General features: G+C 46.7%; 1 protein-coding gene and 1 pseudogene across 2 annotated transcripts; one reads left to right on the forward strand and one right to left on the reverse strand.

The window, feature by feature from the left end:
• Positions 1 to 1,092: 1,092 nt before the first annotated feature.
• LOC310669527 (gamma-aminobutyric acid receptor subunit gamma-4-like) lies at positions 1,093 to 38,758 on the forward strand. The gene is given in 10 exon segments (XM_083423805.1): positions 1,093 to 1,638; positions 1,640 to 1,818; positions 14,414 to 14,565; positions 16,521 to 16,588; positions 24,891 to 25,111; positions 25,549 to 25,631; positions 31,745 to 31,882; positions 33,436 to 33,588; positions 36,521 to 36,723; positions 37,503 to 38,758. Coding segments are annotated over 10 exon segments (1,542 nt in total). The 5' UTR covers positions 1,093 to 1,602; the 3' UTR covers positions 37,812 to 38,758.
• A 12,825-nt stretch (positions 38,759 to 51,583) lies between these two features.
• LOC310669407 (elongin-B-like) lies at positions 51,584 to 52,165 on the reverse strand (annotated as a pseudogene). Its single transcript has one exon. The product of its transcript is annotated as an elongin-B-like (transcript).
• Between the last annotated feature and the right edge of the window lie 16,800 nt (positions 52,166 to 68,965).

Below are 68,965 nucleotides of genomic sequence, written 5' to 3' on the forward strand. Positions count from 1 at the left end.
GCTGAAGATAGGAAAAGAGGTGGTAAAGGAACACCTAGTTACGGTACTTTAAATGAATTCAAATCTCCAGGGCCTGATGAGCTGAAGCCAAGGAGCTTGTGGATGTAATCTTGGAGCTTTTGTCTATAATCCTTGAGAATTCTTGGAGAACAGGTGAAGTTCCTGCAAACTGGAGGCAGGTAAATGTTTTCTCTTCAAAGGGGGAGGGGAGAAGACCCAGGTAACTACTGTCCAGGGAGCTTTACAGTGATAACAGGAAAGGTCCTAATTAAACAGGTAATTAAACAATCAATCTGTGAGCACATACAAAAGGATGCTATGATTACTAAGACCCAGCATGAGTTGCTCAAAAGCAAGTCATGCCAGACGAATCTCTTTCTTTTTGATAGAGTTACAAGATTGGTAGATCAGGGGAATTCTGCGGATGTAGTGTATCTTGATATTCTTGCAGAAAATTTGGTAAAATGTTGGCTGGACGAGGTAACTGTTAGGTGGATTTGTAGCTGGTTGAGAAAACAAGCTTGCACCATCTTCCATTTGACAGTGCTTTATATATATTTGAAAATGGCTATCATATCTCCTCTCAGAAAAAGCCCACAAGCAGAACCCAAACACAAGAGCGCTCTGCTCTTACCCTGCAGTTCCCAACAACTAGTAGAGAAAAGCATTATTCCCTCTGTGGAAACAGAGCATAACCATCATGGCTGGTAGCCACTTGTGTGTATGATATCCCCCAAAGTAGTTAGAAATTTGTGAGAGCCTCATGACTTGACAGGTCCACTGAATGGAAGAGGCCTTCTCAGTGGTAGCTGCTCACAAGCAAATTTGGAATTCCCTCTCTAGAGAAGTTATACTGGCTCCCTCCTTGCTCTCCTTCTAACAGCGGGTGAAGACCTTCCAGCATTTCCCGCTCAGCCCCTTCTAGCTTCCTTCGGCTGGTCCAGACCCTCCTTCCCCCGGGAGTAGCCCTCTGGCATATCGAGGGACACTGCCTTTGGGGGCCTGGGGACGCTGCTCTTTGCCAATGTCGCCGGCTCCTTCCTCCACCCATGACCAGAAGATGGGGCGTTAGGACCCAGTAGGATGGGAGCCGCTCTCCTGCACGCCCGCCAGCCCGGCCCGGTTGCGTCTCACGCACACACTTCGCTTGCTGGGCCAAAACAGCGGAGGGCGGCTAGGCGGCGCGATGCTAAACTTTTACCCTTCTCTCCCGAAGGATAAGGGGGAGCCAGGAGTCGGTAGCCCAAGCAAGAGAGCGAGGAGAGGGCTGGGCTGAGAGGCTGTGGACGTGTCGATCTCGCCCGACGGGCGGCAGCGCCTAGTCGCGCTTCGGCGGAGGTTTGGCGCGACTCCCCCACTCACGCGCCCTCCAGGCTTGGGGTTCGGATCGGATTGCGCTCGGCTGTGCTCGTTGCTGCCAGCACGTCGAAGCACCCTCCTGAGGGAATGCCGGTCCCTTCGCTGCCGCCGCCGCCACTTCTCCACCGATTCCTTCTTCCTTGCTCGCTGGTAGCGGCGGCGGCAGCCACAAGTGTTTGCGCTCCCGGAGCCCAGACCTTATAGTCCCGCGTCCCGTCCCCGCAGAGGCCGTCCCCACGGCGGATGCGCTACTGTCCGGACCAGGAGGACGGGATTCCTTGCCGACGCCGACGCCTTTCTCGTCCGGTGGTCCGGCTGCCTGCCTGCCTGCCTGCCTCCCCGAAGGTGGAGGAGTACCTCCAGGCGCCTGCGGCGGGGCTCGGGCAGCGCCCTCCTGAGGATGAGCGCTGGGAAAGTTCTCCTGATGTGCCTGGTCCTCGGTCCAGCCTCCCAAACGAGGTGAGCAAGCGCCCTGCCTACGGCTCCAGCATGCCCCATACTCTCTCTGGGACCTACGACAGGTCGGCCACGGACACGTCGCCGCCGCGCTCTGGCATACCCCAGCCGCAACAACTTGTTTGAGAATGCTACACTTGTTCCTTGCATGCTGACTGAGGAGAGCGGGAGATCTCTGGGGACCTTTTAGTCTGAGCGCAGGCACTCAGAGTCGTGTCCCGCGGAGAAAGGTGGAAGGGGAACTGCCTGCTTGGCCTCACCCTTCGCGCCTGTAAAATGGGGATGTGTGTGTGGAGGGGGGATTCCAGGCTCTTTGCAAGCGCTTAGTGGAGCAGCATCATGTCCCCTGGCTGGGAGGCTTCTCTGACCTTCTTTAAGACTCAAGTTAGGATGGTTCAGAACCAAGAGGGGGAGAGAGGCAGCTGCTGGGATAGATTTGGAAGGTGGGATAGGATATATTATTTATTAACTATCTTTCTTTTTATTAACTTGAATGAGATTCACATGTAGTTTGATAACTATGAGTTAAAAATATACCATCCTTCACAGCCTTGACAAGGAAACTAGGAACTAAGCTGTGTAGCTTAGTTATAGTTATCCAGGATGCCTTTGGCAGACTGGATCTTCTCCTTTATTTATTCCTCTAAATAAAATAACAACACAGGAGTCGGTAATGTAAGGGTATAAAAATATTGTTTTCTTACATAGTTGCAGACTCGAATCAAGTAGAAAATAGCAGTGAAATAAGTCAGGCAAAGTACATTTCTAGATTACAAAATACATTATTTAGATCAGGACCACACAGACCCTGCATCCTATTCTACAGCTGCATGGTGAGAAAGAGGGTGTTCTCTGAGCAGGAAGGAGGTAATAAGAATTATATTCCTACTGTTACCTTTCCTGCCCCTCCAAGCAGAGGGTGTGACCTCACGGAGTGCCCTCTAGGAATTTACAGGGGATGCCTTGTGTCTTCAGCCTTTGTTCATCCAGCAAACATGGAATTTTACACAACCCCCTTCTCAGGCATATATAACAATTTCATGCACATTTTATTAACCACCCTGAGTCCCATCTTGACTCGAAGATTCTGGAAACTGTCTCTCAGTAGAGGTTTGGTGAGAAGATCAGCAGTTATTTATTTTGTCTGGCAATAAGCCAGTTCTACAAGTACATCTTGAATTGCCTCACGCGCAAGGTGATAAATTCCCCCAATATGCTTGGTTCTTGAGTGAAAATTCTCACTCCATGACAGCTTCAGACAACTCTGGTTGTCCTCTATCAGTCAAAAGGTCCTCTCCTGCACTAACCCAAAGTCTTTGGTCAGTTCATCGAGCCAGGCTAATTCTCTGCACACCTCTGTAGCAGGCAGCTGCATGTTCAGACTGTGGAAGATAAATATACACCATTCTGTTTATAATTGCCCAAAGAAATGGGAGCCTTTGCAAACATGAGGAAAAATAAACACCTGTGGATTTAAACTCTTTAGAATCCCCAGCCTATACAATGTCCATTTAACCTATGAGTTCAGGGTAACTGTCAGCTGGCAACTTAAGTTTACAGTTCAGTGGGTGATCCTACTTTTTTGCTCAGAATTCCAGCTGTGTTGCCAATATCTGGCCTAGTGGTGGTGGTCAGGTACAAAAGTTTTCCTTTTGCTGACCTGTACTGATTGTTGTCTCTTTACTGATTGTTGTCTCTTTACCTGTACTGATTGTTGTCTCTTGGCTCTTTAAAAAGCCAGTGTTCATAGGTGTTGCAACTGGGTGTGCTTCTTGTATCTCCAGATTGTCAAGCAGTTCAGTGACATTCTGCTTTTGACTTAGAAGAAATTATTAATCTTCTTCTCTGTTTGAAAACCTAAATAGTAGTGAGCTTTTCCTATTTCTTTAACCTCCACATCCTTGCTTAGATGTTGTAGTCCTGGCCATTTTCAGTTGCAATAAAAAGATTATCAGCAAATGCCAAAACATAATGTCCATAATGTCCAAAATAGTCCATTTTTGCATTTAGTGTACAAATACTTTTCTGTGTAGCCTTGTTTGTACTCTAGTTGTATGAGCATGCTATGTAACTTTTTATTCCATGCTCTAGCACATGGGTTGGCAAACTAAGGTCTGGGGGTTGGAGCCAGCCCAATCGCCTTCTAAATCCAGCCCGTGGATGGTCTGGGAATCAGCGTGTTTTTACATGAGTAGAATGTGTGCTTTTATTTAAAATACATCTCTGGCTTATTTGTGGGTCCTGCCTGGTGTTTTTACTGAGTAGAATGTGTGCTTTTATTTAAAATGCATCTCTGGGTTATTTGTGGGGCATAGGAATTTGTTCGGTTTTTTGTCTCCCCTCCCCCCAAAAAAAATAGGTCTGGCCCCCCACAAGGTCTGAGGGACAGTAGACCCGCCCGCTGCTGAAAAAGTTTGCTGACCCCTGCCTAGCAGCTTGCTTGAGGCCATATAGTCACTTCTGAAGTTTACACACTAAATGTGCTTAATTTGGTTAGATAAAAACTTTGGGTTACTTCATGTAAATCTTGTCGTCTGAGATTTTGCTGTGCAAGAATGCTGCTTTAATGTCTATGTGTCTCACTTCCATTTGCTTATATGCTGCTATGCTTAAAAGCATTCTAATAGTAGTGTATCTTACAACAGGATCAAATGTTCCATCATAGTCTTCTTCATATTTCTGAGAGGAGCCACAGGTTACCAACCTCACTTTATAGCACTGAATTATCTGTACCCTGCTTTACCTTGATCACCCACTTACTTCCAATCCCCTTCTTCTGAGGAAGCTTGGTAAGAGACCAGATTTTGTTCTGGTGCAGTGCATCTATTTTTTCCTGTGCAGGATTCATCCAGAGGCAAGCTTCAGTGTCTAGCATCCCTTCTATCTCTTCCCTGGTGAAAGGTTCTAGGGGTTGTACCAACCTCACAATGTAGGATGGTCTTAGTGGCAGAACACCTCTGTTTGATATTGCTGAGTGTCTGACCTCTGGTTCTGGAATTGCCTCAGTTCCCTCATCACTTTCTTCAAATTCAGGCATCTCCCCATTAGACTGTTCCTCATCACTTCTGCTGCTACTGCTGGTAGTCTAGTCCTCTGAGCCTTCTTTCTGTTCATCCCCTGTACAAGAGTGCTGTTACAGTAGGCTGCAGGTCTGGACTGTTATATTAGTTGTGGGAAGTACATGACGTCTTGTGTTTCTTCCTGTGGTTGCTCAGAGAAATTTACAACAGTTCCACTTTTGTCAGCTTTGCTGTGCTCATCAAAATAAACTACATGTCTTGAGCTGACATTTCCTGTCTTTAAGCCCATAATTCTGTAGCATTCTCCTCCAGAAGAGTAACTAAGTAAAATTCGTTTTTTCTGCTCTGGAGTCCAGCTTGTCCCTATTCTCTTTGAATATGTAGCTATGGACAATGCTGCCAAAAACATGTATGTGTAACAAGTTGGGTGTGAAAGTTGAAAAGGTGTGTATATAGTTCCCTTAGTTGGTAGTCTGTTTTGGAGATATTCCACAGTGGCTACTGCGTCTCCCCACATACGTTTGGGAAGATTTGCATGCATCTTGTCACTTCCGCACTAGATCTTTCTCTCTGCAGCTGCACTCTGTTGTGGGGTGTAGGGAACACTCCTCTTCCAGAAGGCTTGTCATGCCATTTGAACAATACTCTTTGCCATTATCTGTGACTAGGGTTGAGGGTTTTCTGAAACAATACACTGAAACCTTTTCTGCCCAAAGTGGACACATTCATTGTGTTGCAGTTCAGTTCTGGAACATACAGAACTCACTGCAAGGGGTTCTTTTTCACTTCAGTTGCCACTTAGTGTACCTGAACCTATAGAATTGTAGAGTTGGAACAGATCCAGAGCATTATCTAGCCCAACCCCCTGCAATGCAGGAATCTCAACTAAAGCATCCAGGACAAATTAGCCATCCAATCTCTGTGTAGAAACCTTCAAGGAAGAAAAGTGTGCTACCTTCCAAGTGAGTTTGTTGCACTATCTTAACATCTCTTACTGTTAGAAATCTCTTCCTGGTGTTTAGTCAGAATCTCCTTTCTTGTAACTTGGTCATTGGTTTGGGTTGTACCCTCCAGAGCAGAGGAAAACAAGCTTACTCCATCTTTCATGTGACAGCCCTTTGGATTTTTGAAGATGGCGATCATATCTCATACTAATCTCTTATTTTCTAAGCTAAACTCTTGTTAACTGTTTAAAATATACAGTGGTACCTCGGGTTACATATGCTTCAGGTTACAGACGCTTCAGGTTACAGGTTCCGCTAACACAGAAATAGTACCTTGGATTAAGAACTTTGCTTCAGGATGAGAACAGGAATCATGCTCCGGTGGCATGGCAGCAGCAGGAGGCCCCATTAGCTAAAGTGGTGCTTCAGGTTAAGAACAGTTTCAGGTTAAGAATGGACCTCCAGAACAAATTAAGTACTTAACCCGAGGTACCACTGTATTGGAATGGAAAATAAATATATAATCTGCCTGCATTATACTATGAAACATGACTGGAAATTTCCATTGAAGTTGAAGAGAGCCTAACTGGTTAATCATTAAGTGGGGCTGTATCTTTGTGGCCCAGTCACAAGATGTTTAAATCTCATGAAAAAGGATTGTGTTACAGGTCTATGCATATGCTAATCTGTAGACATGCATCTTAGGTGGGGGTGCTCTTTTGTTTTTCAAGCTACTGAAGAGAAAGGATGTGTTGATTCTGTTTCCAGTAAACAGCCTCGGGATAATGGAGGCTGGAATGGAGAAGAGTCAGAGCTTTGATTTTTAACTCAGCATGCAAGATATTTTTGATCTAAGACATTATGCCTTATGATGGGAACAGTGTAAGAAATCAAGCATCTAACTGAATGTAACTTTTAGTGTTATGTTTGGAGTTAAAGTTCTGGAAGTAAAGATTCTGAACCATATTTTTGCACTGGAGAATTTTTATTTCAAAGAAGAATCAGTTTTTATTCACCCAACTGCTTCCAAATGTGCAGTATTAATAACCTCAATAACTCCCTCAACTGTTTCTTATAAGGCTTGGTTTTCAAACCCTTGATCATCTTGGTTGCCCTCCTCTGTACATGTTCCAGCTTGTCAATATCTTTCTTAAATGTGGCACCAAGAACTGGATTCAGTATTCTAGGTGTAGTCTGACCTAGGCAGAATAGAGCAGTACTTACTTATTTCCCTTGATCTGGACACTATACTTCTATTGATGCAGCCTAGAAGAGCATTAGGGTGTGTTTTTTTGCTGCGTGTGTTCACATTGTTGACTCATGTTTAGCTTGTGGTCTACTAAAACCCTTAGGTCTTGCTTGTATATGCAGATGCAGCCTCTATATTATCAAGCATCTGAGCAGCAGTTTCGTCTTTCGCTGTGTGAATCATTTCAGAAGCTGAAATATTGTCAAAGAGGAGTGATGCTGCTATATCACTCTCTTAATCCCATTTCCCCTTTGCTGTTACGGATTCTTGGCTCCCTCCTCTGATCCATTCTAGCTCAATGCATGGCAAAATGCATTTCATTTTAAATCTGGTTTCTGTTTAGGGAAGTTTTTAATGTTTGATGTTTCATCATGTTTTTAATATTCTGTTGGGAGCCGCCTAGAGTGTCTGGGGAAATTATTATTATGATTATGATGATGATTATTATTATTATTATTCTCCAGCAGATATAGTTGTCCTCTGTAAGTTTGGACAGCTTAAAGTTTGCCTCAACAATAAAATTCTCACCAGCAATCTCAAATATTAAAAAATTGGGGGAGATCACAAAATTGAAAAATTGAGAAAAATGTGCCAAATTCAAAAATAAAACTTAAAATTCAAAATGAAAAACTTCACTGACAAAGAGATAGTCTGCTCATAAGCCAGAGGGGTCTTTGGTCCCATTGCAGTGCAGAGCCTCTCACCTGTCACCCCAAGCGGTCACAGTGTCCTTTTGAGGGCAGTTGCGCAAAGGCTAGAGGCAGCAGACAACAACACAAGAGGCAAGGAGGCAAGCTGAGCCCTGTCCAGGGCACCCTGAGGCCATGATGCTTTTCCAAGGGGGGGGGGGAGGGAAAGATGGGGGGGGATTTGCTGTGATGATGACCTCAAAAGAAAAGTCCTGGGGCTGGATCCATAAACACAGACTAAGAGGCCTGGGCCCGCAGTTTGAAAGGTTGGTCCCTGATGCAGTTATCCAGTGATGGGGGACAGACAGGTAAAGAACAACTCTCCTCTGGATGATGTTCTAACAGGTTCTGGGACAGAGCCCACTGATGAGGCCCAGCTCAATCTCCATCCCGGATATCTGTGACTATTCCTTTGGCTGTTGTCTCTAAATCCTGAATAGACCCATTAGTGCTCCCTTTCAGTAGGTTTGTGCAGCCGCAACCCCCAGGTCAAGGGGAGGCATTTGCCAAGGGCCAGATCCTAACCCCCACCACCCCTGCACAGAGCCCACTGCCAGCCCCTGTAGCCCTCAGCTGCCATGCTCCTCCTCCTATTCCTTCTTCACCTTAAAACAACAACAACACCTGAACTAGTTTTGATTTTGAAACTAAACCAAAAGCTGAGCTTTCAACTTGGACTGAGAGGTATCCTAAGCCTTTAGTTTACATCAGATGATTAATTAATTTCTTTTACAGATCACTTCCTTTGAAACACCTTGAAGCAATTTAGCAATGAAAACACATATAAAACAATTTCATATATATAAAAAAGGATTTCAAATCCAATACAGATACAGTCTGAGATAATTAATTCGTTAAATATGTCAAGTGATTAATTGACTAGTTTGAAGAAATCCTCCCCCAAATTTCAGTGCATACACTATTTAGAAGATAGCATGACCATGACAGATATTCTCCCAGGAGGAGAGGAAGACCCAGTCCTTGCTTAGAAAATCATTTGAAACTAGAGCTGAGGTGTATATTGTTGTGTTGGCAACAATGCTGTCAGCAGATCAACCATCATCTCACAGGACTCCTTTGAAAATGTGATGGGAAATCCACAGCAGGCTTTAAGTGAGGAACCAGTTTATCCATGCAAATTACTACATGCTGTTAGAGGGCACTTTGAGAGAAGAGTGAAGATGGTAAACTGAGACCTTGATCACTTCCTTGCTGCCAAGCCTCCTTGTCACAAATAATGCCCTTCTCCTACATCCCTCTTTTGCCAGAATGCAGGCAGGGGGCCAGTGATTGATCCCTCTCATGAACAGATGGAGCTGCCTTCAGTCACGCATTGCCACACATAAGGAAAATTCCTGACATGTCCTGGTTTTGGGGTGTAAAAATGGGCCTGGAGGGGGGGATTTGCCGAAGCAGCAAAATGTCAGGGAAAACCCAGATGTATGGCAACATGGAAAAAGCAGTGGAAACAGTTCCAAAACCTTAAAAATTACTGTTGGGGGAAAGAGCTAAACAATTTGGGTTTGTTCCCCAAAAATGCTCAACAATTTTGGGGTTTGTCAATTTTGCAGATGTCAGGAATTTTACTTTTTGATATACGGCAGCTCTTGTCCATCCAGCCAACAGGCTGCAGGCTGTGAGACCCATGGAACTGTTACCTTTCACATGCAAAGTATGTCAATCAACTATGGTCCTCTCCCTTTGCAAACATCCCAAGGAGCAACCAAACTATGGCAGGCTAGAGATGGCTATAGAATCAGCTGTCACATGGGGATGGTGGCTTGGGGAAACCCCATGTCAAAATCAGGCCAATTAAAGAGGATCCTATCCAGCTTTTATATTATTCCCTTTCCTTGCTCTGCAAAAGCAATTTTGTGAGTGGTGCCCAAAATGATACCCTCTCATATGTGCCAGCAGGCCCCAAAGTTGGGGGGGGGGGGCTTGCACTGGAATATAAGCATAACCTTTCGGAGTCAGCCAAGGTCCATGTAGCCCAGTATTCTGCCACAATTGGTGTTCAGCAGCAGGTTGTTCTGCTAGATGGGGGGATTGGTGGCTGCCCTGATGATTGAAGTTAGGCTGTTCACCTCTGAGTTTTAAAATCATCTGTATGACAGGCCATCCCAATATCTCAGCAGTGGACCATGTCTGTGAATTATGAAGATGTTCTCCTTCCATCTGCTCTCTGCTGACAGCCATTTCAAGGGTAGAGGCCAAGATTTGTTGCTCTAGTAGCAAGGAAGAGTCTTGTAACACCTTAAAACTAACAAATCTTATCCCACAAGTCTAAACCTCAAACGCTTCTGTCACAATGGCTCTACTCTGCCTCCACAGTCAGGAGGATGTTTCAGTTGCTAAAAGCTACAGGAGGGGGAAATCACTGTTGTGCCTGGGTCCTGCTGTGGGTTTCCCATTACGGGCATCTTATTGGGCATTCTTACTGGCAACAAGTTTCATCAGAGGTCCTCAAGTGATTACTGCTTTGAGAGAATCTCCTCCACTCCCCACAGTCTTATCAATCAACTATCAGGTCACCTTGTTCTCTGCCTCCATTTCCCCAAGCTAATCCTCCCTTTCCAACCCCAACTCCACTGTATGCCTTCCCTCATACAGGGGCGGAGGAAGGGGAGCGGTGGGGTTGGTCCACCTTGGGTGTTATCAGTGAGAGGTGGTGACATTCGGCGTGCCACCTGCCCATGACTCCCAAGCCTACCCTGAGCCCTTCATCTTGACACCCCCTGCAAATGAGAGGTGACCCTGTTCTCTGTACCTACCAGGGGGGAAGAGACTGGTGGCAACCACTAATTATGGGTGACTGAACAAAAGTAAGCCGTGGGATGTTGGATGGATTTGGAGTGTAGGATAGGATATTCTTATTTATCCCTCCTCTTACTTGTATGAGCTTAATGTCTAGTAAGCAGAGTTTAAAATTGACATTTCTTTGCATTATAAAATGTGGAAACTCCTGAGACAAAGGGTTGCTTTACCTTAATATTAATATCCAGGATGCTTCAGCAGATTGTATGTTCCCCTTTTTATCCCTCTAAACAAAATAAACACAGAGAAGTCTGTAATGCAAGAATTTTTTTTTTTGTTTACTTACATAGAGCTTCAGATTTGATTGAGCAGTAAGCAGCAGTAAAAAACAAGACAGGCAGAATCTACTTGTACATTACAAAATATATGGTTGAGATCAAAATGGAGTCTGTGCTCAGGAGAGAACAGACAAGCATCCTCTCTCTTTTGTTACATGGGGAAGAAGACTGAGCTCTGAGCAGGACATAAGTAGTAAGGATTCTTCTTCTTTTGGTTACCTTTCCCTGTGAAGATAAGCAGAGGATGTGACCTCACAGAGTGTTCTCTCTACGAATATACAGGGGAGCCCCATGTGCCTTTGCTTATCTAGCAACACATGAAATTTTATTTTGGCTGAACTATTGTTTCCCACATGGACTGCCAATCAGAGTTGATGAGCTTACACACCTCCTCAGAAGTGTCTGGACCAGAAAAACAGCACAATTCAGATCTGGAAACTAATCTCTGAATCTGCCAATCTGGTGTGTTTTTGTTGCCCCCTTCTGAGCTGACTACAGTAGCTGAGGTCTGGGTGCTCTTTCTTTAACCAAGTGTGCTTGGCCTCTGCTGACATGGCTTGATTTTGGGATAATGTCAAGCATCACCCAAGGAGGGGATGTCAAAACCCATCTTTCTCTTCTGAATCTGTTAATTAATATGGCTGACACATCCCTGGCCAGGGAGCAAAGCTGTCCCTTAGCTTGCCTGCCCACCACAGCCCATCATGCACGCCCACCATAAAATGTGTGTGTGTGTGCACGCGCACACACACGCACACAGGATGATAGTGCTCCAGTAGGTCTCTCCCACCTGAGCTGCCTTTTCATGAATTGCCTGGTCAAGAGAGGTGCTTGTTTTGACAAGCAGGTTTTACAGTATGTCAGGCATGAATACCTTTTCCTCTTGATTCTGTCTGAGCAAGACAAGAGCTGGGCTGTACCTTTCACAAGTTGCCAGATTGAATTGCTGTGTCTTGACACAACATCTCCTCCAGCCTGCTCAGCTCTTGATTGCAAAATGTTTGCTGCGTGTGACATTTCCATTAACAGGCACAAGGCATGTCCCCTGCACCTCCCTAATTGCTTGGTGCCTGCAGGAGCCTTGCCATCACTTATTACACCTGGGAGATGGAAGAGCTTCCCCTGCTTATTACTGGGAAGTGGAAGCTGGGAGGGGAGATTGTAAACTTCTCACTAAAATTGAATCAATAAGCAGGCAGAGGAAGGGGCATCTTGAGGCACACGTCTTTAAATCCAGTGCCTTATTGTATTACGGGGTGTGTGTGCGTGCGTGCACGTGTGCTGGGGCACATCACAGCAGCCAACTTACCCAATGGCACATATTGAAATGATCTCTCAGTTTTCCTGCCTGGGATTCAAAAGAGCATAAGAACATAAGATGAGCCCTGATGTATAAGGCCAAAGGGGGCCCAACTAGTCCAGCATCCTGTTCTTGCAGTGGCCAAGCAGATGCTCAAAATAGAAGCCCACAATCAGGACCTGAGCAAAAGAGCACTTTCCCTTCCTCTGGTTTCCAGCAGCTGCCGCTGCGAAGCATTACTGCCTGTAGAGGAAGAAGTAGCCATAGATAGCTTTCTCTATGAATTTGTCTAATCCTCTATTAAGAACATCCAAGTTGGTGGCCATGACTGCCTCTTGTGGAAGGGAGTTCCATAGTTTAACTCTGTGCTGCATAAATGACTTCATGTTATCTGTCCTGAATCTTCCAACATTCAGCTTCATTTGATGCCCCCAAATTCTAGTGTTTCGGGGGGGGGGTTAGTTTTCTCTGTCCACTTTCTCCATGCCATGCATGATTTTATAAACTTCTATCACATTGCCTCTTATTTGCCTTTTCTCTAAATTAAAAAGCTCCAAATGCTGCAACCTTTCCACATAGGGGAGTTGCTCCATCTAATTGATTGTTATTGTTGATGTATCCTATCAGGAAGTACGTGTCTAATCTTCACTCCAAGTGCAGACCATGTATCTTTTCGTATTCCGCCCCCCCCCCCCCAAGTATTCTGCCTGTGTTCTTCTTGCTGCTGTTTGGATAAACGCATTAATCTGACCTTTTGAACAAGCTACTCTCTTTATACCTCTCTTGCAATGAACAGACCACACACCTTTAAGCAAAGCATTTTAAATGTACTTAACAGTGTGTGGTCTGTTCATTGCAGGAGAGATAGAAAGAGGGGAGCTCTTTATACTACCAAACAGGATAAGGGGTCTAAGAACCTATTTTCCCATGTTATACTGCTGCTAAACTTTTGTGAGTTTGAACTCTGCTACTGGGTGCTCTCTCCTACTAGAAAGTGAGTTTAGCCCCAACAATTAATAGCTGCAGAAAAAAGAAAGAATCTTTATTAAGAAGCCCGAAATCGGGAGGGAAGGAGGTCAATAGGTGCGTAGAGGAAAGGTTTAAATATCTAAAGATATAAAGATTCAAGGAAGAAGACAAAGAATTGTAATGGATGTTATTTTTGTGCTATGTATGGATATTTCTTTTGAATTTGTTGATTTGTTTTTTTTCTTTTGTTTTTTTTTTGAAGAGAAACTTAATAAAAAGAAAATTAAAAAAAAGAAAAAAAGAGAGTGAGTTTAGCCCCACATGTTAAATCCAGGCACCCAGCTGATTCTTTTGTTATTTACCCCACACACATGGGTCACAGGGATTCGTATATTTATTTCCCCACAATTTGGACTCTGCTTCAGTGACTTGAACAGCATTTATTCAAATGAGCACCCCCTGGATCCCATGCCCTATGATTCCTTACCCTGAGAGTAAGCCTAAGCAGGGGGAACTGTCGCAGTTGCATACTGCTTCTTGCTTTACCCCCTGCTGGTCATTTTCACCCAAACTGCTCCTGCTTTTCCCTGTGCTGAATTTTGATTGTATGCTCCTTGGGACATGGAGTTCTCTTCTTGTGCTATGTAAAGTACCAGGAACACAGATTGTCCTATATTGATTTGTACTGCTATAGCACATCAACTTGTATTGAGGTTCACGTATGCCTGTTGTGTTATATACCGTATTTTTCGTTCCATAAGACGCACCTTTTCCTCTTAAAATCTAAGGGGAAATGTCTGTGCGTCTTATGGAGCGAATGTGTGGTCCACGGGGCTGGGGGGGGGGCAAGCCGGGCTTCCCCCGCCAGCCCCGACCTGCTCTTTGAGGCCAGCCCCAAAGAGCAGGTCGAAAGGAACAGGAAGAGCAGGATGAAAGTTCCCACTGTGCTCCAGAGGCTTCGGGTTGCCTTCACTGAAGGCGACTGAATGCACCTTGAACGCACTGAACGCACCTTGTTTTAGAGGGGGAGAACAAGAAAAAAAATTCTCCCCCTCTCTGCACAGCGCCCCTTCAGCGAAGCGGCAGGAGAAATGGAAGGGGCTCTGTTTCTAAAACAAGGTGCATCCTATGGTCGGGTGCGTCCTATAGAGCAAAAACTATGGTACCTCCTCTCCAAAATGTTGCGATGGTGTTGGTGGGCAGAAATGTCCCCTGCTGCCCCCGCCTGCCCCTGAGTAGCTCCTTTGACTGCCAGCAACTCTCCAGGGTCTGAGATCGAGATATGCTTTTCCCATTGCCCGCTCCTCCATGGACTTCCTGTTTCTCTTGCAGGGCAGAGAGCACAGAGGAATATGACTACGATTACCTCAGCAACACCAACAAAACCTGGGTCCTGACCCCCAAAGCCCAGGAGACGGATGCCACACAGATCCTCAACTCCCTCCTCCAGAACTATGACAACAAGCTGCGCCCCGATATCAGCAGTAAGTTTTCCTCCTCCCAAGGGAGACCTCAGCTGGAAGGCACCCTTGACTGAGGAGTGCAGGTTGCAAAGAAAGGGGAAGTACGTGGAACATGATTGATTGCTGGCACTGATGTTTTGTATGCTGAGCACCAGGTTCCCAAGTCCAGCAGCACTGGGGTGTAGAGGCAGAGGGCAAAAGTAGTAGAGGGTGGGCAATGAGAGCAAAAGGGGTGCGGCCCCAGTCTCAGTCTACCACTTGCTTACTTACAGTCAGTCTGGGTGGGCAGGTGGGTGTACACTGGGTGCAGCTTAATCTGCCCCTTTTACTTTTGAGGAAAAGCAGCCATAGAGGGGTCCCAGGCCAGTTTTCTACTGGAAAATTTTCCCTACCCAACTGCTAGATAGGGGACAATTTTCAGCAGAAAAACTAGCACATGCTCCTGATCCAGATCAAAAACACTTTCTGGATCAGGGCTCTGCACCTGCTGCTTCTGCTTCTTTTTGCATTGTGGCTACTTAAAAAAAAAATGTTAGCCACAAGTTGCATTAGTTTTCTCCTTAGGCTGCCCTTCCAAGAGAGCCCAGAAACTTTAGCTGACAGAGAGTTTTCTGGGAGCAGCAGAGCAGATTGTATTATGCATTGGAGTATAAAATGTTTCTGGGTTCAATTTGAGGCAGTGGCTTCGGCTGCTTCAGCTGCAAGGAACTGCCCACTTCCAAAGGAACCTTTTCAAGAACTTCTCTTAAGGGTGCTCTCCTCTGGGCCAGGGGCAGCCTGAGGTGTTTTGGCACCAGCAGCAAACTGTCCCACTGTTGGCCTCATGATGGGCAGCTGTTAGGCTCTGCAAGGGCTTCCCCTCAAAGAGCAGTCCTTGCAAAGCCATGCCACCCCCACCAGCGAGGTGGGGAGATTCAAGAAGAGCCTTTCCTTAAAGAGAAGTCTTTGCTTAATCTCCCCCTTTCCTGCTCAGCAATGAGGTTTTGTAAGAGCTTCTTAAGGAGGATCCCTTGCAAAGCCTCACGCAGGAGTGGCATGTCCTCAGCGTGGGTGGGTGCATGGGCATGCGGAGGGTGCTCCAAGGGGCAGGGCCATAGGCAGGGCGTGCTACCGGAGTGAGCCTTGCCCACTGCTGCAAAGCAGGGTGCACTCATGGTGCCCCACAGGCCCAGTGTCGCTTTGCAAGACTCACAAAAACATGCTGTGAGCAGGTGTGCACCCTGGGCGCTGGGAGCACAGCACTGCTTTTACGAGTGTTGTTTGGCTCACAGGGAGGACACCATGACTCGTTATGTCCTTCTCATAGTGCCCTTAGGCTTCAGGGTGCTGAATACACAGCAGATCATGATGGGGCAGGGCACGTGATCCCCCCAACTGTGCCCAGGGTGACAGCCCCCTCAGACCCTCCCAAGCTACACCGCTATTGCACTGCCTGCCCTATCGCCTCCACTATGAGATCTTGGAGGAAATTGGCACCAGTGGCAGCAGAAGCAGGTGGCACAGGCAGGGTAGGTGGGGTGCCCATGAAAGTACCGCCTTGGGTTCTTTTGCCATCTGAGGTGGCTGCTTCTCCATGTCTCATCATTGGGGCAACCTTGTTCTGGGCACAGGCATAGCAGGTGTGGACTTTTTGACTGTGGGTGGCACCCAAATTATGGATCAGCCTCCCAATGAGAGACGCCCCAGGCCCCTTCATGGCTAACTTTTAAGTAGACACAGAAAACTGATTTGTGTTCATGGGCATTTATTTTTTAAAAGTTTTAATTATTGTGTTTCTCTTACTGCTGTTAAGTTTGCTGTCTGCACATTTTCATTGGATTTCATTGGATTGCATTGTTGTATTGTTTTCAGAGCCACTTTTGGGTGCACTTTTGGGAACACATAAACCACTGAGCTCACCTATCCTCGTGGCTGCCCTTGGCATATAACCCTCTCCCATGGCTGACCTGTCTTCTCTTTTGCGGTCTCTTTTACAGTCAAGCCCACTTTCATTGATGTGGACATCTATGTAAACAGCATTGGGCCTGTCTCTGTGATCCACATGGTGAGTGCTGAACCCTTTGGGAGAACGGTGGAAACTGGAAGAAATGTGGAGTGGTGGATATGTGTATAAGTGGGTTGGGGAGGGGAAAGGAGAGAAGGAAAGAAAGAGACTTGCGGGCATCCAGTGAAGCTCAATGTTAGAAGATTCAGGATAGATTAAAAAAATTAAATCCTACATACAGTGCATTGTTCAACTATGGAACTTGCTTCCACAGGAGGCAATGATAACAACCAACTTGGATGGCTTTAACAGAGGATCCTCCAAATTACTGGAAGAGGTGAAGAATATCAGTGGCTACCATCCAAAATGGCTATGTTCTGCCTCCATGGTTGGAGGCTGTGATGCTTCCGAATCCTAGTTTCTGGAAACCACAGAAGGGAAGGGTGCTCTTGTGCTTGAATCCTCCTTGAGGGTTTCCCACTGAGGCATCTAGTGGGCCACTATGATAACAGGATGCTAGGCTAGGTGGGACACTGGCCTGATTCAGCAGGAATATTCTTATGTTGTTATCTTCTTATCTCATCTGTATACTCACCAGAGAATATACACACGGAGACGACCCCCCACCCACCCACCACCAATATGTTAGGGATTTAGTGCTGCCAGAATTAGTAGCTGCAAAGTCCCCCTGAAGTCAGCTGGGATTGAAGTTGCCCATGCCCTGTCCTCTTTCTTATATGGTCGGCTGAGACTAGGAATCTTCCAGCCCCACAGAATCATTCCTCCCCCTCCACCCTTGGCCTCATCGTTGCTCAGCCTTCCACTGGAGCAGGCTGAGCTAATCCCTTTTTCATTGCCAATTGCTTATTCAAAGGGGTGAAGAGACCCTTTCCCTGTTAAACCACTGAACATGTGTTTTCAGTAAGCCATCAGCATTTCCTCGGCAAATAATAAGAACCTTTTTAAAGCTATAATGCCGAGCCTCTTTGCTGAAGCTGCTGCCATGCATACTAAGAAAGGAGAGGTAGGGCGCTGTGCTAGGGGAGCAGCAGCTTTCATTTGTGAAAAGCCTGCTCACAGGAAGGAACGAAGGCTGCAAAAACTCTTCCTTTGAACTAACAAATTTTAAGAGGCTCTTTTTATATTCTGTAAAGTGCTGTAAGGCTTCAGGACCAAGGACAGCACTCTATTCTTAAAACAGCCGAAAAATGTAAATATTAAATTCTTGGACGACAAATTTGATAACCAGGAGGAGGAGGAAGAGTACAAGCTCCGGCTGGCTGCCGCTGATGAGGGTGATGCTATGCCTAGAAGAAAAGACCAAGAGCCCTCCTGTGGTTTCCAGCAACTGGTTTGCAGAAGCTTTCCTTCCTCTGACTATGGAAGCAGAACATAGTCATTATGGCTAGTAGGCATCAATAGCCCTCTCCTCCACAAATTTGACCAGTTGTCTTTTAATGACATCCAGGTTGGTGGCCATCGCTGCCTCTTGAGGGGACAAGCTCCAAAATTTAACTAAAATGTCCTTCCTTTTATCTGTCCTGAATCCCAATACTCAGCTTTGTAGGATGTCCATGAGCTCCAGGAGACAGGGAGAAAAACTTTTCTGTATACACTTTCTTTGTGCCATGCATAATTTTACATGCCACCTTTTCATCCCATTTTCATTAAACTAAAAATTCCCAAATGCTGCAATCTTCCCTTACAGGGGAGTCATTCCAGCATCTTGCTGGACTATTTTGCTTGCCCTTTTCTGAATGTTTACCAAGTCCACAGTATCCTTTTTGAGGTGAGGTGACCAGAACTTCACACGCTATAATAAATGTGGTTGCACCATAGATTTCAATAATGGTATTATGATACTGGCACTTTTATTTTCAGATCCTTTTCTAATGACCCCTAGACCAGAGAAGGGGAAGGGACACTATAGCCCATCTTCTTCTTGTGGGATGAATTTAGTAGGTAGGAGAGGATATATTAATTACAATTATCCTTCCAGCCCCCCATTATGTGTGAGACACTTAAACATTTAGAATAATCAGTTTAGCATTTGCACTTAGAAGCTGAGTAGGGCGGAGCTTTAGATTACCAACCCTTGGCAGAAAACTAGAAGCTTAGGAGAGGTTGATACAGCTCATTATATTTAGCAAGCTGACTCCCCCCTCTATAATTACCACAATTGGTGTGTGTGTGTGTGTGTGTGTGTGTGTGTGTGAAAAAATCAAACCACACTGTCTGTGTGTGTGTGTGTGTGTGAAAAAATCAAACCACACTGTAAAGTAAGTTAAAAATAGACTATACTTACTTAAAGTATTGCACACATTTTCAGCAAACAACAGCAGCAAAAGCAATGCAGGTAAAAATACTTCTAGGTTACAAAATACATAGCTGACTTCTAAAATAGAATCTGCACTCAGTGAGAGCATAGACATATATCCATCTCCATTGAAGACATGGTGCAGAAGAACAAAGAGAAAGTGTGCAACAGGAAGCATAAGGGATTATATCTCTCATTTCTTCCTGCCACTGGAAACAGGGGAAATGACATCACATAGCCCTCTCTCTCCACCAATTGCATTCCTGTTGTCTGAGTCTGCCCACCTAGAAATTTTCCTTCTGTGGTCATTAGCCCCTAGACTTACTAATTACAAGAATATGTATTGTTAGATTTTGACTGCAAATCTCCTACACTTCTTGCCTGTTGGAGGGCAGAACCCCAGCTCAGCTGCAGCCCTCCCCAACTTTGATTGGAAGTGTGCTAAAGTACTGTGAATAGGGGAAGGTCAGTGAGCAGGTGGCCCAGCGGTGGTGGTGACACTCCAATCCCATAATTATGCTGTACAGCCTCCAGCTTCTTCCTATCAAAAGCCTTGTCTTCTTAACTACAGACATGTTGTGTTATCCTGAGCAGAACTTGGCTGATGTCATGCTCAAGTTCTCTCCCGGTCTCTTAGGTGAGGACTGCTAGTCATGAGCTGAGCATATGCATCTAGGGCATTATGATCTGCTGCTAATAGTGTCAGGCTGCACCTGCTTGGGAGGTGATGTTGCCACAGGAGGTGCTACAGGAGCATAACTGGCCTCATTGCATGTGGTCTGGGGGTGTGTGTTGTAAAAATGGTCCATGGGGAGGAGCAGACAAACATCTCATTGCTGTAGCCGGTGGAGTGTGCCCTGACCTTCCTGGAAAGGCTCTCTGTCCCCTTACAGGCCCAATGGGCAGTTGAGGAACAGAGGCCAAAAGAGGAAAGTTAATCAAAGCTAAGCCACATTTGACCCCAATGCTAAGACCTGAGCCACTGTATGATGCCTGTTGACTCTTTGCACCTGGGTTACTTAAGGGCCACCTTAACTGCAATGTGCATTAGAATTGGTGGAAGAAGCCTGTTGATGAGCAATTCTGCATTATGTGTATAATCTGTTTGTTTATTTAATTTATATCTAGCCCTTTCTTCCCAAATTCCCCCAGTAGGTTGGGGGCAGGGGCCCTAGGATAGTTTGATTGTTCAGCCTTTCTCAGAGAGTCTGTGGCAGATGTTGCTTCCAAGCCATATGGCAACCATTACTGGAGCAGGAGCAGGGTCTGATCAGGTAAAAGAAAGAGAACAGGAAGAGCAGCTGTCATGTTTGTCCTGCAAGAAAAAGGAGACAAGTGAGAGCAGCAACTGAGCCATTTTGGGGGGAATCTATTCTGAGCCAGGCCAGGCTCTAAAATAATTCAGATTCTCCATGAGAAAATTGTTTTGCTTCCATGTCACCAACCAGCTGGTCTAGTGCAGGCACTATTTCTTGTTACAGGTAGGTAGCCTTGTTGGTCTGCCATAGTCAAAACAAAATAAAAAAATTCTTTCCAGTAGCACCTTAAGTAAAGGTAAAGGGGACCCCTGACCATTAGGTCCAGTCGTGACCGACTCTGGGGTTGCCGCGCTCATCTCGCTTTATTGGCCGAGGGAGCCGGCATGCAGCTTCTGGGTCATGTGGCCAGCATGACTAAACCGCTTCTGGCGAACCAGAGCAGCACACGGAAACACTGTTTATCTTCCCGCCGGAGTGGTATCTATTTATCTATTTGCACTTTGATGTGCTTTCAAACTGCTAGGTTGGCAGGAGCAGGGGCCGAGCAACGGGAGCTCACCCCATCGAGGGGATTCGAATCGCTGACCTTCTGATCGGCAAGTCCTAGGCTCTGTGGTTTAGACCACAGCGCCACCCGCGTCCCTCTAGTAGCACCTTAGAGACCAACTAAGTTTGTTATTGGTATGAGCTTTCATGTGCATGCACACTTCTTCATATATCTTTAGGTATCTGAAGAAGTGTGCATGCACACAAAGCTCATATCAATAACAAACTTAGTTGGCCTCTAAGGTGCTACTGGAAGGCACTATATCTTGACACTGAACCCCAATGACATTGTTTTGAGGTTCTCTTCATGTTGCCATTTTCTACACCTGATCTGTAGAAGCACTTTCCTCACTTAAGGAATGCAGTCATAACACCAGCATAGCCAGTGTGTACTGGTGCAGTTCCACTGAGGCTTGGCAGGGTTACTGTGCCTTTAAGTGAAAGTTTCCTTTTTGAGCAGCTGTTTAGTTGGTTCTGGTTCTGTCACCTTCTTGAGTGACAATAATTATGGTGTGTCCAGTCTGTCAGTATTTTGAGGGAGGGATTCAAGGGCACACTGTAACTTTTTTGATTGGCATGTTTACAGTGGACTAAAGCACTCTTGTCACCACAGCACAATACATCTACTTTTAAAAAATGACTTTTTACAGTTTGGAAAGTTATGGGGAAATTGTGGGATGAACAACTCATTGACAGAAATATGTGTAAACCCACCACAAGCAAACCAGGATGAATTTAGGATGATTGTTCATCATTGCATACCCAACCTGTAATGAAATCAGAATGAATAGCCAATAAAACTGGATATAGTCTAACTGCTACATAAGTTTTGTTCAAGCAAATCAGGATGAAGGCTGAATTGACAGGCCATCTGGTGGAATCCTTGGTGAGTTCCTGATCCTTAGGAGCAAGAAAGGAGAATTTAATTGCTGGTTTCTTCTTTGAAACAAAAGTAATTGCAAATAAAATAACAGGAAGTTGTTCTAGCTGGAGTGAGGAAACCAGTAATTAACTGAAAGCCAAAACTGAATAATTAACTTTCAGCCCAGGAATCACATGGCTAGAAAGGAAGAGGAACTAACTAGGTGTTTTAAAGGGAAGGAGCAAGGAGGAAACTGCTTATCAAAGGGACAGTGAGAAACAGGACCTTAGTGGAATGGGACTTAAGCCCCACAGAAGCATATAAGATCTTACCCATAGAGACAGGCAGTGCTGAGTTTGATGGAGCAAACAGCACTATATCTATGTGTGAGCTTGCATTTTAATTCCACTTCCAGCTGAAAGTACTAGCACAGTACCTCAGCAGCATTCAAGAGCTGTGTGGGCAGCCACATCAAAGCCAAACAAAGGCCACTCCAGTCACTATGTTTCCAGGGGGCTAATATCTGATTTATTGCACATAGCAGGGCATGGGGGACAATTGTCCAGGGCCAAAAGTTGCTCCAGGTTTTTTTCAACTGCCCCCTTCCATAAAAGTCAGAGTGGAACATACATGGGAGGACAGTTTTGACTTTTTATGGGGAGGGGAGCAGAAAAGAAGCTGTCCTTGAACCAAAGCAGCAACATATCCTCCCTGTGTGTTTTGACTGGGCTGTATTTAGTAATGTGCTTCAGATTTCTTGAGTGCATCTGGACAGGCTTGGGCATCCAGATGAATTAAATGATTAAACACATGAACAATGATGAATTCACTAAACTATTGGGATGTTGCCTATGTCTTTAACTTGTGTCCCAGTGAAGCTTACAAGTTGCAAGGAGGTGGCCTTTGTTCTGGGCTGTGTTGCTTCATTGCTTCCATTCTCTGTGTGTGTGTCCTCTACCTGCAGGAAATATTCCCAGCATGTCTTTGAACTGAACTCTCAAAGCTCATAGCAGGGGAAGGGAATCCTGAGCTATATGCTCTAGGTTGCACTTCCAGAAACCTCCTACCTTGCAAAATCTAAGGCGATTCTCTTGCTCTCCAACTGCCCTTGTGGGACAGTCCTGTGCATCAGCCTCCTGCTCCTCAGGTGACCAAGAAATTTGCTTTTTGGAAAAGTGCCTTGTGACTGAGCCAAAGACAACAATGACACCTCATCTCTGATCCTGTATAGTCTGTGCTAGCCTCAAGGTTCTTGGCAGAAGCACCTGGGTTCTGGTTCCTCCATACAGATGTATTCTTCTGTCACAATGTAGCATGTGACATTTAGCAACTATGGGGACCTTTTACCCATCCCAGCATGAGACTGAGAGGATTAGTTTAGAAACTGCCCACCAGGGAGCACCTAGAAGGAACCCAACCCAACCAGGCAAGGTTTATCTTCATTATTTGCTCCAGAGGGCAGGGAATCTGCAGCACCACCATGGGTCAATAAAGTACAGTGGTACCTCAGGTTACACATGCTTCAGGTTACATACGCTTCAGTTTACAGACTCGACTAACCCAGAAATATTACCTTGGGTTAATAACTTTGCTTCAGGATGAGAACAGAAATTGGGCTCCGGCAGCGTGGCAGCAGCAGAAGGCCCCATTAGCTAAAGTGGTGCTTCAGGTTAAGAACAGTTTCAGGTTAAGAACGGACCTCCGGAACGAATTAAGTACTTAACCCGAGGTACCACTGTAAATGAATAAAAATAACTAACTGACCAATTGCGTTGCAAATAACTCAGTTCTGCCCCCACCAAGATAAAGCCTGCCATCCCTAAATAAATATTGGCTACACCCATGAGCACCACTTTGGGGCATGGGAGGTGAGGAGCAGTGGGATAGAACAGGACCTTCAGCCATTTTGTCTTTGGTTCTCCTTCACAGGAAGGTCGAAAGTTTGCACAAGGACAGGAGTGTCAGTAGTTCATTAGAAAAGGTTTTACTTTTACAAAGGAGAGCAAAATGTTCAGCCCAGGAACCCGGCAATTAAGGAGGATGGTACTCTCCTTCTGGTTGATTGAAAGGTTGTCAGGGGAAGGGAGTGAAAATATTGTATGTCAAACTAGAAAATAGGGTGTTTAGAAAGACAGTCAACAGAATGGAACAAAAAAAGTAAAGTGATGTGGGAGAGCTGCATTGCTGTTGAAGAAAGAAGCCAAGAAAAGGTTGAAAAGAGACCCTGAACTTCTCAAACTGTAATATTAGGTTTCTCTTTTAAAAGCATTTTGTCCAAAACTGTCACCCAGGCACACTGAGTTGCCCCCCCAACATTGCAAGGGCCCATCACATGTATATAATGTTGCGATGTGCCTCTCCGCCCCCCAACCCAGCCAGGCTGACTTGGCTTGCCACCTGCCACCTCCTGACCGCCAGTCACCTTACCTTCACTGCATCCCTGGCAGAAGATGTGCCAGCACGAAGATGCTTTCAACTGGTGTGTCCTTTGGGGAGCTTGCCAGAGCACTTTTCTAGAAGGCACTCTGGTGATCCTCAAAGGGACACGCCAGGGTGAAGACGTTTCCCACTGCCACATGCTTTGAGAATCACAGTGGAATTGGGGGGGGGGAGGGAGACTAGGGCCCTCCTTGAAAATATTGGGGGGTCCTGCCCCCCATAGCTCCCCATAGATGGCACCAATTTGCTGCCTTATTCAAACTTTCAAGCATTTCAGAAGGAGGGAGCTGGTTTGACTGGCTTCCTTCTTGCCTAAGCCTAACCTGTCGCCTCTACAGCCCCCTTTTTTGATGTCACAGGGACAGACTTGCCCTCCCTCTGCTGGCTTACACTGCTAGTGAGCTGCTGCTGCTCAGTGAGTGCTCCCACCTTTCAAGGCTGTCTTTGCATAGGTTTATTTTGGATCATCTCTCAGTCTGGATAACGCAGATTTGGGACCACCATGTTACCCTACCTGTACACTACGACTAACATGTGCTTCAGAGGATCTGCTACCAGTAAAATCAATAGTTTAATATGTATGAGAGATAGGGTCTTCTTGAGAGGAGCCCCACAGTTATGGAGCCCCTTTCTGAGTTACTTGCCCTTCAGTGCAAAGGACCTTGGAAACTCATCTCTTCACTGCTTCCTTTCCTTAAGGGGGTTCATTACTCATGTGATCCTGAGCAAGTGATTGTACAGTCAATGTAACCTTCTATCATTCCTTGATGTGCATCACCCTGAAAAGCTACTTAAGGGACCCCTGAGAGTCATCTAGTCCAACCCTCTGCAATACAAATGCTAATAATGATCTCCACCAAATGCCACCCATCAGGGTGAAGAGCTGCAGGTCTCAGTTTTATGCAGGCTGTGGATAATGTTATTTTGTGCCTCTCACAGGAATACACCATTGACATATTCTTCGCCCAAACGTGGTATGACCGGCGCCTTCGCTTCAACAGCACCCTCAAAGCTCTCACCCTCAACACTAATATGGTGAGCCGGATTTGGATCCCAGACACCTTTTTCAGGAACTCTAAGAGGGCTGACTCCCACTGGATCACCACCCCCAACCAGCTGCTCCGGATCTGGAATGATGGGAAAGTCCTCTATACGCTCAGGTAAACCCCTGGCTCCCAGGCAATCATTCAACAGGGATGAAAGAGTCAGGGGAGAGAAGGGCAGCAAAAAATAAGCAAATTCAGGAACGATTTGGGGGGGAGTGTCACATCACATGTGGTTTTGTGGCTGTCTCTCCCTGGCTTTCACCTACAAAGAGATCATCCAACTGGCCTCTTCGTGCAGAATGGATACAGTTCCATTTGCTTTCAGACTGGATCACAGAGGGAAGGAGACATCCAGCCTTAGAATGAAATAAATGGATCATGAAATGGGCCTAGATGTGGGTTTGGTGGCCTCAGGTGGCTTTTGGCACACCTTTTGAGGGGATGCTAAAATGCTACAGAGAGGCTCCAGAAGTATTGATGTTCATACAAGGTTAGTTGTACTTCTGCAGCAGCTGTCCAACCAGTATTCCCCATCCCCGTCTCCTCTCCAGGTTGACCATTGAAGCTGAGTGCCTCCTCCAGCTGCAGAACTTCCCAATGGATACCCACTCCTGTCCTCTGGTCTTCTCCAGCTGTAAGTACCGGTTGCATATATGTCATGACAGGGCTATGGGACTGAAGGGTAGGGCAAAAAGATGCTAAACCTGCCCCACAAAAGAGGCTGTGAATGGAACTAGAACACTCCACGTCAATCACCAAGCAAATATTGTTGTTGCAGAGGTTGCATGCCACCTCCAATCTCTGCTGAGCAGTGCACGAGAATCCAGGGCGTTCCATGTGCTCATCCAGGGTTGGGTTTCCATTGAAAATCAAGATACAGTGGAGGCTGTTGTGTCTAAGAAATGGGGGTCCTAGAAGACCACAAGCTTAACATGAGTCAACAGTGTGATGCAGCAGCAAAAAAGCCAATGCTATTCTAGGCAACATCAACAGAAGTCTAGTGCCCAGGTCAAGGGGCATGATAGTACCACTCTGTTCTGCCTAGGTTAGACCACACCTAGACCACATCCAGTTCTGGGTGCCACAATTTAAGAAAGATGTTGACATGCTAGAATGTATGCAGAGGAGGGTGACCAAGATGATCAAGGGTCTGGAAACCAAGCCTTATGAGGAATGGTTGAGGGAGCTGAGTATGTTTAGTTTGGATAAGAGGAGACAGAGAGAAGATATGATAGCCATCTTCAAATATCTAAAGAGCTGCCACCATGGAAGATGAAGTAAGGTTGTTTTCTCCTACTCAGGAGGGTAGGACCCAAACCAATGCATTCAAGGAGATTCCAATCAACCATCAGGAAGAACTTTCTGACAGCAAGAGCTGTTTGACTGGGGAACGAACTCCCTCAGGAGGTGGTGAACTCTCCTTGGAGGTTTTTAAGCAGAGGTTAGATGACCATCTGTCATGGATGCTTTAGTTGAGATTCCTGCATTGCAGAGGGTTGGGCTAGATGACCCTCAAGGTCCCTTCCAACTCTACCATTCTATGATTAGGTTGCCCCTTTTGGCCTGACAGCAGGCTCTTCTTATGTTCTTCCTTCTTCCCCAGATCCCTGTAAATTCTGTGTGGGCGCAGTCCTCACAGCAGCCTCGCTCCCTCGCCGTGGCCCATTGAGTCCTTTTCTTTGTAGATTGAAGCAATGACAGCTCTCTCTGTCTATCTGTCTCTTTCTCTCTCACAGTGGCCATCATGTGCTTCCAAACACACAAAGCCCCTTTCAGCCCATAGACTCAGATTCTGATTTAGTGGCTCTGAGTATGGATGGGAGCCAAAGAGGACGCCATCATGCTGCTCCTTCCTTCCTTCCCTCCCTCCCTGCCTTTTTAATGGGACAGTCGCCTTCCAAACCCCCTCCCGCTCCCCGCCTTCAGCCTGTTCATTTGTTTGCTTTCTGGCTGGTGCTGCTGCTGTTTCCTGGACTGCACCAGCCCTTCAGCCTGCCACCGCTTGTCATGTCACTGCTATAGATCCTGTGCACAGCCTCCTCCCTCTCCCTGTTGCCCACCCACGTGGCTCTGAGCAGTCCCTCCCAGCCTGTCCCCATCTCCTCTGCATCTTAGCTAATTAACAGTACACGCCACGCATGCCTGGCAATTAATTATAAACATAGTTTAGCTATGCTACGAGGTATCTCCCACCGCCCCGGGAGGATTTATCATATATAGGCATCAAGATCGCTGCTTTGAAACAGTTTTGACGTTTCAATTTGCAGAGGAAAACCAGGATGCTAGAGACAGCTGCAGCTGGCAGCTCGCTGGAGTCCCCATTTCTGCTTTGCCTGCCTCCTCTGCCACATCCTCACTTCCTAAACACAGGGAGAAGCAGGGAGTACCGGGAAGGGGGGGGGAGGGTTTGCACATGCAGAAACTCTACAGATGGGGCCCAGTGGTGGCCCTATGCTAATCCCACCTCATAGCTTCTCATGTGGCCCTGATGCGTGACTCGAACCTTATAGAAACTCATTTCCACTCTGATGGTGAGACTGCTGGGGGAGGGGATGTTATTTATGCCTATGGAGGGACTCAGAAATTGAGACTCTTCCCTGAATACATCTGTGCTCCTGCTGTGCGGAAGCTCCATACCCCCTCAGATTCAGACCCTTGTTTGTTGTGTGTGTGTGTGTGTGTGTGTACATGGGGCAGGGAGTCACCTGCAAAAGATGAGCAGTAAGAAAACTGTCTGAATCAATCCCCAAATCAGCCTGCACCCAACAATTACAAGTGGAACAATGATGGATGCTGTCTATAAGAACCTGTGCCGTCAAGCCCCCTGAGACCATCCAGAATACTACTAGTGGTCTGTTGAGGTTAGAGGGCACACATGGGTCAGACACACTTCCAAAAATGTGCTAATTGGCTTGCAAAGACTTTGCTCTGTCACAGCCAGCAGGGTGTCAGCTTGGACTAGCAATGGAAAGTTTTGCATGCCCATTGTTGATCAAACAGGGTCCAAAGTCCCAGATGCTGTTGCGTCCTTTCATTCCAAGCCAGAAGGTCAGCTAAACACCTGTCTGTGGCCAGTGATGTTCTAGAAAGGGCACACATGGCTTCAAAGCCATCTCTCTCTCCCCTTCTTCCTCCCTCCCTCCTTCTCTTCCTTGAGAGAAAGACCACATCATGCCAACATTCCTCTTTCTGAGCAGCCCTTCTATCTGTGTCAGATTTTTGGTAGTAAACAAGTATAAATCCCAGCAGCATAAGACCTGTTTGGATCATACCAGGTGCTGAGAGAATGGTGGGGAAGGCCTCCTGGTCAGAGGATATAGGGGCTCTTTGTATCTCTTGCTTGCCTGACAAGGGTGAACAGGTCACGAGTCCTTTCAAGCTGAGGAGGGTAGGCTGTCATGGCTGAGGGGCAGATTGCATGTCTTGCCCACAGTCTGTGTCCCAGTTGAGGGGCCTTGGGTAGCAACATGGCTGGCAGTTATTATTCTCCAGCAGTCGGAGACAAAGCTGAGCGAGGCGCCCAAAGCATTTGCAGCCAGAGGGAAGGGGCTTGTGCCCCAATCCCTGGGCAGAGGGAGGGCTGTAGTACCTCGGGTTACGAACTTAATTCGTTCTGGAGGTCTATTCTTAACCTGAAACTGTTCTTAACCTGAGGTACCACTTTAGCTAATGGGGCCTCCCACTGCCGCTGCATGATTTCTGATCTCATCCTGAAGCAAAGTTCTTAACCTGAGGTACTATTTCTGGGTTAGCAGAGTCTGTAACATGAAGTATCTGTAACCTGAAGCATCTGTAACCCGAGGTACCACTTCAAATGAAAAAGACAACACTGATTGAGGAAAGAACGCGAAGTGCTCTGCACAATGCTGCCTGTTTCAAATGTGGGGAGCTAACAGCCACTGTGTCCTCCTGCTGCTTTATCTCCAAGCCCTTTGAGGATTGGCAGCTTCCATCCTCCTCAACCACCACCATTGTTGTTCCTAGGGGGCTTCTAGAGGCTGCTAGTGGCTGGATAGGAAGCTAAGGAGACATGAAAAGATGTTCCCACACTCACACATGACAGTGCCACACACTTAGCTTGAACTCTGGTCTTCCAGGTCCTAGTCCAATACCCTAACCAGTACGCCACCACTTATGCTGCCTCCTCAGAAGCAAATAAGGGCATGGGCCAGTTAAGGGCACGGGCACCTCCCCATACCACTCTCCAAATGCCCCAATGGGGGCACCCTGAGGAGGAGTCACTGGAACATTTTTCAAGGGTATCTGCCCAGGGAGGAATGGTAAAGAGGAAACCACCACCCAAAGCAGCAGTGGGAGAGGTGTGTGCATGTATGCATGCTTGGCTCTGTGGTTCAGCACCTGCTTGGCACACAGAAGGTCCTGGGTTCAATCCCTGGCAGCATCACCACCAAGAAGCCCCTGGGATGCCATGAGCTGCTGAGAGGAGCCTTTCTCTGTGCTTGGTGGACCAAGAGCCTGATTCAGAACGCAAGGCACTTCCTTACATTTGTATACTGCATTTCCCTCATCACGGGTGGGGGATCCCAGGTGGTTTCCCATACAAAACATTGACCAGGCTAATTGCAGGCTGCATAAGGCAGAATCTTAGGATCCCCATGTTCCAAATTTCCTCAGTCAATGTCCGCAAATTTTATTTATCATAAGTTCAACAGGGAACTTTATTATTTTTAAAAAGGCTCACTTAACCATCCTAAGAGAAAAAGAAGATAAAACATTACCCAGCCAAGTGATTTATTTTTGTTATCTTATCAATATTTATCTTATTTATTTACCTATCTCATAAAACTTATACACCACGTGAATTGAAAGAAAAACCTCAAAGTAGTTTACAAAAAGAATAAAACAATTATCTGTTAAAAACCAGTTGAAAACAGCTGTCTAAATGTTCAGATAATAATTAAAAGATGTAATAAGCTAAAAATAGATTAAAACGTATGTAAACATGTGTAGGCTTGCCTAAAAAAAACATTTCCAGCAGGTGCTTAAAAGAGTACAGGGAAGCACCTGCTTGGTGTCAATAGGCAGGGAGTTCCAAAGTGTGGGTTCTGCCACATTAAAAGATTGATTCCTCCCAAATGCAGAATGAGTATTGTGTGGCACCTGTAACATGGCCAGTTCTGCAGATCGAAGTGGGTTGAGTTGTATAAACATTTATATAAATATTAAATTAATGCAGCAATAATTTAAGATGTGGGGGTGAACAGTTCGCTAAGTTACTATTTAGCAAATGGATGCACCCAGTCAAAATCATAAAAAATTGTAACATAGGTATAAGGAAATATAACAATATAAAATATTCTGAAATCATTAGCAGTCAAAAAGCACAGGGATCCCAATGAAAGGACGTCTGAGGGTAACAGCCATACTTTTGAGAGAGGCAGTCTGATCACATTCAGGACCACAAACAGCTTCTGACAAAGGCTGAGTCTTTGAGCTATTTTTAATTTGGCAAAATCTACACTTCCAACATGGGCTGCCACATGTTCTGATTTCCCCAGACATTTCAGCAATTTTCACCTGGTGACTGTTTACGAGGGCCGAATACCGACTGTGTCCGGGAAATTCCAGACATATGGCAACCTTAGATCTATAACAATAACAATAATTTATTAGTTATACCCTGCCCATCTGGCTGGGCCTCCCCAGCCACAAAATATTAAAATACAGTAATCCATCAAACATTAAAAGCTTCCCTAAACAGGGCTGCCTTTAGATGTGTTTTAAAAGTCTGGTAGTTGTTGTTCTCTTTGACATCTGGTGGGAGGGTGTTCCACAGGGCGGGTGCCACTATTGATTCCCTGGTTCCCTGTAACTGGCCTTTCGCAGTGAGGGAACCGCCAGAAGGCCCTCGATGCTGGTCCTCAGTGTCTGGGTAGAACGATGGGGGTAGAGACGCTCCAGGTATACTGGGCCAAGGCCATTTAGGGCTTTAAAGGTCAACACCAACACTTTGAATTGTGCTCAGAAATGTACTGGGAGCCAATGTAGGTCTTTCAAGAATGGTGTTATGTAGTCTCAGTGGCTGCTCCCAGTCACCAGTCTAGCTGCCACATTCTGGATTAGTTGTAGTTTCCGGGTCACCTTCAAAGGTAGCCCCACATTGCAGTAATCCAAGTGAGAGATAACCAGAGCATGCACCACTCTGGCAAGACAATCTGTGGGCAGGTAGGGTCTCAGCCTGTGTACCAGTTGGAGCTGGTAGACAGCTTCCCTGTTTTGCCCCTTGTTAGGAAGGGAGGTTGCCAGCTTCCACCAGGCAGCTCATGGCCTCCTGACCCCCTCTGTTGCCCTGAAAATAATGTGAAGCAAAAAAGGAAACTATCTCAGTATTGTCTACACTGACTGGTAGCAATGGTACTCCAGGGTTTCAAGAAGGGAGTTCTTTGCAACCCTACTGCTGTGAATTGAACCTGGGGCCTTCTGAATGAAAGGCAGATGCTCTACCACTGAGCTATATGGAAACTTCCCTGGTGAGGAGATGCAATCAGGAACCTTCCACAGATGGGCAGGGTGGTTAAAGTGGTTAAAGAGAGTCCTTGCACATCTTCCTTGGCTACCAGTTCTTCTGAGCCAGCCCAGTGGGCACATCACATATCTCCTGGGGGACAGAGTGTAAAGCCCCTTTGATCAAATTAACAGGAGGGAGGAGCTGTGAGATGGCTTGCAAGAGAATCCACTTTGCATGGGCCTTGACCTTCCTGCCTGTGTCTGCTCTGCTCCTTCCAGATGGCTACCCACGAGAGGAGATCATCTACCGCTGGAGAAGGTACTCTATTGAAGTCTCTGACCAGCGAACTTGGAGGCTCTACCAGTTTGACTTCACAGGTCTGAGGAACACATCTGAGGTGCTCAGGACAGGTGCTGGTAAGACATTTGTCCCACAGGAGTTGGGCACATTGTAGGTGGTGGTTTTTTCACATGAAAAACAAGTGAATAGTTTGGAGACTGGAGGGCTGGGAGGGCAGGAGGAGGCGGGAGTGGAGGGTGCAGAGGCAGCCTCTCTCTGGGCCCCCCCAGTTCTTGCTGAGAGCCCACAGAAGCTGTATCTGCTTCCTTTTCTTTCCCCCGCTCCCAAAAGCAGGGACCAGGCTGTCCTTAGGGCACCACAACACCTTCCTTCAGAGCTTCCCCTCCACTTTGGCACAGGACCTCTTTGGGCTCTCTGGAGTTCATTTTAATACGTCCAGTTCCCTGGAAGCCCTCTTGCAGTTCCTGAGCCCCACATACTGAGCACATTCAAAACTCCTACAAGCTACACTGGAAAAGGAAATATTAATGCTAAAACCATGCATTGATTAAGCCATACTCTTAATCCATTTATGATTGGCAGACTGCAAATGAGGATTTTTTATTGCTTGGAAAAAGAAGGTTTTAATTGGAGCCATTCTCTCTGATAGGCCTAAAAGGCAAGTGTTCCTTCTTCCAGGAAGGTGGCTGCCTTAATCATGCATTTTCCCGGCTAGTTGAATTTGGTTGCTGGAGGCTGACCTCTGTGACTGAAAATGTTCAGAATGTCTCCTGCATTGTCCAATATGTTGTAATATTTGGCTAAAAGAAAGCAAGGAAATAATTTTTCTCCAAGGGGCAATTATCCACCTGACCTTCCTTTCACAAAGCAATCAAGTACCCCTCCTCATATATGCACAAATACAGCACATTGTAAGCACGCATAGATCATCACAAAGACCAGACTGTAGGGGGGCAGGACTGAACTCTGGTCTTCCTCCTGGTCTCTTATTCTGGACCCTCGTGTCGGCCACACCCAGAGTTCTCACAGACATGTTTCCTACAAAGTGGTGAGCAAAAGGATTTAGGAGCCAAGGAGGGAAATGGAGCAGGTGCAGCTCCAGTGGTGAAGGTAGTTCCAGACATTGTTGAGCATTGCTGCAGAAGCACAGCCTCCCCCTATGTCTGGGCAGAACACCTGCTTGGCATGCAGAAGATCCCAGTTTCAGTATCATGCTTGGCATCTCCAGGTAGTGTTAAGAAACATTCGCTACCTGAAACCCTGAGGAGCCATTGCTGCCAGTCAGCATAGACCTGTCATGGGCAAACTTGGCCCTCCAGATGGTTTGGGACTACAACTCCCATCATCCCTAACTAACAGAACCAGTGGTCAGGGATGATGGGGATTGTAGTACCAAAACATCTCGAGGGCCGAATTTGCCCATGCCTGGCAAAGACAATACTAAGCTGGATGGACCAATGGTCAGATTAGGTATTGGGTCATTTCCTGTGTTACCTCAACTGAAAATACAACTATCAGACCATGTGTGGTGCCTTTAGATAGCCTCTCAAGCTAGAAGCTGTGACTTCTGCAGCAGCCCAGCATAAAATAAAGGCATGCAGAGGTGGCAATGTGATTTGCGGAGTGGCCTGTTCTTCTGACCTGCCCGCCTCTCTGTGGCCTTCTCTAGGGGAGTACATAGTCATGACCGTCTCCTTTGACCTGAGCAGGCGGATGGGGTACTTTGCCATCCAGACCTACATCCCCTGCATCCTGACGGTGGTCCTTTCCTGGGTCTCCTTCTGGATCAAGAGAGACTCTACACCAGCCAGAACATCTCTGGGTAAGGAAGGCATTGCCCTCAGCTCTGGTTAACCCCTGCAGCACCCAAGAGGTGGAGCTAAGTACAGTGGTTATTCCATCTCAGTGGGATGACTAAACCAGGCAGCATGGCGTGATGGAGCAAGAAGGCTAGTTCGCTCAAAACTGAGAGGGAAGAGATGAAGCAAGCTGGAGGGATGCTGAGGGAATTAGAGTGACTCTTGTGAGGAGGGGAAGACCCTTGCAGGGGAGGGCTGTGGCCCAAAGGCAAAGAGGTCCAACACCACTGGTGTTGTTGGCAGTCATCTGTCTCAAGACACAATGGAATATATCATTAGGGGTGAAACTGCTGTGTTAGCAGCACCTCTCCAGTGGTTCAAAGGAAAGCAGAGCTATATGTTTGGCACCAACTCAGCTGCAGGAGTTGCCTAAAGGAAGCATACAAGGCACTATCCAACTGCCTTAGGGACTCCTGGTTTGTGTAGGTTTTACTCCTTAGCCTTTTCTTCTCCCAAATATGACCCACAAGGCAGGGTATGGATTGTTCATCAGGGTTTACTCTCAAAGCCTTTCTGATGAATGAGCAAAGCTGCAAGGCAGTGGAGGTATAGAATCAAAGTTTACCTTTTCTTCCCAGGTTGATGAGCCCCATCTGCTCCTCACTTCCTTCTACAGCATGTGCAGAAACTGCCTTCTTGACTGTTGGACTGACTATTGGTCTCATCCGCTCAATCCAACATAGACTGCATGCAGTGAGAAGTCCCTCACTGAGGGTTTGAGACCCATTGGCTACCATCACCTGGTTTAGCCAGTCAGTTGAAACCATTTCCCACGGTGTCCCCATTGTCACATTCTGACAGCTTCTAGGAGCCACAGTTGAGAGCTGAGTGCAGGGTGGGAACCAAAGGTAGACAAACATCCCCAGAAGGAGCATAACCAGAAGTACTACCCCTCCCCTAAAGCCCCACACATTCCATAAACTCAGGTGTAAATATGTGTAATTAAACCATATTTTTTAAAGACACCTGAACCTCCACTGTGTCTTGATTCTCAACAGAAACACATCTCTGGGTGAGCATCTGGAACCCCCTGGGATCTCATGCACTGCTTGGCAGAATTGGGGTTGTGTGCAACCTTTGCAACAATAATAATCTACTTGGTGATTGCGGGTGATGTTCCAGTTCCATGCACAGCCTCTTTTGTGGGGCAGGTTTACATGGGGATCTTCTTGGCCCAGCCCCAGGTCCTGTCATGGCATCTGTGCAACTGGTACTCACAGCTGGAGAAGACCAGAGGACAAGTTCTGGAGCTGGAGGTGTGGGCTCTTTGAACAAACACAGAGCTCATGGCTCCAGGCAGGCTATTTTTCCTACCAGAGAGTTGGTTCTTCCCCTGTCTCTGCACCCCTGTCTCTCTGCACTTCCTCCTGCCCTGCAACATGCCAAATTATTGTCCACTGTATGATAGGATCTCTGGACCACCCCCTCTTTGCCCACGGGGGGGGTGGTGGTGCCAAGTTTCTTGTTCCTTGGGAGGAACAAACCCATCTCCATCAGCAATTTCAACCACGGCCTAAAGCAACTCCTTGTCTCAATCTCATTAGAATTCTCTGCATCCTGAATCTTGTTTGGCTTTTAAGACAATTAAGGATGCTTTTCAAACATGGTATTTTAATGGCAAATATTTTGGGTGGGTGGGTGGGGGTGGGGGTCTAAATGAAACATAATCTAAAATGGGTGTGGATGGGGGGGAGAGAATTAGGAAGAATATATATTTGATTTTATTAGTAGCAGCATTGAAAAACCAAGCCGCGTGGATTTCATAACACCTCCACAGCAACTGTGCTGACCCCTTCCAGCCCCATCCCTGAAGCCTGTGAAGCCAAGCCCCAATGTCCATGGTCTCCCATGGCTCACTCACTCCACTTGGTGGCCATAGGCATTTTAGATATAGTGCCAGAAGAAGATCTGATCTGACCCTTGTGTAGAAATAAATTTTCTTCTGCTCAAGAAATAAACTTTTAAAGCTTTACTTGCAGAGCATGGTTTTAAATATTACAAAGTAACAAAAAGATACATTGCAAAAAAACCCAAGCACTGAATTTCATTCTTACAAACCTTGCTTACACTAATCCTAGGGCGAGGTTTTAAATGTCTTTAATAAAATGTAGCTTTCTGCGAAAGTCTACATACTGTGATTTTGTCCTTCTCCTGCTTGCTGTCAACAGCCTACCTGCATCTTTGCGTTGCAAACAGTCTCATTTACATATATACAGATGGCAACCATTTTGTGTGTGGGGGGGGGTGTTCTGTTCCTGGCCCCACACACACATTGGTGGAGTGCTTATAAGCATCACACCCTGTCCCTCCTCCATTCTGCCCTCTTCCAGATCCAAAAGGACCTGCGCATTGGCAATTGCATGTCAATTGGATGTGCCTAAAATGGCCACCACTTGTACACATACATGGAAGCACTCAAATTACAGCTTGTCTGTTGAGTAGCAAATCTAATACAGTGAAACCTCGTGTTACGTACCACCCTCCTTACAAATGCTTCGGGTAACAAGCTCCGCTAACCCGACAGTAGATACCCCTTGTTGCAAACTTTGCCCTGGGATGCAAGCAGAAGTCGTGCGCCAGTGGTACGGCAGCAGTGGGAGGCCCCATTAGTGAAAGCGGACCTCAGGTTAAGAACAGTTTTGGGTTAAGAATGGACCTCCGGAATGAATTAAGTTCATAACTGGATGTACCACTGTATTCCTGATCTAGTCACAAGGCTTAGTCACTAGGTAGCCTACCACACCAAGTGGAAAAATTACTAGCTATATGCGTAGAGCTTCTTTTACAACAACTTGAATACAATGCAATTAAATACAACATTTTATATAAAATTAAAGTTGTACCTTCAACAAGGCGTCCAGCAGTTTTACCCAGGTGTTCTCCTCCTATTCCCAGGAATCACCACCGTGCTCACCATGACTACCCTGAGCACCATCTCCCGCAAGCACCTGCCCCGGGTCTCGTACATCACTGCCATGGACCTCTTTGTCTCAGTGTGCTTCATCTTCGTCTTTGCAGCCCTCATGGAGTATGCCACCCTCAACTACCTGGCAGGAAACAAGAAGCCAACGCAGCATAGCAGCAGGAAGCCCAGACTGGTGAGCGGGATGGTGGGGGGATGGGACAGCGCCTGGTAGAGCTAGGTGCCTCACCCAGGGTCCTCCAAAGGATCCAGGTAAGGGAAGGAGCCAGCATAGGGAGGAAAGTGATGAGGAACCCCTCCAGGCTGGTATTTTGCTGCAGCCGGTATGTTTTCGGCAACATGCTCTTGATGCAATAAATAGCACATTAGTGGTAGATTTATTCTGCCTTATCAGTAGCTCTGTGGTATTACCCTGATGCTACCACATTATTGCTGTCCAGAGGGAAAAGCCAGAGAAAAATAAACCAGAGCGTTTTGCAGTATAACAAAGTTATGAGGTTTCAAGCAGCAAATTAGGGGAGATGTGATGACTGGAAGTGAAGCACTGTGACTGCCCTGAAGCTTTTTGCAGCTGCAAATAGTATTCTATTGTGTTCTTGATGCTTTTGGGGTGTGCAACCACCCCAATAGCATCAACAGCACAAAGTTCATCAGGAATTTGCATTAAAAAGGATGTGGGGCAAGGTGGGGGGCTCCTCACTCCAGATGATCCTTTGGGGGCCCCAAATCTTGTCCCAGAAGGCAGTTGGGCTAATTGGTTAGGGAGGGGGTCAAGCTGGTCTATTCTCCCTCTGAAAGTTGTGCCAGAGGGATGAAGAAAAGGACACCCCTGAGCTGCACCTGCTGCAACCTTACAAGCCAGCACTTGATTGCCAGTTCCACAAGGTTGGGCAGGGGGGGGGAGCCCCTGTGCCCCTTCTCTGCTTCTCTCATTTGCTCCTTGTTCTTCTCCAGGCAGCCAGCCATGCCCACCTGATGATGCCCTCCTACACTGCCATCAACATCAACAGCCTGGTGCACTGGCCCCCTGAAGTCGAGGGCAACAATGAAGAGGTGGAGAGCGAAGACCTGGAGCCCACCTGCTTGGAAGGGAAGGAGTGTCAGCGGTTCTTCTGCTGCATTGAGGACTGTCAGACGGGCACCTGGCGAGAGGGCAGAATCCGCATCCACATTTCCCGCCTGGACTCCTACTCCCGGGTTTTCTTCCCCACAGCCTTCCTGCTGTTCAACATTGTGTACTGGATTGCTTATCTCTATCTCTGAGTTTCCTCCAGTAAAGGTCTGCACAAAAGGAGGACTTTGAAGTTCGCCTCTCCTTTCCTCCTCACTTGCCAAAGCTGGGATTGCAGGGTGCAGCTGTCAGGCCCCTCCAGTCTAAAGAGTTGCTGCCCCTGGAGACTGTGAGGCTTCCCTCTTGACCCATGTTGGCTAGGACATGTAGGGGTTTGGGGTTGCTGCAGTGGCCAGGGAGGCTTTCTATGATCAAGTATGTAGGCTTGACACTTTTAAAATGCTTTTGTCTGTAATATTCAGTTGAGAAAAAGCCATTGCTGTCCCCTCACTCACCCTAATGCATATCCTCCGAATTCCATCACCACTCCCACCCCCTGTAGTTTATTACAATGTCTGTTCTCTGTCTCCATGGCCGGAGACCAAACAGCTCTAAATTCCAGTTGCTGAAAATCGCAAAGGGGAGAGGGCTCTTGTGCTCAGGTCCTGCTCCTTCCCTTTTGGGGCATCTGGCTGGCTACTGTGAGAACAGGATACTACACAAAGATAGGCCATTGGCCTGATCCCGCAGGGCTCATCTTATGTGTGGGATGTTTAAAAGGCTGTCAAATCAACAATTCATGTTTTGCTAGATAGGCACATAATAGGAGCTGAAGCTCACAGAGTTTTCCTGTAAACTTGCTAGAGAACTTTGCGAGAGATGCTCCCACTGTGCCCTGACAGGGGGGAGGGTGTAGCTGTATATATTCTCCTGCCTGCCTTGGCAGACTCTCCTTATTCTTTTTCATCTCTTTCTGCTGTGCCAGCAATGTGAGAACATCTGCCAAGTCTGAGCTCCAGCTCAGACACCATTTTAAGCTAGACTTAAGTATGTCTTTGTAGCTGAATTACCATTTTAAGCCTGCCTGAACAAAGCTGCTGTATCTGTTACTCTTCAAAAAGTATTCTGAGTGAGTAAATGTTATTTTTACCTTTTACAAGACTGTTTGTGTGGTTATTGTTTTAAGGGGGAGTAAAGGGGGAAACTCCAGGAAAATCCAGTCTGCCTTAAAGCATCCTGAATTAGTTGAATGAAAAGGCTAAAATTAGCCTAAGATACCCTTTTAAACTGCAATGGGATAGCACTGCTGAACTCACAAACATGAGGGAGGAGGGATAATAACTAATAAATATATCCTCTCCTAGGGCTTGCCGATCAGAAGGTCGGTGGTTCGAATCCCCGCGACGGGGTGAGCTTCTGTTGCTCAGTCCCTGCTTCTGCCAACCTAGCAGTTCGAAAGCACATCAAAGTGCAAGTAGATAAATAGGTACCACTCCAGCGGGAAGGTAAACGGTGTTTCCGTGTGCTGCTCTGGTTCACCAGAAGTGGCTTAGTCATGCTGGCCACATGACCCGGAAGCTGTACACCGGCTCCCTCGGCCAATAAAGCGAGATGAGCACCGCAACCCCAGAGTCGGTCACGACTGGACCTAATGGTCAGGGGTCCCTTTACCTTTACCTTTATATCCTCTCCTAGCATCTATTCACATCCCAATATTATGTTCTTATAGGTAGCTGGAAATGTAACGGGCTGGATGCAAGCAGCCAGCTTTCCCATCAAGGTTGGTGCTTTCAGCATTGGCCATTTCACACAAATCTGCTAAACAGAATGAGGGGAGGCGGTGGGAGGGGACCTTTCTACTTCATCCCCCCCCCCTCCATGCAGGTCAAATAAATGGACATGGGGGCAGTCAATGCAGCCCTCACCAGAGCTGGAAAATGCACAGCTCAGTGAAAAGCACAGAGCATCTCCCTGAAGAACAGGATCCTGAAACGGTGTAAGCCACAGGGAAGGCAGTTGCCCCTGCTGTCAGCCTCACAATCTGTTTCCATTTGCTCAAAGCCTCATCCCATTAATATTTACTCATGATGTAAATTGCAAATAAATGTTTTAAAGAGAACATACTTTACGAGTGAGTGCTACATTAAAGGGCTGTCTCTGGGAGCGATCATGTGGGATGTGGAAAAGACGCTGACAGGGATAGCCAGGCCCTCTTCTCAGAGAGAAAATCCAGGCAGACTGGGAGATGGGCTCTGACACTGTGGAATATGATCCGAATAATGATGTGTCATGTTCAATTCAGTCACAAAACGAGCCTCACAGGGACTCTGGGGAAGCGGGAGGGTGAACCTCACTACCTTGCAGCAGGCCCAACATTTGGAGAAGGAGCTCCTGGTGAGACCAAGCCAGGATTCAGCTGCGAGGCAGGAGCTACTTGGCCTGAGTGGCTGCAGCAAGGACTAGCAGGATGGGGATGGGGAGGGACACCTGTCCTTGGCCTCTGGCTTTGGGAAGGGAGGATGGGTCAATGGCCCTGCATGGGGGTTTCCCCTCCCCTGCCACATACATAGTGCTGCCCCCTGGACAGGTACTGCTGGCTCTAAGGTTACCCACAGGCACCTGCTGCCCATGTAGGCCAAGCCAGGATCTCCTGGCCTGGGGAGGGTGGGTTTCAGGTGCAAACTGCCTCCCTCTCAATCTCTCTTTGCAAACAAACCTAGGCTTCATGTGCAAAGGATTGAGGATTGATTCACAGGCCTGTTGCCATGTAGATGATTGACATAAAGAGCACAGTGACGGATAGGTGTTGCCATAGGAGGTATTAGGGAAGGGGGAGGTGGACCCCCCCCCGGCTTTCCTAACATATGACGGAAAGCTACCTCCATGCGGGTCAGAACAGTCTTTTCACTGAGCCCAGTATTGCCTGTTGTGGTCACAGGGAGGCTCAGAAGGCTTTCCTGAACCCATCAGTGGTGGTGCTTGAGCCATGAAGTTGTTGCTAGGGAATGTTTCTGTGTCACAGGTGGGCTGAAGGTGGGCAGCACTGCGTTGATACTGCTTTTCACAGCACTGCTGAGTTGGAAGGATTCTCAGAGGTCATTTAGTTCAGCTCCCACGGTGTGCAGCTCAGCAGGGCTCTGCTTGAAGATGGATTAAGGAAGGCCCTCCCACCAGCAAAGGTAAAAGGTAAAGGACCCCTGGACGGCTAAGTCCAGTCAAAGGTGACTATGGGGTGCGGCGCTCATCTCACTTTTCAGCCCTCTTTCTGGTGGAAGCACATTCTCTCTCACACACCTGCCTGTGAACATTTGCCCATGCTCAATAGTCATGGGGAAATGGCCATGGTTAGGGTTGGAGGACAGCAGCAAGTTGTTTTTTTGTAACTTGTCCCTGTCTTCCTACATGCACCCAACTGCAATATTTCAATAAGGGCTTATCCATACTTCCTCTCTCCCCACTGCTCCCCCCCCCCAGAGGAAAATGTCTCTTTAGCACTCAATTAGAACAAACGGGTTGTCTCTATGTTGACTTTTGCTCTGATGTAGCACTAAAGAGTGGGGTTCCCCCGGCAAAGGAGTGGGGCAAGGGGGAAACCACTCAGACTCGTGCATAGAAAGCACAGATACTGCTCAGACCTGTGGTTTCTAGGCATAGGACAAGGGGGATGAGCCTGAAGATGGTTCCATCAGCTTTTTAATCTTTTAGCACGTTGAACACAAAATCCCTGCTAAAGTGCAGAGCAGCAGGTCTTGCAAGCCTTGGAAAGGACCTACAAGAACTCCCTGGCACGGGCCTGAGACTGTCTGTGCTTTGAGGTGTGTGTGTGAGAGAGAGAGCTGTTTAAGCACAGAATGAAAAGGCAAACTTGAATCCAAAATGGGGGAGGGTAATGCAAGGGGAGGCAACCAAAGTAAACTGAATAACTAAAGGGAAATGTGATGCAAACATGAAGTGATGTGAGCAGAATAAGCATTTGTGTTTTATTTCAAGGTGGGGCTGCTAGGAGGACCCTCAATGTTCCCAGTAGAATAAAATGCAGCTCAGTGTGTAGAGTGGGAGGGTGGGGGCAGAGACCTTGAGGCAGAATGTAAGGGAGAGGAAATCATGTCAAATTGTGTCTGTCTTTTTTATCCTCTGATAATTAAATTTAGGAATATTCTGAACTAGCTGTGGTTGATACACAAGGTGACCTAAATTAGGGGTTGGTTCAGTTGCTGCCAGCACCTTCGTGAGCACTCAGCTGGAGATGTTCTTTGCAATGTCTTTGTTGCTTTTAAGGAAAAGAGAACATCATTAGCATGAGGTGTGAATGTTGGGGACTCACAGACCAGGCAGCTCTGCAATGTTGGGAAACCTGGGGTGGGGGGGTGTCCCATTCCTGCTATTCTGGGATTTGATCCTCCTGATGCTCCACAAGAGAGGATGCATGGTTTTGATCTGAGAGGAAATCAACTGGGGAAGGAAGTAAGCCAATGTAAATTAATGATTGGCCATAAGAACAAATACAGAGCCTGCTCGATCAGGCCAATGGTTCAACTGGTCTTGCTCTCACAGTGACCATCCAGTTGCCCATGAGAGGAAACCAGCAAGCCCTCTCCCTTCCTACAGTTTCCAGCAACTGATATTAAGTAGCATTGCTGCCTCTGAATGTGGAGGCAAAGCACTGCCTACATGACTAGTGTTGTTGTTTAGTCGTGTCCGACTCTTCGTGACCCCATAGACCAGAGCATGCCAGGCACTCCTGTCTTCCACTACCTCCCGCAGTTTGGTCAAACTCTTGCTGGTAGCTTCGAGAACACTGTCCAACCATCCCGTCCTCTGTCGTCCCCTTCTCCTTGTGCCCCCCATCTTTCCCAATGTAGCAGGAAACCCCCCCAATCATTCAGTTTGTACAAACTTCACTCACACTCACACACTACATACGCTATGCTTCTGGTATAAATTCATAGAAAATCAACCGTACATCGGATTTGCACTGTTCCACTTTTATTTTACTCCATGAAGGAAGGACTACAAAATGGGGAAGGTTTGATACAGGGCAGCCATAATCCTTGAGCATACCAGTACATACACAGAAGCCCTGCCCAGTTGCTATGCCAACCCTGATGGTCCTAGTCAGAAGACCATCAAGATCACAAAGAACTTGCATATGGGAGTGGATTCAGCACAGACTGGAACAAAGGACAATAATCAGCTCTTCCCTCTGGGGGCAGGAAACTGCAAACTCCCCTCTGTCACCTGGAAAGTACTCATGGGGAGGAGGAAAGGGGGAACCAGCCAGGTGACAGGACACTCCGGTTACCACCACAACTCCTCCCTCAACCCCTCCTTTCTGTGATGTATGTATCTGAGGGGTGGTCTTAGGTTACACCCCTTCTGTGATGTATGTATGATGTTTCTGGGGGTGGTCTTGATCTACAGGGTGGCAATTTCAAAAGTCTTTATAAGGTCTTGCACACCATTTTTCTGGGTCCTTCCTCTCTCCTGCAAGTGAGGGGAGCACCCTGTTGCAACAGTTCAATAAAGGCCAAGCCTACAGGCTGCCGTTTTGCTCCAAGTTATCCTGGTTGGTGTCTTTGTTTTTGTCCAAGGGAGCCCTCGGATTTTTCCGGTAACACCAACATCAGGGTCTTTTCCAGGGAGTCTTCTCTTCTCATGAGGTGGCCAAAGTATTGGAGTCTCAGCTTCAGGATCTGTCCTTCCAGTGAGCACTCTAGTGAGCACTTCAGTGAGCACATCCGTTTCCTTAAGAATGGATACGTTTGATCTTCTTGCAGTCCATGGGACTCTCAAGAGTCTCCTCCAGCACCATAATTCAAAAGCATCAATTCTTCAGCGATCAGCCTTCTTTATGATCCCCCTCTCACTTCCATGCATCACTACTGGGAAACCATGGCTTTAACTATATGGACCTTTGTTGGCAAGGTCTCCTGATAGATCAAATCCTCTTTTGAAGCCATCATTGCCTCCTGTGTTAGTGAGCTCCATAGGCATGCATGAAGAATGACTGTCTTTTGTCTGTCCTGAACCTTCCATCCTTCAGCTTCATGTGGAGCCACTTGCTTTGTGTGTGTGACTCAGGGCTCATCCACATTTCCCCTAGCCCTGCAACTTGCCCCTGGGAAGACCTACTGTTTACCTCTGAATCAAAGCAAACGTTAATTGGGTTTTCTCCAGATTGACTTTTGCTCCAATTTAGCACTAAAGTGTGGGTTTTCAAAGGCAGGGAAGAGGCAAAACCACTCAAGCCCATGCTTTCTAGGCAGGAAAAAGCGGAAGTGTGTACAAGCTCTCAGTGTGGCTCTAGGGCTGCTCCAAGTAATTTGTGACATTGAAATATCTGTGTAAAACAGTAAAGGTAAAGGACCCCAGGATGGTTAAGTCCAGTCAAAGGAGACTGTGGGGTGTGGCGTTCATTTCGCTTCAGGCCAAGGGAGCTGGTGTTTGTCCACAGAGAGCTTTCTGGGTCACGTGGCCAGCATGACTAAACTGCTTCTGGCACAATGGGACACCTTGACAGAAACGCCATTTACCTTACCTACCTATTTATCTACTTGCGCAGGTACGCTTTCAAACCTGCTGAAATGGAAATGACTTCCATACAAGGATTTGGAGGGAAAAGAGATTATAAAGTCACAAATGGTGAGATAGAATATTAATTGGATGTGGTACCGATGGAATTGAGAGGGAAGAATGCTGGGAGAAGAAAGGAAAAGTTCCAGGTGACAGCTGGGAGGAGCTACTGTCCTCTTTGGTGACAAGAGCCAAGAATTAGTTTTAAGAGAGGACTCTGCATTTTACTTACTCAATTTGTATTTTTTCTAGTTGTAATTTTACTGTATTATGGGGAAATCTTTTTTAAAAATTCAAAACAGACAAACAAAACAAAAAGCAAGGAGAGTCCAACTAAACATCAGGAAGAACTTTCTGACAACAAGAGCTGTGTGGCAGTGGAACAAACTCCCTTGGTGGACTCTCCACCCTTGGAGAGGTTGGATGGCCATCTGTCACGCATGCTTTAGTGGAGATTCCTGCATTGCAGGGGGTTGGACCAGATGACCCTCAGGATGCCTTCCAACTCTACAGTTCTATGATTCTATAATATATGAAAAAGAGAATGAAGATGATTCAGGCGTAAATGGTGAATAAAAGATGAAGTTGTGAGTGCCTTGTCCCAGCTCTGAACTTTGGCAATTGCTTGTGCCAGATCCAGACCTTCTTTTCTGCACAGGAAGACACATGTGGCAGTTGCTGCTCTGTCCCTTCCTCCTCCCCAATTTGTCTGGGGGGTACTTGCGTGTTTAATTCACAAAAGCCAAATCAAAGCTCTGTTGGAGGCTTTGAAGTTGTTGTGAAACGGATGCAGCCCAGTCTGAACTGGCTCTGTTGGTGCCAGATCAGAGCCCTTCACATTGATTTATTCATAAGTCTGTTTGATGGCGCTGTCAACATTGTGGTGCCAAAGAATATCAGAGGCCCAGATTAGTTTTACTCTTACAGCAGCTCTGGGAAATTAGCCGCAGTTGTACCATACAGTGGTGTAGTGAGGGCTGGACCTTGGGGCCAACATTTGGAGTCCACAGCCCCAGATGGTCCCCATACCGCCCCCCACCCCCACAGAGCATTGGAGGATGGTGGGAAACAGGACCTGTATCAGGGTCTGTATCAGCACCCACCCAATGTGGGCATTCTTGGGCCCGCTGGGGCTTCCTTATTATAGATGCTGGTCAGTCATTGCTACAGATGACGAATGGACCAATGGATTAGATAGAATTCTGTGCTTTGCAGCTGGAATAATAATATAGGAGATAATTCAAAGGAGAGAGGGCTGTGAGTCCATTGAGTCCAGGGTCTACAATTTCCTGGGTACACTGCTGTCCTCACCCAAGGAAACTAGAAATGATACGTGGGGGGGGGGGGGCAGGCTTGTTGGCCAAGGCCACTGTGGATACCCAACTTCTTCTGAGTGCCACTGAGTTTATTATCTAAATCTGGATGTGATCTGGGGACACCAGGCACCTGATGAGTGCCAAGTGGGGCAGAATAATTGCACCCCTTCTGTCTTCTTCCATAGGCTGGAACTGCTGATGCATCTTGCAAATGCATTTACCTTCTCCTCTTTGTGCAGCATCACCTTTCCTGAGCACAAAGTGTGATGCTGATGCTTCAAAAAAGCAAGATGGTTCTGATCAGCTAAGTGGATTTCAGGACCTCTGCTTTTGTTAAAAGCACTTTCCAGAACCCCCACTCTGTCACTCATCAGCCTCAAGCCTCTGGGACAAATTCCCTGCTCAGAAAGAATGAGCTCCGAGATTTGGGCTCATCCACACTTAGCTTTTGCCCCATGCTATTGGCACAGGTCTGTGCTTTAAAGCTCTGTGTCTGAGTCCTCCCCCACCCTCACTTTCCCCTGGAAAACCTGCTCTTTAATGCTGACTTGTGACAAATAGCAATTCAGGTTTTCCTTGGAGTGCCATTTCTTCTGATTCAGTGGTGGTGGGTTTTCGCAGGGAAAGCTACTGAGGAGAAGAAGAAGAAGAAGAAGAAGAAGAAGAAGAAGAAGAAGAAGAAGAAGAAGAAGAAGAAGAAGAAGAAGAATTGCTCAGACACAAATTGTACAAACATGGCACAAAAGGAAGTCTGGATGAACTCTTTGAAACAGGTGGCCAAGTTTCAACCCTTCCAGGCAGCCTTAGCCATCTTGACATGTAACTCTACCTCTGCAGCAGCCTTGACTAGAACTACTGGGCAGCAGAAGAGATCAACCCCAGACAGATCTATCACTCTACTCTAACTAGGCTACCATCTGAGTAAGTAATAAGGTCTTGGTAGACAGGAATCACTTGCAAGACTCTGTGGAAACTGGTGAACCAGCTACATCCCTACTGAAAGACTGCCACCACCACCAACCATCTGTGCATTACACCCATGGCTACTAGCTGTGATAGTGACTATGCTCTGCCTCCATGGTTGTATGTACACAAGCTTCAGGAAACTGCAAGAGGGGAGAGTATTGTTGTTGTGCTCTGGTCTTGTTTGTGGGCTTCCATACAGGCATCTGGATGGCCACCACAGGAACTTGATGCTGGACCAGATGAGCTCTGTTGGGCCTGATCCAGCAGGTCTCTTCCTATATTCTTATCTGCTTAGGGTTAGACATTACGCCACTGGGCTGGATCAGGCCTAGAATTACATTTTTTAAAGTCATTTGTCTTACACACAAACATGCACACTGCCCCCCACAAAAAATATGTTGCTGATGGATCAAGGCCCAGGAGCTATGGTCTGGTGCAGGCTGGCTGGTGTCTCTCTGGCACAGTTGGCAGCCACCTCCTCACTGTTTTTCCAAAGGCGAAGAAAGATCTCAGCAGCAGACCAGGATGTGGTGAAAGAGGTTGGAGGGGGGAGGAAAAGGAAAGGGGAGTGAGATGAGGCTAACGTTTGTGGACAGCTGGCCTAGAAATTGCTGAAGGCTCATGGGGAGGAAGGGAGAGAGGAAGCAAATGCCAGAAAGCAAGAGGAGCAGAGCCCAAGAGGAGGTTTTTCCTTGCCGCAGCTGGCAGCCCCCTTTCCTCATGCCGCCTTTATCAGACCTGGTACCAGGTGGTTGCAAAGGGGCACATGACTTGTCCCTTGTCCTTGCTGAGTGTTGGGCAGGTTTGGGCATTAGCAGAATCCTCATCCTGCAGAAGGAAAATGCAGCCTAGCATGTAGAGGGACGCCCCAGAGTCTGTGTCACTCTGAGCACTCCAGCTCAATGATTTGGCCTCTAGGGACCGTTCAATGAATATTTTATCTGAACCACTTAGAGGTCTTTCTCAATAAAATAGGATATAAATCTTGCCAAATAAATATCATAAAATAAATAAATCTGCAGGGCACTAACCTTAGTGGGTCACAGAGAGCAGAGGATTCATGAATAGGGAGCTGAGAAAGTTGAGGAGGCACCTCATGAAATTAGAATAATAGAATTGCAGAGTTAGAAGGAATTCCAAGGATCATCTAGTCCAACCCCTTTACTGCAGGATTTATAGTTAAAGAATCATTGACAGCATCCAACCTCTGTTTGAAAACCTCCTGTAGAGGATAATTCACCACCTTCCAAAGGAGTCCATTCCACTGCTGAACAGCTCTTTGGGAAGAAAGTTCTTCCTAGAATGTTGGAAATGTAAAGAGGTTGAAGGTACATTCTTTCACCTTTGGTGGACGTGCCCAAAGATTAAGGCATTCTGGGAGATGATTTATAATGAGCTGAAAAAAGTGTTTAAATACACATTCCCGAAGAAACCAGAAGCCTTTCTCCTGGGTATGGTTAGCCAACAGGTGCACAAGAAGGATAGGACATTCTTTATGTATGCCACAGCAGCAGCAAGAATACTTATTGCACAGTATTGGAAGACACAACAGCTACCCACGCTGGAAGAATGGCAGATGAAAGTTACCGACTACATGGAATTGGCAGAAATGACCGGCAGAATCAGAGACCAGGGAGAAGAGACAGTGAAGGAAGATTGGAGGAAATTTAAAGACTACTTACAGAAACATTATAAGATAATGAACGTTTGATGACATCGGATTGATGGTGAATGGTTATTAGTTAAAAAGTGAATAGAAAAAGATCCAACATTTTTCAGATTTAAGGAAATGCAATTATTTTATGCTATAAGATTATTAGAAAATCAAAATATGATAGAGGGAAAGAATTTGCAGACAGAATATTCGATTTGGAATACAGAGAAGGGAGGTCTGGGGAAGTCGGAGAAATAAGTTAATGCAAAGAATACAAAAATTGTTTTTAATATTTTTATTTTTATTTTTTGTATTCTACTGTTTTGTGTTTGTGTGTAGTAGTGTTTTCTTTTCTGTTCTTTTGTTGTGATGTTGTTTGTTTATTGTTGTTTCATGCTTATTGTAAAACCCAATAATTTTTTTTTTTTTTTTTAAAGTTCTTCCTAGAGTTTAGGCGGAATCTCCTTGTCATTTGAATCTATTGATTTGGGTGCTCTCTGTGGAAGGATCTGCAATCAAATCACAGATTTCATAATAGTCAGTGGACTCTATGATGTATTATCCTCTAAACTTTTGTGGTGGGAAAGGAAACCATAGAAACTAAATATACTTCTTTCTGTCCACTTCACACTCTTTTTCCTACCTGCAATGGGGGAGGATGTTTATTTGCTCCCCTTCAGAGAGCAATCTCCATTTTGAACTGGACAATGGATATCTGTAATGTTCATAGCTTCGAGAGATAAGTTGTACATGGCTGGTGCTTTTCACTCTGCTAAAAGAGATATCTGTAAGAAAGAGGAAGCATGAAAATAAAATCTCCTCTCCTGCTCATCAAAATCCATCCAGCATTCACTTCTGGAGCAGCAGCCTTCTCCATCTTTCATGTGACAACCCTTCAGGTAGTTGAAGGTGGCTCTCATCTAACCTCTCTTTCTTCTCTTCTCCAGGCAAACATTGCCAACTCCTTCCACCGTTCTTCATAAGGCTTGGTTTCCAGACCATCATCTTGGCTGCCCTCCTCTGCTCTTCACACCTTCTGGATTCCCAATCTCCTCCTCAAATTGGGGTGCCCAGAACTGGACACAGGACCTCATGTGGGGTCTGACCAAAGCAGAATGGAGCGGTACTATTGTTTTCTATTCAACATGGCTTAAGAAGCAACTTCCTAGCAATTAGCTCCCATAAAACGAGACATGGAAACCAGCCATCCATATCAAAAGAGATTGAGTTAGCAATGGTTGTTCTGGAGACCACTTACACTCAGCATTGGGAAAGAAAGGCACTGGTTGTTCCTAGAGGTGGGGTGGGCAAATGGATCTCCCCTTTCCCCCACTCCACAATGGCTGATGACAATCTGGCCAAGGCCCTAAAGGGACTTTGTTGGGGGGGGAGTGATCCAGGGGAGGGCTGGGGAGGAACAGGAAGCAGCTTGGATCTGGAGCACCACAAAGCAGCCACCTGATGTGCTCCCAGACTGGGTAGGTATTTGGATCAAGCATCCTCTTCTGATTTCTATCTGTAACAAATGGGTGACGAGTCTTTGCCCCAATCTCCATCCCATTGGTGAAAGTAGTGGAGGGCTTTGGATTTTAGATCATTCAGCTGCCCTTTATTATACCTCCTTCACTTATGGTTACAATCTAAGTGGGGGCAGTATTTCAGGAGAAAGGACCCTCTCTGTGCCCTTCACCATCTAATTTTAATTGCTGAAATAAAGCTGTTAGATTAACTTTAACTGGTCTAAACCAGCTGCATAAGAAATAAAACTGAAGCACTAGCCCCCAGGTCCTAGTGAGAAAAACAGAAGATGTTGGGGAGAATACATGAGAGAGGAGGTGTGTGTGTGTGTATGTGTGTGTTTCATTTGCATCTGAATAGACAAAATCTCATTGCTACCAAGTAGTGATTTATTACATCAGCAATATGTTCTACACATGAATAATTAATTGCCGTCTGTGGTGATGGTTTTATTGTCCAGACAGAGCTTTTCCTGGCTTGCTTCTGGGTGTGGAGCAGAGATTCTGCGCTGCATCCTGCTCTTACACTGGAACTGATTATTTCCCAACCACCACCACTCCAAGGGAGTAAGGCCTCCTTTCACTGCTTACCACCCCCTTCTTCCTAGGCTCATTGAACCTGCCAATGCCTTATGTGGGAGGAGGAGAGGCGTTTTGCAAACCACCTCTATGATGTCCACATGCTGGAAGCAAAGTCATGTCTGCTGTTCAGATCCTGTCTGTGCATCTTGCTTCCAATCCACACCATCCCATGGCCCATCACTAAGCCCCTTGCAGCACCTGCATAAGAGGAGACTGAGAGAAAACATGACAGCTGTTTACAAATATTGGAAGGACTGTCACATGGAAGATAGAGCAAGCTTTTCTCGCTTGAACCAACAGAATCAAGTTACAAGTGGAACAGAATCCCTCAGAAGGTAGTGAACTCTCCTTCCTTGGAAGTTGTTAAGCAGAAGTTGTATAGCCATCTGCCATGGCTGCTTTAGCTGAGATTCCAGCATTGTAGGGGGTTGGACTAGATGACCCTCAATGTTCCTTCCAGCTCTACAATTCTATTCTATAATTCCACCTCAGCATGAGTTGGGTGGTGGTGGTGATTGGGATGGTAGAAGGGGCATCCTTTGCCCAACAGGAAAGCATCACTGGACTTGGTCCTAAATTGCAACAGGCACCCACAAGAGTTGCAACAGACAAATCACAGTGTGGTGGTGACATTTGCTAACCATTCTGTGGCCTTCCTCCTGTGGTTCTGGACCTGGAGAAAATAAAGGAGGGAGAGCAAACTGTATCCCAGTGGAAGCAGACATGGAAGACCAAAGGCAGCTCTGGTATATGGCACAAGGAAAGCTGATCTGCTACTTGATGCAAGACTTGGCCAGCCTGTGGTGTGCCAGAAGCAGTTCTCACACATACCCTCTCAATGGTGATGGCTGAATCTTCTGCTGTTTTGCCTTCCCTGTTAAAATGGCCCCATGCCAGTGTGACTGCCAGAACCTTCCAGGATCAGTGTAGAGGTTGCTAATGCTGGACTTGTTGTTTTAAATTCTTATCACAATTGCAGTGACTGTAAGGAGGAACAATCTCATTATTTAAATATATACTTGTGGGATTTTGGGGTTCAGACTCTGAATTCTAAGTTTGTTCAGCCTGGAGCCCTCCCTTGAATCCAAAAGTTTGTTTAGTCCAAGGGACCCTCCAAGCTGGTGTTTTGGTGCAGTGGGTGTGCCTCTGCCATATGCTCTTTACACAACAATAGTGCATTAGTTGTGGATTTATTCTGCCTTATCAGTTGCTCTGCAATGCTTCCCTAATGCTGCCACATTATTGCTCTCCAAAGGGGCTATTTTTATTTTTATTTTATTTTTTAAACAGCTGAACTTTTATTTTATCCAAAACCAAAAATGAAAGCATTGCTCTGTTTGATGAGTGGGGAGAGGCTTGGAAGGAGGTGTGTCTTGTTTAGAGAGGGGCAGAGTAGAAGGGAGACCTGGATTAGAGGGGTAGGGCAGTGCCATGTCTCTCTCCACACTGGAGGATTGAGGAAGGGAGTGGGTGGTGGGGAAGGGGCACCACGGATTTTGCAGCTTGCTCCATTGCCCTGTAGCTCTCACTGCACCACTTGCTTGTTGGAGCTGCTGCCAGAGTCCTGGGGCTTCATCACTTCTGGGAGCTCCGGGGGTCTGGAGAAGGGATCAATGTGGAGGGACTCAAAGGCATCTTCACGGCTCTGAAGGCCAAGGCAACTGTTGCTGGGGTCTGAGGTCATGCTGTCTGGCTGGTGAAGCCACAGTCTCCGAGGGTTTTGCTGTTATCCAAGAGCTGGTCATCCTGGTATAGTCTTTGTTCTTCTGGGGGGGGGGGGTCTCTTAAGAATCCCCTCAACAATTCTTTTCAGCTCATCCACCATACTGGACTCCTTGGCATCTGTGAAGATGGTCGTCTTGTGACATAGGATCATTAGAAAGACATCCATCTCTGCAGCTGGAACCTAAGCCCAGACCCCCCAGAGAGGAAGTAGCAGCAGAACCCCCAGTATCCCAACTTGCATCCAGATGGGCTATAGTAAAAGAAAAGCAATGGGAAAACAAACCAGAATATTTGAGGTATAAAACCATTACAGAATTTCAACAAGAAGATAGGGAATACTTTGCAGGCACAAACAATATTGAACATGGGATCGGGTGAAACCACCCTGATAGTGCAAATCAGTGCAACAAAAGGGGGTGTCTGAAGGGTTTAAAAAACAACAACTTTATTGCCATTATTAACAACCTGTGCAGTAGCAGGGTATTACATAAAATACAAAGCAAACAAACAATAAACAACGAGAGAAAGGAATAGTGACACACCAATATAAATTCAGACATCCACATTTCCCATGTGGCATGGATGGTGAATGTTGAGCATCCAAACCATAGAAAATAGAATTCCAGCAGGTGACATATAAGTGTTCTGGATCCTTCATCCCTCTGGAAATGGGCAGGACTTTCTTTGAGCATTAGTAGTGGAGTCATGTAGATAACATAATTCAGAAGAGTGAGAAGCAGGAAAAGATGCTGCTCGCTCTTGGATAGAGCAGTGGTTTTCAGCCAGTGTGCCGTGGCACCATGGGGTGCCTTGAATGATAGTTGGGGTGCCACAGGAAACACTGGCCTCTGTTCCGCTTTCTTTCCTTCATTCCCTCCCTCCTCTGTTCCACTCTCAAGTCTCTGCTTCCAAAAGGCTTGCACAGCTGTTTGTTGCAGTAGCCCTGGCTACAAACTCTGAAGGCGAATGGTACCTCTGGCAGTGGCATAGCTAGCTGCTTCGGTGCCCAGTGCGGCACATGCATCCTGCAGCCAGGGGTAGGGCGAGCCGCCCATGGGGGTGGGGTGTGCTGCGTGGAGCCTCTCCGCCACCTCCCCCTCAGCTGTAGGGTGGCTGAGGGAGAGGCAGTGGGCAGACGCAAGCCCCCCGCTGCCATTTCAGGCAGTGCAGAGCCTGCAGGAGCCCAAGCCACCACGTCACTCCCAGGAGAGATGTGTGGCTCGGACACATTGCAGGCTCTGCAGTAAGTGCCAGCCCCCATTGTGTAGTGCCCAGTGCCAGCCGCATTTCGTTACATTTGTTGACTGAACTAAAAAGTTTCAGCAGCCTAATTTTATTATTATTATTTTATAAAACTCATATTTTTGTCATTTTGTCACACCCCTCAGTGATGACACCTGGGGTAGCCCGAACCCTCTGCACCCTTCTTCCGCCACTGGCCTCCGGGACGCACCTCTCACTGGGGCGGGGAGGGGGCAGTTCAGAGACCAGGGCAATGGCAGCAGCTGCCCAGAGGACTCCCAAGTAGAGGGGAGAGGAGAGGAGGCTGAGGGAATACTCCACAAGGGAGGGTGTTGGGAAAAGGGTGAGAGGCTGCCAGTGCAACAGACAATGGGTGACATAACAGGGCTCCTGAGCCCCACAGGGGTGCCGCAGAAATAATGTAGTTGGTCAAGGGAGCCATGGACTCAAAAAGGTTAAAAGCCTCTATATTAGAGGGTGTGTGTTTTTGTTTTTTTAAAAACTGTTTGCAAGAAAGAAGTGCTGCTGTAATCTATAGGAGTTCCCATCCCACCATCAGTGAACCCCTCCATGTATGGCCTGGAAAAAGTGGAGAGGGAAAAGTTCTTCTCCCTCTCTCATAACACTAGAACTCAAGGACATCCAATGAACTTGAGTATTTGAAGATTCAGGACAGATAAAAGAAAGTCCTTCTTCATGCAGTGCAGAATCAAACTGTGAAACTCACTCCTGCAGGAGGTAGTGTTGGCAACTAACTTGGATGACTTTAAAAAAGAATTGGACAAATTCATGGTGGAGGAGGCTATCAGTGGCTACTGGCCATAATGATAATGTTCTGCCTCTACAGTCAGCAGCAGTAAATAATGCTTCCAAATGCCAGCTGCTGGAAACCTTGGGGGGGGGGGAGAGTGCTGCTCTTGTGATCAAGTCCTACTTGTGGATTTCCTATGGAGGCATCTGGCTAGTCACTGTAAGAACAGGATGGTGGGCTAAATGGGCCATTGGTGTGATCCAGTAGGCTCTTCTTAAGTTCTGACTTGGAGAGGGGTTGGAGGGCCTGCATCTGCTGTTAGGCCAAAGAGATAGACTAGGGATCATATTGTTACACCCCACCCCAATCTCTGAGCACTGCAATATTCCACAGGTTCCAGACACTCCATCAGGCTTTGTGTTTCCATTTGGAAATGAGGCACAGCAGAGACTGTGGTGTCCTTATGCCATATGGTTGTTCCTCGGCCATCTGGCACATGCTATGGGGTTCCACAGGACATTATTCTCTCCTTAGTGCTTATTTAATATGTATATGAAGCCATTTATATAGTGGACAGCAGGAGTTTTGGTGCAAGGTGTTGCCAGTATGCTGCTGACACTTGGCTCTACTTCTTCATAATATCCAAATCAGGAGAGGCTGTGAAAGTTTTGGATCAGTGTCTGGATGCAGTGGTGGACTGGAGGAAGGCCAATGAAATGTGCTTTATTCCTGGGAAGATGGAGGCTCCTTGGGTGGGTGGTTCCCTTGTTTGGGATATAAGCAAGTAACCTGTTTTGGGTGGGGTTGCTCTCCTCCGGAGGAGCACGTGCAAAGTTTGAGGGTTCTCTTGTAAACATTTTTGTCACTAATGGCCCCAGTATCCCCTGTGGCTGGAGAGCCTTTTACCAGCTTCATCACACACACACCAGTCATGGCTTAACCTGAGGCCTCTAGCACAGGGTGACTCAAGCACATCTGGCAGTCATCCTCTCTCCTCCCCTTCCTCTGAAAAGAGGCTGTACTACAGTCTGTATTTCCCAGAGACCCATTGACCACTATAACAAACCAAGTCACATCAGTGACTGGCATAATATCCTGCCAATAGTGAACCCTCTCTTCAGGATGCTGTCTTGGGATTAATGAGGGGCTGCAGCTTCCACTCCTGCTTTTTCCAAGGCTATAATTAATCCCTTTGGCAAGGCCTTAAGCAGTGCATTAAAGAAACACACATCTGATTTTTATTTTTTTAAAGCAGTCAAAATGGGAGCAAATCTCATCATGAGTGAGTGGGAGGGATGGTGACGTTTATCCAGCCACTGAGCCTGAGGAGCATTTGGATAAATGCATGCTCCATGCACTACTGAGGAGCTGCCTGGGCTGCTCTTCTCTCATGGAATCAGGAATCACTTGGCATCTGAATTCTGAGTCCCTGAATGCAGAATTTGGCAAAGGCACCTGAAGCTGCTGCTGCCCTTCCTACTTGCACGTCAGGCAGAACCTGTGATGCCAGCTCTGAGATGTGCACTGCTTTGGAATGATACAAAGCACCACCAACGCATGGCACAGAGGGGATGTTTTCCTTGAATTCTCCTCCCACCCACCCCTTCCCTGCCATACAGACAATAAGCTCCATTCCCTTCCAGCATGGAGAGTTGGGGCTGCAAGTGGGAATGAGAGCACCAATTGCTCCACAAAATAGTTTTCATGCATTTGGAAAAAGCATCCTTCCAAACTTCCCAGGTCATAATATGTTTAAATTAACATGCATGACCATTGCTTTGAAATATGTCAATCTCTCTTGCTTATTTGCCCAATTTGGTGCGATTAATTAACAGCTCTCATGAGCTCAAAGGATTCTGGGGCCATTCGCATGGTCAGGAGCCACACAAATGCAGTCAAATTGGATAACTAGTAGCCTCACCTCAGCCTGTTCTGGAGGAGACCGCTAAGCAAATAAGCCGCCATTTAAGTGTGTTGCTAGGTGTTCACTTGCATATAAGCACAGAGAAAGAATCAGTAGAGAGAGACAGAGAGAGAGTGTGTCTACCCAGCTAAGCAATTGGCATCTGGAGATGTCGAACCAGAAACCCCAGGGAAGCTTTGATCACCAATTGCTTGTCCCCAGCATTGAGAAACCCATGGTATACTGCCACTAAATATGGAGGGTTTAGTCCTGTTTATTATCCATAGCAGGCAGCAATAGAGCTATCTTTCATGAATTTCTATAAACCTGTTTACAGCTACATGTGCTATTTTGAGCCCAACACTTCATTCCATGAGTTAATGTTCAAAAAGGTTTCCAGAGCATAGCCACTGTGTTTTCTCTTGCCAGAGCACCAGACCACAATAATAGCCCTGCTAAATCAGACCAGTGACCCATCTTGTCTAAGCTAGGGTCACCAGATCTCCCTGGCTCCCAGGGTCAGTCCCCGGATTTGCAAATCTGTCCCCGGACAAATTCCATCCCCAGAATGTCCCCAGAATTGCAAATCTGTCCCCGGGAAACATGGCAGTGGCAGCCTCAGCAGCCCAGAGCCAGCCTGGTAGCGCAGTTGGCTCTGGCTGGCTTCAGGAGCTGCTTGCTGCTGTGGCGCAGGAAAAATGGCAGGTGCCACGGCAGCGAGCAGCGAGCAGCTCCTGAAGCCAGCCAGAGCCAACTGCACTACCAGGCTGGCCCCTCCTGGGCAACGGATGCCCACCCGTGACTCCCAAGCCTCCCCTGATCTGTCAAAACAAAGGGGGAAGGGGGAGGAGATCGGGGAAGGCTTGGGAGTCACTTGGTGGGCGGTGCACCGTTGCCCAGTTTTTGAAAAAACTCTGCACATTTATGTTTCACAGGGTGCAAAAGAAGTGCTTTGCACCTTTGTACAATATGCACATGTGCTTGGTCTCAGGGTCTTTTCCCTCACCATCCCCACTACTGACTCTCTGTTGCTACTCAGCTTCAAATAAAATAAAATAAAATAAAGTGTGTCCTCAGATTCATTTTAAAAAAAAATCTGGTAACGTGATCTCACAGTGACCAATCAGGTGTGTCTATTGGGAAGTCCACAAGCAGGATCTGAGCCCAAAAGCACACTACAACCGTGTGTGTTTATGCGTAAGGAAATAATTTCTGCTTCCTGCAGGGCTCCCCATAGGCCAACAGGGGAACCAGTCACTCCCATCTTGCTTCCCCCAGCCTTGCCATAGCCTCTCGATGTTCCCCCCTCCTTTGGGTTTCATTGGGCATCCCATTCCACAACTGCTATCAGGGTCAGAATGGCCTCCTCTCCGCTGTTCTCAACCATGTTCATCCCTGTTACATTAAATAATTCAGACCGTCACAAATCCCGTGGCATGAAGAAGGCGATTAGGAATTAATAGGCACAGGCTAGAGCTGCAGAGCCTGGTCTTTTTAAAATAAATGAGTTTAGATAGAGCACATGAGAGGGATACATCTAAAATTCAGCATGACTTATTGATGTCTATGCTGGATTCCCCCGTGCTATCCCCCTCCACTTCCTCTGCCTCCCTATCAAAAACTCCCTCCAAGCACACACAAACAGCCACATTGACTTCTCTGCTGCAGCCACTCAGATCTATATGTAACCTGATACTGAGGGCAGCTGGGCTACAGGAAGGGGGGCATTTTCTATTAGAGGGCCCTGAGCCCTGCTGAGACTGGTGGGAGCTCCTGGAATGCAGATTAATAACCATAGCCAGGGCTGTTGCTCAGGCAAGCAAGACACGCTCCATCCAAATCAGTGCATGTTGAGTCAAAATAGGAAGAGAAGAAGAGCCTGCTGGACCAGTCCAATGGTCCACCTATTCCGGCATTCTGTTGTCACAGCTGCCAGCCAGATGCTTCTTGTGTTAAACCTGCAAGTAGGATTTGAGCACAAGAGCAACTCTCCCCTCCTGTGGCTTCAAGCAACTGGTATTCAGAAACATCATCATGGAGGTAGGGGCATATAAAGTGGGGGGCGGAGGGGGCGGGCCGCCCCGGCTGCCACTCTGGGGTGTGTGTGACAAGATAACCCCTGTCTCCCCCCAGCTATAGAGTGGCCGAGGGCGCATGCACTCAGTATGGGCACCGCTTGCACGCCGTCCATACGGGCTGCGCCTCTCATGTGCCATCCATATGGGCGACCATATGGGCTGCCACGCGTGCCCACTCCGTATGGGCTACCGCATGTGTGCACTTCGTATGGGCTGCCGCACATGCGCACTCCGTACGGGATGCCGCACGTGCTCAGTTCGTATGGACGTCGTGCATGCACTACCAGGCAGTTTGCCCCGCCCCTCACCCTCCCACCCCAGGTGCCAGAGAGGGTTCCTCCACCACTGCATGGAGGCAGAGCGTAGCCTTTGACAATACTCTCCTTCATGAATTTATCTAATTCCTTTCATGGGGTTGTAGAATCCACACCCAGGCAGCTCATGAATTGCTGAAGAGCATGAATATATCCATATTAGGCTTCAGGGCTGGCTGTTAGAGGAATGGTTTTTGGAGAGGACTCAGCCTCTTCTTCAGAAGGCTAAGCTCTCTCTCACTCCCCCTCCTCTCTTTTAATCCTTTGATATTTTTCATGTCAGAAGGAACTGAAATTGTATTCCAGTGATACAAAGATGGGCTCTGGGTGTTTCACACAGTGGGGTGGGTATTCAAACTGGGGGGGGGGGGGAGAGAGAGAGATTATTTGGGGAAATCCAAGTCAGGATTCCAGATTCCATGTCATGTAGTTATTGTGATTCTCAATTCTGAGGCCAAAGAAGCTGCGTGTTATCAGCATAGGAGCCAACTCCTAGGGCCCATGGGGGCTTTGGCCCTCACAATAATATATTTGAGGGGGCCAGGCCACCCAAAGTTGATGGGCATTCCCATTCAAATGGTGTGTGCACTGTGTCATGTGATCAATTATGTGGGGCGGGGCTTATTTGGGCCCCCACAAATAAGATCATGAGAGATACAACTGGAAGACCAACCTTGGAGGGAAGAGCAGAGGTCATTGTATGGCCTTGAGAATACCAGAAGAGTTCTGTAACTGGATCAGACAGATGGGGGCCCACCCAGTCCTGTGAATCATAGCATACCGGTAAGTATAAAGATTGACATAACTTACCGTAAATATGACATGGGAGTTTCCATCACAAACCTTGCGTGACCTTAGTACAAGCCTGATACCAGCCCCATCTCAAAACATGTCCTGAAGGCATTCAGGGAAACATCCTACGTTTCTCACACCTTGCATAAAAGTCAACACACATAAATCTAGTTGCCAAGTACAGTCTACTTAACTCCTGAATGGGGGTCATTAAGATAATGATAAGGCAGAGAGCAGACAAAATATAACCTGTTCAGTTCACAGCCCACTAGAATGATTTTCATTCAAACACTTAATGTGCAAGTGAGGTGAGAAGCCAGAAGGAAATACTGGGATAAATTCAAATTCATAATAAAACTAGCTGCTCATGTCAAGGCCACCCCCACCTCTATTGATGAGCCTTGTCCAAAAGGATATAAGGACCCTAAAATTTGTAGCCAGGGGTTCTCCTAGCTCCAATGGGGACCTTCATTCAGCGCTCACAAGGAATGAGCACACATGTGCTTAAGGATGAGCATACTCTTTCCTCTCTCCATTTCTCCAAAATTGTCAGACCCTTCTGTAAAGGTACCCCTGCCCGTACGGGCCAGTCTTGACAGACTCTGGGGTTGTGCGCCCATCTCACTCAAAGAGGCCGAGGGCCAGCGCTGTCCGAAGACACTTCCGGGTCACGTGGTCAGCGTGACATCACTGCTCTGGAGAGCCAGAGCCGCACACGGAAACGCCGTTTACCTTCCCGCTAGTAAGCGGTCCCTATTTATCTACTTGCACCCGAGAGTGCTTTCGAACTGCTAGGTTGGCAGGCGCTGGAACCGAACAACGGGAGCGCACCCCGCCACGGGGATTCGAACCGCTGACCTGACGATCGGCAAGTCCTAGGCGCTGAGGCTTTAACCCACCGCGCCACCCGCGTCCCTTCTGTAGGCTTTTGCAAATAGGTAGGGGTTCTTCCACTCTCTGGATCGAGGTGTGTATGCATGGCAGGATATGCATGGAGATTTCAAGGAAGAGTTGACTTATTCAATCTCTCTGCCCATCTGCCAAGAAATGTGGGCCCCTCTCTCTTGCATTGCTGTAGCAGCAAATTAGATCCTTTTCCTCCCTCCCTCCTTTGGCTGGTTCCCTTTCTGATTGGACCTACTTAGAAGGTACTTATGCATTCTTCCATGCATTTCTGAACAAATGCATGAGCCACTGCCAACTTCTCTTGAATGCATCAGAGGGATTATTACAATGAGAGGGTTTAGTAATAATAATAATAATAATAATAATAATAATAATAGGCGATATATTGCTTTCCCACCCCTCCCCGCAAAGCAAGCATCAGAGAAATGGCACTGGCTCAGCCTCTTTGATACCAAGCTGGAGCCTCAGTCTTAGCTTTATGGTTCTTTCTCACCACTTTAGGGGCATATCAAAGCCGCCGCCCCCACCCCATGTCAAGGAATGTTCATTGACAGGCTTCCCCAGATGCAAATAATCCACCCTGATTTTTGAACAAAAGCAAAGCCACTCTCTGGAGCTGTGCACAATGCCTGATATGTGGATTGATATTCAGGAGCTCAGTCCAATATTCAGATCAGCTGTGGCAGCTTCTCCCCAGAGGGCAGAAGAATTGTGTTTCCTTCATATCTTTCTCTCCAGCCTACATAACGCTCCTTTCTGTAGCAAAGGAGATGGCATCTTAAAGGATTCTTGGAAGCAAAGATCAAATTAGAGAGCCTTTCACAAATTTGCCACACGTGTATGACTCTGAATCAAGTTGTCCAACTATCAAGGCACAAGCTGCCCACCCCCCTTAGGGAAAGGGTGAAGGAACAGTGGCTGTGCTCTGGCTCCACAGTCAGAAGTAGCTGAATACCAGCTACTGGATGTAATGCTGGTTTCCCATAATGGGCATCTGGTTGGCCAGTGTGAGAAGGAGATGCTGATTAGATGGGCCCCTGGCCTGAACCAGCAAGCTCTTCCTATGTTCATATCTTGCTATACCAGCCTCTGCCTCTCTCTCTCTCTCTCTCTCTCTCTCTCTCTCCAAGGAGGGGAGCTGTATTGCTATTGTTTTATAATCTTCATTTTTGTTTGAAAAATATGATGAAAATAGAAGTATACAAAATGTGTAACATAATTTTATTCCACCCCCTACCCCAAAGCACCAGTGATGTTCATGTGCTGGATTTTGGATAGCTGTGATGACTGAGCATTGCTGCCGATTCATATCTCAGCATGTTGTTCCAGAGAGAGTTGTGAGATGCTGATGGGCCCCTCCTTCTCCTGCCTCTTCCCGTGGGGGCCACCATCCATCCAGGAGAAGTATGGGCAGCTGCCACCCACTCACCAACCTCCATCTCATCATCTACTCCCTCCAGCTTTACCATTTTACTCTCTTGTTCTTACAATCTGTTATTAATATTGTTCTCCAAAAGTTCTGTGTCTTGTTTGTCTGGTCCATTTTCATTCACCATTTTATTCATCTCAGCTCTAATCTCTTTTAGTTGTTCATCCAATAATTGCTGTAATATGCCAACAATCAACGAGATGTCTAATAATATTTTCACCATACTGAATGTTCTTTGTTTTATTAACAGCTCAAGCTCCACTTTTGGGTCTTCACAATATTTACAACACACTTAAAAGGTGGCTTATTTGCTTAGCAGTCTCCTCCAGAACAAGCTGAGGTGAGGCTACTAGTTGTCCAATTTGACCTCATTTGTGTGGCTCCTGACCATGTGCATGGCCCCAGAATCCTTTGAGCAATATTTACCTTAAGAGCTTCAGTCTCCCATCTCCAGCTTAAGGTCTTCACAGTGGTCCTTATCAAACCGCATTCTTTTCCCATAGTGATGAAGAGAAATTAATTTCACTTTGAAGACACCACTTTCATTGAGGAAATGAAAGTTTAAAATGAAACCTCTTAGCTGTTTATAAACTTTCTTGGTCACAAACAATTAAAACATGCTTTTTGTTTTGCTTATGGTCTTTTAATGATTGTCTCTTCTTAAATCAGCAGTTAGCTCACCTCCAGATGTAAATTTCATCCGGCAGACAGATCATCTCAGTTATGATTTAGAACAATCTCAAAAGTAATTAAGAAAGGGAGGCTTTGCTGACCTTATGCCCTAAGAGTGGACCATAAGGGCTATTATGTATTTGGGGAAGAGCAAGATTCCATCACTCTAAGTCACTCACCCCCATCAGGTTCCCTGAAGCTTCTCAGTCTCCCAGCATGAAAAGCTGCTTTTTCAAAGCATCAGAGGTTGATCCCATGTTCCCTTTGTATTACCAGAGTGAATCTGATAAACAAGATTTATGAATTGAGTGTCATTAATCACCACATAATTATCTCTGTTGATGAACTGTCAACAGGTGATATCTAGTCCGGCATCTTCCTCCCCAGAAGTTCATCATGAACAATTTCCTAATAGGTAAGTTTGTTGAAATATATTGCCTGCCCAGTAAGTGACAACGTGGGAGCCGTCTTATCAGCATCAATGCATGTATTGGGTGTTTGGGAATCAACCCATTGGAGGCTGAGCCAAACCTGGACAAACAATATACAAGTGTCTTGTATATTGGCTGGTTTAGGAGGGTTAAACAATACAATGCAGTCAACAAGCCAATAGAGTCAGCAAACTGCATGGAAGGTTATTGCTTTCCAAATGTGGCTTAGAACTAATAAAATCTGAAATCTTAATTTGTTTTTAAAAAAGAGATGGTGAATTCAGTTCTACATCACTGCTTAGGAGCACAAACTATCCTAATAAAACACTAAAAGAAATTTAAATGCAACCCAGGGAGGGGAAGGAAAAGGTCTCATTGGGAGTAAGGAAGACTGCCTGGCTGTGGGAGTGGGAAGCCATCTCCTTCCCCCAATTTTTGCCCCACCTAAAACAGCCAAATAACCATATAATTTCAGCAACTGCATCAGCTAGAACACAAACAAATAAAACAAACAAACAAACAAATAATGAGCTAGCATTTAATTAATTAAATATAAGTAGAATAAAATAGCCAAATGTCTTTTCCCTATCCCTCAAGATGTCTGGGTCCAGCTCAGAAGTAGCAGGAATGACTTGCAATATTTAAGAATAATTATTGTTTTATAGAGTGATAAACAGTGTCTCTGCTGCTGAGCAAGGTCCCTTAAAATGCAAAGTGGAGCCTTGCACAATATTTTGGGCTGGTATTTCCTTGACAATTCCCTGCCTTCCCAAACATGCTTCCTCTCTAATGCTGTCTAATGCTCTTTTGCAGTTGCATGTTATGAACAAGCAGTTGAACCAGCTGCACAGATTAGGTGGTTTTAGATTAATGAGATCAGATCAGATTAGATTTTTTTTAAAAAAGGAGAGATTAGATGGAATCGATAAAACTAGATTTGGGGAAAGAGATAAGAATGAATCAAGAGAGATTAGGCCCCTTGAAAAGGAGACTCGATGCCCAGCCACTGCAAAGAAAGTGTGTACATGTGTGCATATGCAGGGAGAGAGACCCCTTTTCAGGTCTATTTGTTTGGCTTTGCTTGGGGGAAAGCCATAATTATCACTGGTGCTGCTTTATTACTTGTGCAGCAGAATCACAGGGATAGGGCTAACACCTTTGTGTCCTCCTCATTCTTCTTGCTGTCTCTCTCTTCTTGGGAGTTAAAAAACGTGGGCAGCCAATGGTAAAATTTCTTCCCTGGGCTTCCCTGGGTAGCCTGGCTTTGCTGCCAATACTCTCTTTACATCAGGAGTGCTTTGATCCTTAAAGAAACCTCTTAGGAGAGGCAAATGATCTGCATATTCGGTGTCTATTCCTCTCCATATTCTTAATGCATTCAAAAGTCTATAATGGTATTCCAATGGATGCTTTCCTGGATCCTGTACTACTTACTCCCTGTACTTTAGTCCAATTCATAGCTACTTCCCCATTCTTCTTATTCCTGCGCTCAATTATTTTTTTGACATTTTTATTCCCCACTGGCTCATGGGGGAATTTGAGTCCCACTACTGATGTACGTAAGCCACAGTTCCTAAGATCTGAGTGACATAAGTAGGTCTTTGAGTATTATCAGCCAGGTCTATTTTGCTCATTACTGCCTTCACGTGCACAAGCAACTCTCACTACTCACTGAAAAGGGTTCTTAATAGGACTTGGATATCTGTTCTGTTGCATGTTGATCTAGGCATGCTGACTGCCCAGTTAACCAGCTCCATAGAGGAGAATAGGGTATAGGTCTGTACTGTTTGTACAAATGATCCCTCGGGAGGCCACTGGAGAGAAGGTTTAAACCCATGGTATAGGGTGGCCATGTCACTGAACAAAGAGTCTGTGTGTTCTCTTGAATAATCGAAACACACAAACACACACACACACACCATGTCTCCCCAGTGGGATAAATTACATTCTTTGGGGCTAGGAATTCCTTTTATCTTCTGGTCTGGGTAATCCTTGCTATGCACACATGCCAATTTTGACCCACTGTGAGTCACTGCTCTTTGCATTCTGCCTACTATTAGAATACCATCTAAATCTTGGAGAGTCAGTGGCAGTCTCTCTTCTACATGTCCCTGGGATCCAACCCCATTTGCCTCTATTGCCTGCCTGGCAATACTCCTCTCATACAGTCCTTTATTTATTTTATTCTAGGCTGGCATCCTTAAGACCTTTAACTGCCAAGCAGATGACCCAGTAATTCCAGAGGCAATGCCCAAGGTACAGACCGCCAGACCAAATGTCTACAGTTTACATAAGAAAACACAGAAAATGAACGCATGTAAAGTCCTGGGACAGAAAGCCTAGCTAGGGCAGCTGTGTTGCTTTCTCCTGCTCCACCTCCAAGAGTCTCTCTTATCACTGAGAGAATCTCCCCGCCACCCACCCATGGACACTTCTGCCATGCATGCAGTGGTGAGACTCACCAGCTTTGAGGTGTCTCTTTCTGTGCACAGCTAGGCAGTGGCTTGCCTCACTCCTGCAACAGGGGAAGGGCTGGGCTGTCCCAAGGATTAGTAGTGCTTGAGGAGCACCACCACCACTAAAAATGTTTCTCTGTCAGAACTCTGTCTTCCTTGTGGGGTAACCTGTCTCATATAAACAGCATGCTTGAGCCTAATTAAAGCATGAAGGGGTTAGTACTATAGAGTAAGCTGTACTGCCAGGCTTAGCCTATGCCATTTCCCCTCACCTTGGGAAGAAATTGGCCATCATGTCTTTTGCTGTATTCAGTCTACATGTGAACTCAGTGTGTGAGTTCTGAGCTGCTCCCTCCAGCCACATGGCTTTAACCAGCCTCTTTTGTTTCAGACAGCAAAGGAATCTAAAACTAGCATTTTGCCTATATGAATAGTTTAGGACCTTACCATTTTGTGACCAGGCATATTTTACTGCCTATGCAACTTTTTTCTGACTGCTGTATGGAAAAAGCACATGAATCTGACATTTGTAGTTTCTTTTAAGTAAACCATTTTATAACTTACCAGACATGTGGCCTGTTTTGTTAGGAAAGTGGGATACTTGACAGTTCACCGGAAAGGCACATTCCAAAGGCTTTAAAGCCTATATTTCTATGCTTTTTTTGCTGCATGTTTTGCAATGTTAAAACTTTGCTGGGGTTCTGTCACCAAATAGTACTTGCCCCAAACTTGGATTTTGGCTTCTAGGATTCCAACACTCCTTATGCTCCATTGGAGGACAAGGTCAGCAGTGGCTACAAGGTAAAAGGCTATGGGTCACCTCCAGTCTCTGGGGAGCAGAGTGGCAAGTGTGGCTGTTGCACCTGGTTGGCCATTGAAACAGGTGCAACAGCACACTGGCACCACACAGCATCCATCCTTGCATGGGAACCAGGGCCAGCCCAGTGAGGCAGACTGCACCAGAACCCGCAACCCTGTGACCTTGGTAAGTGAGACAAGTGGGAGTGGCCCACTCCACCTCTGGTGGGGAGGCCATTGGCAGAGCAACACCTTTGCATTTTACCTTAGGTGGTGAAATGGTACGAACACTGGGAGCAGAATTTCTCTTCTTTTCTCCCCACCAGAACCCAGCAGAGCAGCAGAATGACTCAGTGCTGCAAAGTGTGAGAAAAAACCCCAGCTGTATTCCTGGCAAACCATTTGTTTCTTTTTGGGCGGGGGCAGGAAACTCCCTGATCTCTCCATGTAGAAGAAGAGCCTTGCAAAGTTTTGTGCCAAAGAAGTGTCCTCCTTATACAAAAGTGGGATAGTACTGCCCCTGGAGAAGACTAGAGAGTGGGATGTCCTTTTCAGGAACCCAGGCATCTCCCACCTTCAACTCCTCTGCACCCCCCTCCTTCCCGCACCCTCAATCACAGGCTGTTAAAGGAAATAAGCCTGAGGTCTCCTATGCTCCGTTTTTCCTTTCATTGGAAAATGTGTTATTACAAAAAGGCACCATCCTTTATAAATCTCATTGGAAGAAATTCTTGTTTGTAATATATATATTTAAAACTAATCAATATTGGCTCTGGGCAGTGCAAGACCCAAAAGTGGTGGTTTGAATTAAAGAGAAGAAAAGAAAGAGCCATGATGATTAATGGGTACGCAGGGCGTGGTAAAAAGAGCAATTAACAAGTCTGAATTATGTATAGCTTGGCTTGGGTTGTGGAGAGGGGAGGCGTCCCTCCTCCTTCACACTTCAAAAGTGCCTTTCTAGCATTTCTCTTGTTCATCCGACCTTTTCACTAAAGTCTCCTTTATCCTGATGGGAATTCAGCTAAAGGAGCAAAAGCGACAGGAGTGATGAAAGGACCATGATCCCTGTTCAAAGGCAGGATCAGCCCACTCAACATAGTGGCATGAACTGACTGCAGAGGACAGGGAAGGCTCCCCAACAGCCCCTGACCCAGGAAAACATGAATCAAAATCTCTCTCTTGGTCTGAGACTGAGCAACTCATGATTCTCTGAGGGGCTAAGCTGGGATTTGAACCTGGAGCTTTCATCACCAACTGCAGTTCTGGCTCAGGAGCTGATCCGCATGTGCAATCTCATCCCTGCAAACACTACCACCCCTGGATAAGTGCCAGAATGGAGACTGCATGCATCCAACAACATTAGCAACTCTGAATCATCAGGAAAGGAGGGAGAATTTCCCTCACTCAATCTATTTTGGATTTGTTAGACCCCACCTAGAGTCCTGTGCCCACTTCTGGGCACCATAATTTAAGGTGGATATTGACAAGCTGAAACACACGCAGAGGAAAGTGACCAAGATAATGGAGGCTCTGGAAACCAAGCCTTATGCAGAATGGTTGAGGGAGTTGGGTATGTTTAGCCTGAAAAAGAGGAGACTGAGAGGAGAGAGGAAAGCCAAATATCTGTCAGATTCAGAGGGGTATCCAGGTTCCCTTGCACCCTTGGCAAGGACCAGAAACTCAAAACGTTTGCCTTTCATAACTTTTTGCACTCTGCCAGTGCCATCGGGGTAGGGTCTGCTATGCTTCACCTCCCCACCTCCTCCTCTGTTAGTCCATCTCTCAGCTTGTCTTCTTGCCTTCCTGTGCTGTTTTCCCTTCTGCCTCCAACCTTCCTCCCTTTCTTTTTTCTTCCTCCTGCAACTCTCGCCTGCTCTCTCATCTTTTTTCCTTCCAAGCCCTGCTGGGTGCTCTCCTCACACGTCTAATAGTGCAGTCAGCTGAATGGGGGAGGACCCCACAGGGTTGCTGCAATGTCTCACACCAGTGACCTGATTCCTCCACTGAGGTCCCCAGAGGAGCCTGCATGCCTTGCCCAGCCTACCAGAGCAGGGGAGTAGCAGCCCATGTAGCAAATGTGTGGGCATGTGGGCTTCTAGCCATTCCAAGCCAGAGAGGAGGGATGCATCCTTGGTGGGGGCCAACCTGACCAACCCTTAGGTATGCCCCTGGCCATATGCAAGATGGAGCAAGATTGTTTTCTCCTGCTCAGGAGGGTAAGACCCAAACCAATGGATTCAACTTACCCCCCAAAAAAGATTTCTGACTGAACAGCAGGAAGAACCTTCTGACAGTAAGAACTGCTCAATGATAGAACAGAGATGGTGGATTCTCCTTCCTTGGAGGTTTTCAAGCAGAGGTTGGATGGTTATCTTTCAGGGATACTTTAGCTGGGATTCCTGCATTACAGGCAGTTGGACTAGATGACACTCAGGGTCCCTCCCAAATCTACAATTCTTTTATTGTATGCTATGACACCCACGCCCCCAGTGCAGCAGTCACAGGTAGCAGGGCCTCCCCTTGGAACTTCTCCTACTTCTGGGCCAGCTCAACAAATGGCCCTTTATAGGCTTCTTTCAAGAGCACCGCTGGTGGGGTGGAATTGTGGGCAAGGGCCACAGATCAGTGTTCAAAGCACCTGCTTTGCATGCCAATGGTTCCAGGCTCAACCCCTCAGCAGCATTGTCAGGTGACACTGGGAAAGGGCCCCTGCCTGAAATCCTGGAACCCTACATGTACACCCTCACACATTTTTGGGAGTCTCAAGCTTGGGTGCTGTTCTTGCTGAAGCCTAGCTGACTGCTGTACTCTATGGCTCTGGGAAGAGCCTTCCCTATGATGGTGAAGCTGATATTCCTTCCTTCTTTCCCTGCAGAGGGAGGCTTCCATCTCATATCTGAGCATCCAGAACTCTTTGATTTGACTGCAGAGCTTGAAACATGGATTAATTAGAAGGAACCCCAAACCAACCACTAATGGCCTCATTTAAACCCCCCAAACAGCACTTAGAGTTCAGAAGCAGGGAAGCCAAATTGGCAGCAGTAAAGGTTGTTGTGTCAGATGCTATCCACAACCTTCTGTCTGATTTCCCTTGGCTTTGGTGGATTGGAATCAGAATGGCATTACTTTGGAGTAAATGCTAGTGTCAGGGGAGGAGGGAGGGTGGTGCTTGGGGCTGGTGTGTTCAGGAACAAATGGATAATTTGAGCATGTGTTCAAGTTCCTAGCTTGCTTCTCCATGTGACAAATCGTGAGCATTTC

The sequence above is a fragment of the Podarcis tiliguerta genome (assembly GCF_965153285.1).
Source record: "Podarcis tiliguerta genome assembly, chromosome: Z".
NCBI classification, from domain to species: Eukaryota; Metazoa; Chordata; class Lepidosauria; order Squamata; family Lacertidae; genus Podarcis; species Podarcis tiliguerta.